Source organism: Nuphar pumila, chromosome 2 (genome assembly GCF_984573655.1).
Source record: "Nuphar pumila chromosome 2, dmNupPumi1.hap1.1, whole genome shotgun sequence".
Lineage (NCBI taxonomy): Eukaryota > Viridiplantae > Streptophyta > Magnoliopsida > Nymphaeales > Nymphaeaceae > Nuphar > Nuphar pumila.
In genome coordinates, this window is record NC_143250.1 from 118,072,631 (window position 1) to 118,144,719 (window position 72,089).

General features: G+C 36.1%; 1 protein-coding gene across 1 annotated transcript; it reads left to right on the forward strand.

Annotated features, from left to right (window-relative positions):
- Window positions 1–17,299: 17,299 nt before the first annotated feature.
- Window positions 17,300–51,046, forward strand: LOC149846895 (phospholipid:diacylglycerol acyltransferase 1-like). Its single transcript, XM_089996649.1, has 7 exons — window positions 17,300–17,857; window positions 19,429–19,651; window positions 19,803–20,086; window positions 41,287–41,599; window positions 48,734–49,002; window positions 49,655–50,146; window positions 50,727–51,046. Exons 1-6 carry the CDS (start codon window positions 17,439–17,441, stop codon window positions 50,139–50,141), a joined length of 1,995 nt encoding a protein of 664 aa, XP_089852775.1. The 5' UTR covers window positions 17,300–17,438; the 3' UTR covers window positions 50,142–50,146; window positions 50,727–51,046.
- Window positions 51,047–72,089: the final 21,043 nt, after the last annotated feature.

The following is a 72,089-nucleotide window of genomic DNA, read 5'->3' on the forward strand; positions in this document are numbered from 1 at the left end:
TCAGTTCTCGGCCATGTCTGAGTCGGGCTTGCCGACGAAGGTCGGGGGTCAAGCTTCAAGAATTTTTCATACGTCACTATGGTATGCTGGCACAACTCAAAAAAGGGTGCTTGATCCCTTTGAGAGCGAACCTGGCCTCGTATAGCCTCTTCCAGGGTACTTAGGGAATCCATCATGAAACGTCATTGTTCTGACCATTCGTCAACAAAATCTTCGTTTGAGTTTCTTCCCATCCTTGAAGTAAATAAGGGATACCAAAGATCAGAAATTTCAGAAAACTCGAGATAGAAGCCAAAAACATCCATATTATTCATGCATAACATGAGTAGTTTACAAAAACCCAGCAATACTGGTACATAAGTAGAAATGTGCCAAGTCACTTAGCTTAACGATTGCAAAATACAACTATAAAGCAAGAGAAATTATATACTTATAGCACGATGCAGATGCTCAATGGTCAAGAATCCTTGTTTTCCTTAGCTCTGATACCAAATCTGTAACGCCCCAAAATTTCAAACTTTCAAACCTTTCAGTAAACATGCAAGAGACTAGAAAAAATCTCTTTTCTTTCAAAGTTTGTTAATGTAATCAACAAAAGATAATTCTTTTATTAAATTTAGAAAGGCAAGCTGACAACTGGGCACATTAGCTAAAAGAACCAAAACTCATTACACATGTTACTTGCAAAACACTTGGAAAAGCCATTTTCATTTAAAGAAGTTTCCAAAAAGTATAAAATTCAGATATCCCAAGGAAAATTCGTGACAAAACCCAACAACGTTCAGGACGCGAGCTAAGAGCAGAGAAAGAAATCTTGAAGCCATCTTGCAATCGCGCCAACGCCCGTGGTGTACCTAATCATCATCTATACCCATAGAACGAGTTAGTTTCGCGAAAAACTAGTAGGTGCATAAGAGAGACTACAGAAAACTGAATTGAGAGCATTTAATTCAGCATGCTAAGCAGTTTAAAGCAAATCAATAGTTAAACATGTAAGCAGTTCAAAGCAGGTAATCAAATCAAAGCAAGTAAGCAGTGCAACTATCAAATGCAATAAGATGATTCATTTGATCATAAGCTGTGAACTACCCCTGCAACTAGCAAGTCTTATGACCCATCAACTAGTGTGAATAGACTTATGTTTCAATATTACTGGCATGCAGGTATGCACAAACATGAATTATAGAAACAACTGAGACTAGTTTGGACACTTGTTATTCTATATATTTTTAATAACCCGAATAGCTAGTTGAGTCCGTTCCTAAGGGGACGACTTTCAACCAAGCGAGGATTCCCCAAAGGCAGTTACTTGGCAACGGATGCATTCAACTTCTGCAGAAGTTTATGGGATCTACCACCTAGGATAATGTCTGATAGTCCCTTCCCCTAACTCCAATGACTGGGGAAGCCGAATCTTTGCTCGTGGGGGTGGTTGTTAACAACTTGTCCATTAGAGTTTTTGTATCGATCCATCCTCTCTCTTGACAAAAACAAATGGGTGAATAAGTATGTTAGGTGTTGCTTAACTAACAACCTATTCTACATGCTTTGGTCTTTTAATCGCTCGAGCATCTTGCCTGTGAAGGCGATCAATCACCATTTTATGTGATTTAACATTTTGCATTTAGCACTGTTTGAGGTCACACGACCAGCTCATCCAATCATCGCAGTACTAGCATGCAGTGCACGACTACAAGTACTCCAGGATAAAAGGAATATAGTTCCTCAATAGACGCTTCAACAAAAATGTTTCGCAAAGATGTAATGTTTCTCAAACTTTACTTTTGGCATTCTTTATCTTTTGAAACAACCATCAACTTGTGCTAACATTTGGCATGCGAGTTTCCAGAATCTCATCCGCTATCGTAGTATCTATATGCCACACATGACTCGATACTGGCCTCGATAAAAGGGATACGGGTTTCTCAACAGAACCCCCGCTAAGAAGTTCACTCAAGCCTCAATTCGAGGTTACCCGAGATATGTCAGATAGACGAACAAAACCAACCAATCACATCCTTCCAAATACTTCAATTTGGGCAGTCTTTGATGCTTTTGCGCAGCTCTCTAATTTCTCAAGTCTACTTTATAGGATTGTTCACTTGAAAAGCCAAGATCCTTTCTAGGGTTTCCTCTCCTTAGACGAGAATGTATCGTTAAGCCCCTGACTCAACTCTAATCGCAAGAGGGAGAGAGCGGTAAATGCCTCTTGCATCTTCCATGAGGATGTCTTTTATAGAACATGTAATGAGCGAAAACTTGAGTGTCACCTGCAATGACAAGGCAGTAATGAAACATTTGCAAAAGCAGAAGCCTGGGCGCAAAGCGCGATGACAAAGGAAAATCATGACAGAAAGTAAAAGACAAGGATCGTGAAACCACGTTCTTGAGTTAAATCCGTACTCGTATAAATATATATATGCATATATATTTATTTAAGTATCCTTTTTAGTTAATTGAACTCAATTCAATTATCCAAGTCCTTCGTGCAATCTTTCCCTACCTTAGAGAGTTGCGAGCTTGTTGGCGTCTGTGAGTGTAAGCGATTGACGACTCGGGTCGCGGGGCGCGAGCAGGATCTGTCGTAAGAGCTGCAAAAGTGACATCCTTAGCAAGCTAACACCAAAATAGAAGGATAGGAGCAGTGCCATTGTCCTGACGTGAAGGAAGCAGAGGCAGGAGCTTCGTGCCTCTGTGCACCTGCTATCAGCGCAAGAAGCAAGGGCAAGGGCTGCGAGCCCTTGCTAAGTTGCTGTTAGCAAATAATGAGGAGACAGGGTGCTGCACCCCTGCCTGCCGATTGTTCAGACAGAGGCAGGGGTTGCGCCCTTGCCTGACGAAGGCAACAAGAGAGGTAGGGGTACCGCTTCTGCCCAAAAACTGGCGAAGGCAACGAGAGAGGGTGCGGGGAGGGGGTGCAGTCCCTCCCCTAACTCCAAACCAAGGGAGGAGGGAGTTTCAACCCCTTCCCAACAAAACAGGGAGGAAGCTGACCCCTTCCCTGTGCAATAGACAAGCAGGGTGGGGCTTAATCCCTCCCCCTCTGTAATTGACTAGCAGGGAGAAGCTCGACCCCTCCCCTAACATCAAGGGACCAAGGAGGGGGCTCGACCCCTCCTCCACCGTACTATGTAGGCAGAGAGGGTCGACCCCTCCCCTGTATAGCACCTAGGCATGGAGGGATCGAGCCCTTCCCGCAACAAACAGAGGCAGGGAGGGTCGAACCCTCCCTTGCGCAACAAAAAGGAGACAGGGAGGGATCGACCCTCCCTGTGAAAAAGAAGAGATCGAGAGGGGTCTCGACCCTCCCTGGTGAAAATAAAAGGGCAGGCAGGGCCCCCAAAAACCCCTTCCAGGACCCTTCTCACAGATGGCAGGGGTTTTACCCCTGTCGACAAAGTGGCAGGGGCTAAAGCCCCTGCCGGACAACCATTCCCTATCGTAAGAGACCGACAGGCAGGGGCTTTTGCCCCTGTCGGTCGACGAAAGAAAGAACAAAAGAAAAGGGGAAGAGAAGGCGGCAGAGGGGTGCACACTTGGGCTGTCGACCTTGGGTTTCCGGAAGGGAGCTCGGGTCGGGGTTGCCTGTGCCGATCTCGTCAACAGGAGAAGACAAGAGAGGTGAGGGGTGGTCTCCTGAGGGCTGCCAGACGGGAGGTCACCAGTGGTAGTGGGTTGTTGGGGGGTCTCCGGCGAGCAAAAATGAGAGGGGGTCGGGGGAGAGAAAGTGCAAAGAGAGAGAGAACGAGAGAGCAGAGGGGAATGAGGTTTCGAGAGACCTCCCTCGCTTTTGCAGCTGCGTGCTTTTATAAGCATGCAGTCAACTAACCACCCTAATGGATCTGGGTCGGGTCCAGCCCGGGTCCAATTTTTTTTTCAAGGGTTTTACATTTTTAATCCAACGAAAACTACTTTTCTAAGTTTCTCATTTAAAAAAATTAGGCATCAAATAACTTCTCACATGAAAAAATCAAGTGTTTTGGTGAAAACCACTTTTCTAAGTTTCTTATCAGAAAATATCAGGTGTCATGTAAGTTCTCGCCTAAAAAATAGGCCCCATGTATGTTCTTGCCTTAAAAACTCAAACACCACAATAGGACCATTAGGCAAGTGGTTTTGATCAAGGCTTCTGGTTTTTTAGGTGACAAAAACGAAAAAAGTTATTTGGCTAGATGTGGCATTTTCTAGTTTGTAGTCAGTTTAAAGTTCGTGCCATCTAGAACTGATAAACAAGCCAAATGAGCCGAGCGTGGGTTGTTCAAGCTCAGGTCATTAAGGGTACACCCTTGCTTGGGCTCAACTCGTGAACTTGTCACAAGTCTAGTTGAGCTTGACCTCATTAAGGACCTAACTTTATGAGCCACTCAAAAGTTGGCTCATTTTTTTAAAAAATTGTCTTTAAGTAGTCTTTTAAAGCTTGATAATATATAATGTTGTGCCCCCGAACAAGCTTGCAATTGGTCATGTCACAAGGGATTACACTTGTAAGCCATTCATTTTTGACGTTGGGTATTGCCTTTTCCAATAAAACTTTAGTCAAGTAATAGAAAACAAACAATTACAAGGCATTTGCATAATTCTATTTACTAAAACTATACTTTTATTTCAATATCTAATACTAGCCTTAAACTGGTTTGATACATTTACAAAAACCTTAAGGATATAAGACTAACAGAAGGAAATGACTCAGAATTTGAGATTATTTTCTACCAATGTCCTTGTCTAGGGTTATCCTTCTAGAATATTTGCAACTCCCTTATAAAATTTCAACCATTTTTAAAAACAATATTTCAAAATTTGGGCTACTTTTGGAAGAACTTTTTCAAATGTTGTTACCTCATAATTAACTTTCTAAGACAGTTCTCCTTCAAAACACCCATTTAAAATAAGTTATTGAAATTTTGAAATAGGGTAAAATCTTTAGTTTAATTTCTATATCATTTGGCTTGAACAATACATTAAACAATAAGTATTGATATAAACAATATTTTTAAACTTTTATTGTCCTAAAACCATGTTCAAACCACTACCTACCTGAGCTTTGAGGGTTAGACAAAGTTCCTTGGTTGCTACTAATGAGCCAAAACATTTAAGGACAATTTCATTGAGCAATAATTATCAACTGGTGAGGGGTTCACTTATAACATTTCAAAACTTGAGGGGAGTCAAGGAATGAGGCCAATATCTATGAGTAACATTTTGTTCTCATTAACTAGACCAAGGATCTATCAAACTTGAAACCAATCCACTACTCGAAACCAGTCCACTAGGTTAGTAGAATTTCAGTGATAAGTCTCTAGGCCATACAACATTTAACACCCATCACTAGAGGTCTTCTTTGAAAGATACGTTGAGGGACAATTTAACCAGCCGGTGGTTCACTATATATACAATACATGAGTGATTAAACATTCTTAAATTTATAAATGCTTTAAAATTGAATACTATTTTGCGTGAAAAAGAACATATACTTTCAATCAATAAATCAATGAACATAAATTCTAAACCCTTTTCCAAAGAACAGTTCTTTAAGATAAATGTATATTCATTTCTAAAATCATAAGTGTAATTAGGCCTTTAAAAAATATCATATTTTATTTTTGAAATCATAGGTAAGAACAATCCTTTTAAATAATCATTTTGAAACCATAGGTATCAACAATCCTTTAAAATAAAAAATTTAAACCATAGGTGGTGTGGGCATTTCCAATCCTATTGAAATGTAATAAGAGTAGTTTTATAATTAATTCCAATAAATTTAACAATTTAAGAAAAATAACAAGATTCTTATCATTATAATTTTGCAATAAAAAATCTATAATAGTAGGAACATTTTTAATTATGAAAGGGCATGACTAATAAACTAAATTCAACTCTAATTGCAATTAACAAATATAAATTATTTGAATCACAAATAGAAAATTATAAGTTTTACTCCAAAATGTGAACATAATCTTAATTTTAAATGGTAAATGCTAACTTACTTTAAAATGTAATTAATAACTTACTCTCACTAGGGACATTAAATTCTAACTTTAAGATAAATTTTAATTACAAGTTATAATCAAACTCTAAATTTAAAATGATAAATAATTATTTACTCCAAAATGAATCTAAATTTCAATTCAAACTATAATTCTAACTTCAAAACAATAACTAGTAACTTACTTCAATACATTTTCTAATTATAAATCATAAATCAACTCTAACTTCAAAAATGATAAATAGTCACTTACCTTGAAATTTGTATCTCTCTCTCTTTTCTTCTTTAGGTGAGACATTTTTTAAGAGTGACTTAAGTGATGGGGAGGGGTCTCCATCTTACCCCTATTTATAGTTTTCTAGACTCATTAGGATGTGGACACCTACTTGCCATATGTATTTCTTGTGTTTGGTGTAAGCATGGTCATCAATACTTCGCTACTTAAGGAGTTCATTCTTAGTTGCTTGGCTCTTATGTGTTGACCAGGGTTAACGAAAACACTATATGAGCATGGAAAACATATTTCTTGAAAAACCATTTTTGAAATGGGAAACACACCATTTTTGAAACGTGTGAAAAATGCCAAAAAAATATTTGGGAAGCACATTTTCCACCCTAAGGGAAACATGTTTCCCATATTGAGAAACCCATTTTTCATGCATTTCTCACACATTTTTCATGTGTTTCCTAAGCATTTCCTTTTTGTGGGATACATGTTTCTCATGTTTGGTAAGTTTTTTCTTGTTAAACATTTTTCATTCATTTTACAATTCATTTTCCTATTTGCTGCCAAACTCATTTTTTGTTTCCCATTTCACATGCACATGAAAAGCCTCATTTTCCATCTTTGTTTCCTAAAATGTTTCATGTTTTTGCTTTCCTTTATAACAACCTTGGTGTTGACATCTAACATGATGAGGTGTGTCATTCTATTACATTGCCACATGGTGGGTTGCAGTACTTGGGTTAGACCCTATCTAAATCCAAAATGCCATACCCAAACTCGTATCCCTAACTAAAATAATATCTAAAATTCTTTTCATATTTGTATCCAATCTATTTCAGCTATTTTTTCTTTATGTCCTCCTTTTATAATACCTAGACAACTATGATCTTGTGTTTGACTTTTATAGATGATGTAAGTTTGACTTTTACAAAAAAACTTAGAATATCTACTTATAATTTTTAGGCAATTGTGAACATGGTTTTTTTTTAAGGAACCCAACTTTGACTTTTATGAGCGACTTAGATAGTATATTACATTCTCCCAACGCCTTAAAAACAAATCTAGTCCTCTAAACTTCACCTACCTTGGAATAAGGTTGGATATTTTGCTTTCATTTTCTCTTCACCATCACAGGTGACTTCTTTTTTTGAATGGTGTTGTTATAATACTTTGATCATTGGTATGACCTAGACAACAAAACTTGTTCCTTTTGATCCAAAATACCCACCGGTACATGTCAAATCATCTCTGATCTAGACAAGCTCATAATGGATGATATGTGATGAATTTGGCATGTATTTTTGTAACATTAATACGTGAAACACATTATGAATGTTGGATAGATTGGGAGGTAAGACTATTCTATAAGCAACATCTCCAACCCTTTTAAGAATCTAAAATGGTCCAATAAATCTAGGGCCTAACTTTTTCTTTGTTCCAAATTGCGTGATTCCCCTAGAGGGATATACTTTCAAGAACACATGATCCTCTACTTAAAACTTAAGATTTATTCTTCGATTATCTGCATAACTCTTGTGTTTGCTTTAGGCATATGAAGTATATCACATATTAATTTAATTTTATATGTTATTTCTTGTACCAATTCTTGTCTCGTGAGTTTTCTTTCTCTTACTTTCCACCAAATTGGCGATCTACATTTGCTATCCTATAATACTTCATAAGGTTTCATTTGAACATTGTGTTGGTAGTTGTTACTGTAAGCAAACTATATCAAAGACAAGCAGTCATCACAATTCTCCTTGAAGTCAATTATATAGGCTCTAAGCATATATTCTAATATTTGGATCATTTTTTTAGATTGTCCATTAGTCTCGTGATGAAAATTTGTACTAAATTATAATTTAGTGCCCATAGCCCCTTGCAGACTAGCCCAAAATTGCGATATAAACAATGGATCTCTATCTAATACAATTGTTATAGTGATTCCATGCAATCTCATGATCTCTTGAATATATAACTTTGCTATTTGATTCAATGTTTTTTTAATAGCTAGAAAATAGGATGATTTGGTCAATCTATCTACAATGACCCAAATTGTAACATGATCATTTATAGTTCTTGGCAGACCAATAACAAAATCCATGGTTATATGTTCTAACTTTCTGTAACGCCCCGGATTTCCAAAACAAAGCTAAGTTAAAATTTTCATGATTTTTTTTTTCTTTGCAGCGGAACTTAGAAAAGCTTTTAGCAGCGGAATAAGACGATAATGAGTCGTCGGTTTTAGAAAGCTCCGAGCACGTTGCAGGTATGTGGCCAAGCAACTCATTGACCACCAAAGTGTTCCATTTTATCGAAAACCATATGTTTATTACAACACTACTGCTTAGAAAAACAGTATAGGTTCAATAAAAGGAAGCAGTACAAAATCTGTCTAGAGAAACCCTGGAACTCGATGCCGTCTTGCTTCACATATCGCCACGCAGGTCCAACACCTGAAATCCCCATTAAACGGGGTCAGAACCACTAATGGTCTGGTAAGCATGCAGTCATTCATCCATTCAACTCAAGTACAATAATGACCACTCAGGGTCGCAATGCGCAATAACGACGCTCAAGCCTCTAAGACTTAGCGTATATTGCAAGAGCCTCCTCAGGGCTATGAGTTGAACATCCGCTCGAGTCCTCATGACTTAGAGCAAGCCTTTTCAGGGCTGTGATTTGAATAGCCGCTTAAGTCTCCATGACTTAGCCATGACCTCTTCCGGGTCTCAAAGTGATGTCTAGCTCAAGTCTTCATACTTGGCACATCCGTATCCCACGCATCTAAGGACAACTCCTCGAGCTTCGCTTAGTCGTGCGGATATAACACGGGTCTTTGCCCAGTCGGTCCAGTAGTATACCGAACATGACACCTTCACAAAGGTTATGCAGGACTGACTCAACACGTCATCCACTCATACATTCAAAGCATCGCTGTACCTAGAACTAATGCATTGTTTGATAATTAACTGCTCCCGCCTTTGCTACGCAGGTAGAGATATTATCCGGGCATCAACGCGACGTTCTGGGGGTTGATTATTCTATGTATTTTAGATACCCTAGAGGCCTGTTGACCCTATCCATAGTAGGGCAGTGTGTTTCAACTGGGAGAACCCTACTAGGCCTATATTCGGATGCATCCTCTACTTGCAGTAGTTGGGTTCAATCCTTAGATCTTAAGGATAACCACGACCCCAAAACCCATGAGTGACTGAGGCCATCGTGAACTCTATCAGGTCCAAAGTAAAATACATGTCACTCAAGGCTGTACCATCACTGTCATTCCACAGTGAGCATAATTCTTGAAGGGGTCTGCCAGTCTTACAATTACTTGGACAGAATCTACATGCCATTTAGATAGCCCGTGCTTTTAGCACTACGGGAGTATGTACCCGACCCCATTCAGTCTGCCCCAACACAGTCATTACTGAGGGGGTACCCCTAACACGATTTTCAACCGCGGGGTATGTGCGACCTTAAGTCTTATTCATATGCATGCAGAACACCGCTCTTGGCACTTCGGCCACCACGAGCATCACACCTCTTTGGGTGGAAACAACACACTCTGGCTCTTCGGCCCTTACGAGTCTGGTTGTGTAACCGTTCTCAATGAGCATGCATATGACTCGATCTAAATAGATCGGCTACTCGGCGTATTTTTACGCGACGAGTACAAACCTAGCCAAGGCGCAACCTCTAATCCGGCTCAGCGGCCCTTACGAGCAAGGTGCCCTTGTAGGCACAAGGATACGAGCCGATCTGGCATCGTTCCATCAACGGACATCATTATGCCATTCAACTGGTTCCGGCAGCTCTTCTGCCAACCATTTCGTCAGCACCTCCCCTGCTCTATTGGCAGCGGTGCGACAAACCCTTCTACGTTTGTAGAAGGCAATACATGAGCTGGGTAGCACTCTGCTATATGTCAGAGTATCCTGCTACGTTCTTTCTGAGCTGTCAATAGCTTCTTCAGAAATTTCAGCAGCACTTCCTCTCTTTTACGGAGAAAGCGTGCGTTTCTTTTATCCATTTCAGCAGCATCTCCCCTCTTTGGCGGGAAATCGCTACGCTTAATTCGGGAAATGGATGTGCACCGTTGTGCGTACTTTGCATCCATCAAGGTTGCAGGAACCCTGGGCCATAGCCAGGCCATACATAATTGACTTAGTTTTTACGTAAAACACATTTGCCAAAAAGCGAAGCCTTTCCAATAGGGGCTTCATTCGTCAAGCAGAATCTTGAACGAGGAGCGGTCAGGGAATCACATTGGCGATTTGGAGTTGATCTCCATTTGAACGCTCATTTATGCGCCATATATGTAGTATAAGCAGAAGCCTGTGCTTTATACAGCGGCGGCGTAAAGAAATGCATATACTATTGTTCAGGGTGTGTAACTGAATAAAATATTCTACATATATAACAAAACAGAAGCCTTGACATCGTTCGACGCGATGACGTAAGTAAATACATTGCAGAAAGCAGGAGCCTTGGCATCGTTCGACGCGACGGCGTAAGTAAATGCATAATCGGAAGTGCGGTAATCGGAAGTGCAGAAAACAGGGAGCCTTGGCATCATACGACGCGACGGCAAAGGTAAATTACATAGCATGTGCGATATAAGACGCGTCGGCAGCATCAGCAGATATACACCTAGATCCGTATCTAACGATAGTTACGAGGCGAGCGGGTGAACACCGAAGTGTTCTGAAGGGCTCAACCAAGAACTAGGGCGAGATACCATTTTAAAAACGCATATACTGCATGTTTGAACATAGATATATCCGACGATAGTTACGAGACGAGCGGGTGAACACCGAAGTGTCCAAAAAGAGCTCAATCAAGAACTAAAGCGAGATACTACTTCAGAAAGTATATGCTATATACAAACAATCAAATACTTGAGAGAGATGGATCAACAAAGCGAACTTCAAATCGAGGAAGAAATGGCTCCGGGTTGCTTCTTTGGCTTCAAGCCTTCCTTCGAGAGGTCAGACTAAGTCAGATGAAACTGACTTAGTTGAGAAAGAGGTAGAGCAGGTCAAGCTACTCAACCTAAGTGGTTTGAACCAAACAGGGTTCGATCCAAGTCAACTGGGTTCAGCAGGTTCGAACTCAGTTCAAGTAGGCTAAGTCTGGGTTCAGAAATCCAAACCGGGATCTGGACCAAAAAGGACTTTGACTTTAAACCCAACTAGGTTCAAGTCAAGTCAACTGGGTTTGGACCAGGTCAAGTGGGTTCAGGCCCAGGTCAGGTGGGTTAGGACCAGGTCAGGCAGGCTCAGGCTAAGTCAGGCAGGCTCAGACCAGATCAGGTGGGCTAGGCTAGGTTGGGGAGGTTTAGGAGAGAGAGAGAAGGCAAGAGAGAGAGAGGGGGGTCGATTTTTATGAGAAGAGAGAGAGTGGGGAGGGCTATTTATAGCCCAAGCCCACCTCCTCTTGGGTTTTTCCATGCCCCTTCTACCCCCTTGGCTTCTTTTTAATTCCAAGAGGTTCCTTGGTGTGGGGCCCACCTAGATATTTCCATGGGATATTTTGTGGGTCCCACCAGATATTTTCTGAGGAATATTTCTGTGGGTCCCACCAATATTTTCGTGGGTCCCGCAAGAATTTCGGGTTTTCGGTGATTTTTTTCCGAAAAATTCTGAGTACGCCATTCCCTTCGTATTGACGTAACTAAGAAAGTTGGCTCGCAGGAATCCTTTGATTTCGTTCAGGTAGGAAGTTATGGTTTTCAGAGTGTTTGAGCATATATTCGCGATTCGACGAATATCCTAAGTATAACTGGCTCACAGGAATTGATTCGTTTCGCATTCTGAGAAAAAATGCTATTTTTACCGGTAAATGCCTCATGAATTTTATTCAGATATTTTCTGAAAAATTGCGGGTCTTACACTTTCATTCATGTATTGGCAAGGGTTGAAACAAGCCGACAAGTCTTTGGTGTTCTGCTTTAACTTATTGGCAAGTGAGACATTTGGATACAAATTGGGCAACCTCCTTTTTCATGTTGTTCCACCAATAAATACTCAGTAGATTTTAGTATATTTTTGTGTTGCTTAGTGCATAGTATATTGAATTTGATGTGCTTCTTCTAATATTCCCTTCTTTATACTTGCATTATTAGGAACACAAAGTCGTCACTTGTATCTTAATATACCATCTTTTTATATATCAAAGTTTGATTTTAAACCGTTTTTAGCTTCTCCCTTTACATTCCTCGAGTAAGGATCCCCTTCGTATGCATCTTTAATTCTTTGACTTAGCACTAGGTAGACTTTCAAGTTTTCTATCATATGAGTCATTATTTTAGTATCTTTCCTACTCAAGGCATCTATGACTATGTTGGCTTTACCTGAATAATACTGAATTATACAATTGTAATCCTTTAAAATTTATATCTATTGTCTTTAGGGCATATTCAACTTTTTTTTAGAGAACAAATATTTTAAACTTTTGTGACAAACATATAAATAATGCCTCTAAAATTTTAGGGCAAAAACTATTATTGCTAATTCTAGATCATGTGTGGGATAATTTTATTCATAATCCTTTAATTATCTTGATGCATAAGCAACTAACTTCTCCTTTTTGCATTAAGACACAACCTAGTTCCTTGTCTGATGCATCATTATAAATTTTGAAGCTTCCAATTCTTTTTGGTGTAGACAAGACATATGTTTAGCTAATCAGTTATTTAATTCTTGAAAACTCCTTTTACATTTATTTGCCCATACAAACATTGTATTCTTCTGAGACAATTGTGTTAGAGGAGCTACAATACAAGAGAATCCTTCTACAAATATTCTATAATAACCCATCAATCCTATAAAGCTTTTAACTTCAAATATATTAATGAGTATTTCCCAATTTACTACTCTTCTCCTTTGAAGGATCAACTTTTATACCATATTTAGGAACCAAATGGCCTAAAAATGTTATCGGTTTTAACCAAAACTTCCACATGCTAAACTTAGCAAAGAGTTTCTTTTTCTAAGAGTTGGTAAAACAATTATCAAATGTTCTTTGTGCTTTTCTTCTCCACGAGAGTACATAAGAATGTCATTAATGAATACAATAATAATTTTTTTAAAGTTCCATAAATGTTACAGGGGCATTAGTTAATTCAAATGACCTAACTAAGAATTCACAATGGCCATACCTAGTGTGAAATGCTGTCTTAGAAACATTCTCACTTTTAATCTTGAGTTGATAGTACTCAGATCTTAGATTAATCTTTGAAAATACTTGTGCACCTTCCAACTCATCAAATAAATCAGCTATCCTTGAAAGATGATACTTATTCTTTACAATTACCTTGTTTAATTGTCTGTAGTCAATACAAACTCTCAATGATCTATCTTTCTTCTTAGTAAATAAGACATGAGCACCCCAATGTGATACACTGGGTCGTATGAAGACTTTGTCCAACAACTCTTGAAATTGGACATTGAGTTCTTTAAGTTCTGTATGAACCATACGATAAAGAGATTTAGATATTGGGGTAGCCTTTTCGAATTAGTCTCTAAAAGTATTGGGTCTGCTAACAAATTCTTCTCTTTTATATTTATGATACATGACTTGTATACTAATTCAATAATTAATGTCCCTTGCTGGTATAGCAGAAGTTAGAAAATATTCTAACAGTTCAGGTTCTACTTTTAAGTGACGAGCAAAGTATAGATGCATGCTAAAAAAAATTAGCTACACATTGAAAGATATGAAGGGTACATCTGATTATTGATGGAGAGGCTTGAGCATCCTGCATCGTGATTGCGTAGACCCTCCCTTGTAAAACTCGGCTTCTGCTTGTCTACACCAGCCTTTTGTTGTCACTGCTCTTGCATTAGATAATCTTTGGTCTGGTATTCCACTTAACCATATCTAAAGCAAACTTTTGTGTCTAAGTAACATGGTTTCGTGCCAGAAAACCTTCCATATCACTTGCAAGTTTTGAGTGGACCCTGAGCAGACTCAGTTGGGTCTACCCTTTGTTTCTAGTTAACTCTGTCTTTTCCCTGATGTTGCAAGAGGGTTTTCATTGGTCGTGCTTGTTTTTTCTGATCCATTGCCTTTTGAAATTCCTCACAATTTATTTTCACTACCTATGCATGGTCCACTACCTCCATGTATGATTTCAATTTCAGAGTTGTTATCCTGCTCCTAGTGTTTGGTGGTAGACCCCTTTTAAATTTTTTGCTCTTTTGGTTTCACCCACAACCATGTTAAGAAAAAAATTAGCTAATTTGGTAACCTTCACCTTATATTGAGCTACGATTTTATTTCCTTGCACGAGTTCTAAAAGCTTCTTTATGCTCTCATACATAATATGGGATGTAGTTTTCATAGAAGATTTTGAGGAACCTAGGTAAAGTCACGGGCTTATCTTCCTGACTTAGAATATATTTTGTCATTCTCCACCAATGTCTTGCTTTTTCTTCTAACATAAATGTTGCTAACACAACCTTATGTTTATTATCACTTCCTAATACTGTTGCACGCCCAAGCTCTGAAGCTGAATACAAGGTGCTTGTCTCCACTATAACAGAGATTACTTAGATCACATTCATACTTCGCGATCTCGACATCTTTATCACCCAAGCTCCGACTATTTTTTGTGACAACATTTCAGCACTTCATATGACTGTCAATCCAGTTTTTTCACAATAGATCCAAACATATCGAGATTGACTATCATTTTATTCACGAGAAAGTTGCTCAATGCCAACTTATCACCAGATTTATTCCTTCTCCATTACAAGTTGTAGATATCATAAACCGCTCTCTAAAGCCGCCTTCCATTTTTTAGGGATCAAACTTGGTCTGTGGCATGGGCGTAGCTAGGATTCATGTGAGGGGGGGAGGGGGGAGGGGGCAAACATGAGTGTAGCAAAAAAAAAAATTGGTGTGATAGTCGGGGGTTCGGGGGGCAGCCCCCCCAATTTTTTTTTAAGATAAAATAAAAAATGGATACAATTATTAATAAAAATCTATTTCATATAGACAAATCAAACTATCTACTGCAGTCTTTCTCAACCTCAACAGAAAGTTCTTAAACATTATCTAATGGCAATATATAACACTAGTGCGATAATTTAAAGTTCATAACAATGCATACATTTTATTTATGACAAAATAAATCAAAATACAAAAGTACCAACTAAAATGGACCCCGACGGTTACCCACAACATAAAATGGGTAAATTGCTTTTTTATTTTAAATAAAATTTGATAAAAAATAAATGCAGTGAATTGTTTCAGGTCAGGATCAACCCTACTTCGGAGTTGATTTGATTAAATACACTCAAATCCACTCTAATCCACCTATAATTTGATTAAATCAAACTAGCACATATTTGATTAGTCAAATTACCCAAAAGATTGGTGTCTCGTTGTCGTGCTCGGTCGGTGTCTCGTCATCTCGCTCACTCAGAAGCACGGGAGTAGCGCTGGAGGCTTGGAGGTGAAGCGTGGGCGAGCGGCATCGGAGGAGAAGCTTGGCCGGCGTCGAAGAAGCTGGGCGACGTGGGATCGATCATCGAGAGTCAGAGGATTTGGGGAAGACGAGGGCAAGGGCTAAGTCACTCAAAATCAAGATCGAAGAAGAAGAGGGGTTGAGGGATAATAAGTTAAACGGGTCGGATCCAGCACGGGTGGGTGCCCACCCTCGCCAGGTACTGGATCCAACCCGGGAATTAGGGCTGGGCTTTTAATTTTTTTTTTAACTGGGCTGGGAGGCAGGACTGGGCTATAGCCCGATCTTGCCCCCCCAGCTCCGCCTTTGGTCTGTGGTTGCCTCACCGTCCGAGTTTGAGGGGAAGTATTTCATGCAAGTTCTTTAACACATCCAACTCAAAGGAGACGTTGGATAAATCCTCACGTGAAGGAGACAAAATTTGGTGAAGAGGGAAATATTGCTGACACTTCCACATTCAGCTCAAGCCAGGGGCGTAGCTAGGATTCATGTGAGGGGGGGGGGGGGGCAAACAGGGGTGTAGCAAAAAAAAAATTATGTGCGATAGTCGGGGGTTCGAGGACAGCGCCCCCGAATTTTTTTTTGAGATAAAATAAAAAATGGCTACAATTATTAATAAAAATCTATTTCATATGGACAAATCAAATTATTTGCTGCAGTCAGGGCTGGGCTAGGACTGAACTGGGCTACAAAAATGGATAAAAATCTATTTCATATGGAATCAGGGCTGGGCGGCTAGGACTGGATTGGGCTACAAAAATGGATAAAAATATATTTCATATGGAATCAGGGCTGGGCTAGGACTGGGCTTTTAAAACAAAAAAACAAAAAAAATTAACTGTTTCGGGAGGCAGGACTGGGCTACAGCCCAGTCCTGCCCCCCCCTAGCTGCGCCCTTGGCTCAAGCAATCTTTCCACACTCAGTTCAAGAAAGGCTGCAAGCTCAGAAGGAAATACTGCAAGCTCAGAAGGAAATACTGCATGCTCAGAAAGAAGGAAAGAGAGCTGACATTTTCTCATTCAATACATATTGGCAGGTTCAAGCAAGGAGCTGACAAAATCTGCAGGAGAATAGATAAGGATTTGCTAAATTTATGCAAACCTTATCAAGAACTGGAAGAGAATAATTCTATATATTGATCCAAAAGAAAAAGAGACGAAATAAGAAAAATCTTCAGCTTATCTCGGTGGACGTAGGCCTAATAAGCCGAACCACGTAAAATTGCTGGACTCGTTTTATTTACTGCACTTGCTTTTTGTTTTAGATTGAGTTGAGAAAGCTTGAACCTACGACTTCTAGCTCAATATAGCATCCAATATTTATATACAGGGTTAATATTCATAACCTTTGTCACATAAACACTTCAACTTTTGCGGACGCCGTGTCTCCTCATACAGTATTCTTAATAACAAGCTGCGCCCAAAAAGAGAACAGAAAAAAAGGAAAAGAAAAGAAAAGTAGCGTGTCTCGTGTCCTTATCATCGTGTCAATGCGAATAAAAATTAAATTACCTGAAGCAACAGCGTTAAAGAAGCTTATTACAATTTACATTTGGGCATTTAGAGACTTCCCAAATCCCAACTACTTAACGAACTTCCCCTCCGCCACACGTTGGAACTCCCTCGGCCATCGCTAACATCTCTCTCTCTCTCTCTCACACACACACACAGAGAGTAACGAACGAACCAGGAGAGAGCGAAACAAGAAAGCGCTAGGGTTTCTGCGATCTGGAAGGCGAGAGGAAGAGGAGCCGATGTCGATGCTGAGGCGGAGGAAGGGCGGAGATAAGCCGGAGCCGTCGCCTCCCCGGCTGCAGCAGGAGGAGGAGGAGGAGGAGGTGAAGGGGAGGAAGGAGAGGAAGCAGAAGTGGTCGTGCATCGACAGTTGCTGCTGGTTCATCGGGGTCGTCTGCTCGGTTTGGTGGCTCCTCATCTGCCTGTACAACGCCATGCCCGCCTCCTTCCCCCAGTACGTCACGGAGGCCATCACCGGCACCATGCCCGACCCCCCCGGCGTCAAGCTGCAGAAGGAGGGGCTCTCTGCCCGCCACCCCGTCGTCTTCGTCCCCGGAATCGTCACCGGCGGCCTCGAGATCTGGGAGGGCCACCCCTGCGCCGACGGCCTCTTCCGCAAGCGCCTCTGGGGAGGCACCTTCGGCGAGGTCTACAAGAGGTGCTCCCTTTTCATCCCACCATGCTCTCTTCGTTCCCCCTTTATTTTCCCCTTTTTTTCGGTGTTTGATGGTATTAGGGAAGGAAAGTTCCGAGTGTATGTTTGATTCCCACGTTTCTTACTTTTGGGATGCGGATTATGATTTAGCTTCGATTGAGTTCTTTTTTACTGTCTTTGTTTGGATCCGTGATCCCTTGCTTGACAATCCCGGGAATCTAGTGTTTGTTCACTAAAATATTCGTTTTTTTCGTTGTTTGCCTTTTAGAAAGCAGAGAAACGAAAAACATGAATATGGAAAGACTTACCAAAAACAGCAGTAGGAAGAGGGTGCCTGTGGAGATTTTGAGTTTTGACTGAAAGATTTTGTGTGATAAAGAAGGTTTCTTTGGGAGTGGAAGTTGAGTTGTTCAACTTTTTCCCTTACCGATTCTGATTTTTAGCTGTTTGTAATAGTCTATGAGGCCTGCCCACAAGGGCTTCGCTCATCTGGTACGGGCGACTTGTGAATGTCACCAACTTGACGGGACGTCACAAGTTTGAAACCCACGGGTGGCGTCCCTTGCTGCAAGGTCGAAGCTGGTGTGGACTCCCAGGTGGGCAGGGGGGACCTCAAGGGTTTTACCAACCAGAGGCCAGCCAATGCGCAGTAGGTGGTGGTGGTGGTGGTGTGTGTGTGTGTGTGTGTGTGTGGAGGGGGGTGGGGGTGGGAGGGATCGGTTGGAGGCTGTCAACTAATTTAAGGCTCCTTACAGAATTCTTCAAATGAAGAAACTAGGTGGGTCTATGGAAGTACTTTGATTGATATATACCCTGAGGATTGGGACAGTGAGTTAAGAGTCTGTGAGTTATGTACTCTATACATGCCTATGAAAAGACGAAAAGGAGGAGCAACTTGTGGTTGTCTGGGTGGTGGATTTCATGATAACTCCTGTGGTGATCCATAGCCAAATAGGAAATTACTGGCAGGAAGAAGGTTGATAGAGGAGATAAGTGGAACGTTTCAAGAACCCCCAATCCTTCTTGTGTAGGGGTACAGACCATGGACCAACGGGGGGCTCCCCTTGTCTGGTAGGAGCAGTTAGTGCATGTCACTTTGTGTCCGGAGACGTTGAAAGTTCAAATCCCAATGGTATGTTTGTATACCTGGTGGGGGTCTGCCTAACCCCAGCTTGCCTATAAAAAAAGAGGGTTACAGACCATGGTTTTCTACCTATCTTGGAAAAAAAATTACTTGGTAAAAATGTTTTCTGCTGAATTACAACTATGAACTGCATGTGCATCTGATGATTCTGATCAGTTGGTTGGCCTGGTTTTATAACTGCAGTTGCATCTTGAGGTCTTTTTATTGTTTCTTTTAGCTGTCTGTAGAATTATCAGTTCAAAAGGTTTTCTAAGCTACAACATCATATAATGCTGGGTTCAGCCAACATCATAGTAATATTGTTGAGCGTTTATTATCTATTGGCAGTTAAGCTGCAGATTGTTATAAATCATGTCATGCATTTAGTCTGATTGGTACTCGTGCAAACTCAGATGCTATTCATTATTCAGTTGGCTTGACTTTTTCACAGACCATTATGCTGGGTTGACCATATGTCTCTGGATAATGAAACTGGGCTGGACAAATCTGGTATCAGAGTGAGGCCAGTTACTGGGCTTGTTGCGGCAGATTACTTTGCTCCTGGTTACTTTGTCTGGGCTGTGCTAATTGCAAATTTGGCCCGTATTGGATATGAGGAGAAAACCATGTATATGGCTGCATATGACTGGAGACTTTCCTTTCAGAACACTGAGGTACTTACAGCTGTGCAGATACACATAGACATGGGTGCACACACACATGGACATGCACCTGTTCAGAAAATCTGTTCAGTTCTTTTTCTTGCTCTTACATAGGTTTATTGTACTTTAATCCTTTATAATCTGCCATAAATTGACTGGACAGGTCCGTGATCAAACTCTTAGTCGTATTAAAAGCAATATCGAACTCATGGTAGCAACAAATGGTGGCAAAAAGGTGGTGGTTATTCCACATTCAATGGGTGTTCTATACTTCCTTCATTTCATGAAGTGGGTTGAAGCACCTGCTCCGATGGGTGGAGGAGGTGGTTCTGATTGGTGTGCAAAGCATATAAAGACAGTGATGAACATTGGAGGACCATTCTTGGGTGTTCCAAAAGCAATTGCTGGGCTTTTCTCTGCTGAGGCTAAGGATGTAGCTGTGGCCAGGTAACTTGGTGGAACTATCAAGTCATGTTTTACATGATCCATATATACTAGCTCTGTTAAAATATGTTGATCCTTAAATGTACATATATATATTTATATATATATATATATATAAAGATACGTATACATATATATATATATATATGTATACATATCTCTATTTATATATATATAAATATATATTTTATCTTCCTAAAATACCCTCAAGGGTATTCTTGTAAATTAGCATTTTACGCATATTCCAATTGGAATATGCATTGTAATTTTTGTTTTATTTTTATTTTTTGTTTTTTATATTTTTGGATTTCGTACCACATTGGGGGCCTCCCAAAAGTGACGTTGGGAGCCCCCAACGGTCACAAATGTGACCGTTGGGGGCTCTCCAACGTCCCCTTTGGGAGCCCCCAAGGTGGTCCCTTTTCATGCTTATAAATAGGGGATTTCCCCTTTGTATTTCGTATTCTTGAAGGAGCTTATGCTCCATTGTAATGGGGTTTTTACCCCTTCTCCATTATTCTTCAATGATATGCAACTTATGACTTTATGTCATATTTTTCCCTTTTTATGGGTTTTATGTGTTAGCACATTATGTGCTTATGTTGTTTCCCTTTAATGGGTATATTTGCACTCCACGTGCATAAGTATGGGTTCATTATTGAACCCAATGTATTCCAAGTCACTTTCTAACATGGTATCAGAGCGAGGTCACGATGGGGTTGTCCTTTGGTGCAACGGAAAGCGTGTCGCTCAAGAAATGGTGAAGTATTCATTGCTCTTCCTTTTTGCTTTGAAGTTATTCGGTATGTATCCCTTTTCTTAAAGTATTATGCATTTGAAAATATGTTTCTTGCATATAGTTTGTTCGTTTAATGGTTATGATAGTTGAATTATGTCTTTTCACATTTCGTGTGCTCGTATATTTTAAAATTATCTCCCTCAAATTTGGTGAACTCGTTTGTTGTTCAAATATATAATTTGTGTTTATCGAACTATCTCATGATTGACCTATAAGTTAATTTTTAAAATTATATATATGATTTCTTGCTAGAGTAATGATCTTTGCTTAAAATTTCTTTACTCTCATATGAACCCTAATTTGATTTGAGTTCCTCTTTTGATTATGAATTTTAGTGCATTTTTTGAAAAATTTGATATAATCCTTATATGAAAATCTCTCACATCTAAAAATCTTTGTTGAATCCTAAAGTAGTTCTTGTTAATGATAACTTATAAGAACTCCTAAAAGTTTTTCAATGTTTCTTTTTTGAAAAATTGTTTATGATAAACCATTAGGAAAGATTTTTTTTAAAGGAATTTCTCACACTACATAGAGTGCATAGTTCATCTTTTGCATCCTTTTGGTATAAATGATTTCATTTTTATAAACTTGTTGGTTTGTATTTTTCATAAGGTTTCGAAACCTCTTAATAATATCTTTTAAAATGCCTACATTGGCCATAATATGGTTTTCTTTGTCCTCAATTGCAATTGTTAAAGTTTGAGAATTTCAAGCATTGCTCTTTTTATAAAGTGCATACTTGCTCACTTTTGTGTATTTTTGTGTTTTGTGCACATTTGTTTCTCAAATATTTGCGCTTGTATGCATTCCCTCTTTTTTATGAAATACATGCCTTAGTGCATGTTTGTTTACACCTTGGTGTGTATTTGTTCAAGTATTGTATGAGTGCCTTCGTGCACATCTTTTATAAAGCCTTTTGTGCTCACATGTGTATTGTCTCTTCGTAGACATTTTTGCATTATGGAGCCTTTATGCACATTTATTTTTGTGAAAAATATAATGAATTTAGATATTGAGTCATTTTTAAATCATTGTAAGTGCTTTTAGCACTTTGAATGTTTCCGCATATCTCATCACAATCAAAGGTTTTTTAAAAATTGTTGTATGGGATTTAATCCCAAATTTATAAATTTTCAAGTGTTTTAAATATTCATTCCTTGAGTATTGTGTTAAAGCCTTCTTTGTGAACCATTACGGTTCTTATGATTTCTTTGATTAAAAGCTTGATTGTCTTGATGAATTCTTTATGTTGTTGTGTTTATTGCTTAATAAGTCCTTTTTGGTATAAATGACTTGTTTGAAGATTAAGCATAATTTGTGTTTATGCAAAATTGTTGTTATAAAGCACATTATTGATTATTGGACCTTTTGATTCAATTTTTTAATCGGTTCTCTTTTCTTTAAAAAATGATTCCTTAAGTGTTTATTGCCTTTTTGTGGCATTTATATTTGTCCATCACATGTTATTTAATGTATCTTTTATTTGGCCTTATTATTGTTATATTAGAGATGTTTGTTGAGGTGAGTTATGGGCACCTCGTGTTATATCATTTTAGTTTGTCCACCTTCCATATTATAGATGGTTGTTGAGGTGAGTTATGGGCACCTTGAGACTCTAAAATGATTTGTTGTATGATCTCTAATTATGAGTGTGTCATTCATTTTTTCTCTTGTGGCCATTGATATTATGGATGCTTCTATGTAAATGTGATGGACATATGGTGTTTTAAAACCTTAAATGTTTTAAGGTATATTAAAAATCAAGGGTTTTGGGATTATTGCCCAACCTTTTCTTGTTTATGAATCTTATGAGTGCATTTGCACATTTATGATTTTGTGTTCTTGTGATTTTGCATAAGTATTCTAAGTGTTCTTGGTGTGTGTATGTTCACACATTTGTATGTTCTCAAGAATTTTATTTTATCGATTATAGTATCTTGTTGAAGATATTTTTTACATGCATGTTATTGTTATGAGAATTCATTTAAAAAGGAGTATTGTTTTATTCGAGGTTTATTTTCATTACAAGTTTATTGCCTCAAAAGTCTTTTCCTTTTATGCCCATTATCTAAGTGTCATCATATGTAGACAAGAATTTTATTACACCTTCGTGTGTTTTTAGCCCTTTGTTGGCTTTTGCTCTCTTGGTCTAGTAGCTGAACACACTTGTCTTGAGTGTTTTTATATGTAGACAAGTCACGTTGATTCACACCATGGTGTGTGATTTTTAGCCTATGTTGGCGTTTGTGTCCTTGTTCTAGTCGCTTAAGATGTATGCCCATGGTTGGCTTATTTCACTCATTTCAAGTGCTATCATATGTAGACAAGAGATGTATTATGTTTTAAGCCCATGGTTGGCTTATTACTCTTGTTCTAGTAGCTGAACATACTTGGTTTTAAGTGTATTTTTTACGTAGACAAGAGATACTTTTTAGTCCATGTTGGCATGTATTCTCTTGTTCTTGTCGTAGATGCACTTATTTCAAGTATTATTATATGTAGACAAGAGGTTCTTTTACACACCTTTGTGTGTGTCTTTGGCCTTTAATGACTTTATATTCTTGATCTAGTAGCTTATACACTTGATTTATGGGTTTTGGAGGACTAATGAGGAAGATGTTTGTAATGGATAAACTATTGTTGAAATTTGCAAAATTTCATTCATGACTTGTGTTTTTCAAGCAAATCATATTTTTGATATGCATATCAAGTTGATTTCTTAGCATTTAATCTATATATTAAGTGCTTATGGTTTTTGCCACCCTTATATGCAAAATGTGTATTAAGTATGTATTTCATAAATGATTTTAAAACCAAGTATGCTTGTGAACTCTTGGGTTTATTTTGCCTAAAGTATGCTTGGAGACTTTGTTTCTCTTGTTTGACACTTCAGTACATGTTTGAAGCATGTTCATTAATGAGTTCTTTGAGTATTAATTCATTTCATGATAAGTATATGCATATGCTCTTTATGGCCTTTTTGGGCCCTCATTCAATAATGTTTATGTATATCATGCCTCTTCGTAGGCTTATTGTGGTGTCCCTTAGTGGACCATTTTGTTATTCCCCATTATGGGGTTATATTTGTCCAACGTTGGACCTTATGAATGCATTATGCATTCTTGCAATTTATTTCTACATAATTTGCTTCCGCTCATTTTGTTTTAAACATGATATATGATTTTGAAACTTTGGTGTCATTTTTGCATAATTTGCATATCTTCTAACCTGTGCTAGTTAGAAATGTTCCATTTGAATAAAAGTACAAAGATTTGTTTTACTTGTTTCTTTGTTGTTATTTCACAGGATCTTGGAGATAGGACAAAGAGAAGTACCCTGGATAGTTCGGGAAATTTGAAGACAATAGGAGGAAGGCCTTTTCAAGTTCCATTGCATCCTTGCCGGAGCCTCTTGGAGTCTTGCCCTTTGTTCAATCTTTTCGTTTCCCCGCAAAGATTGAGGGGGGGTGTTAAAATATGTTGATCCTTAAATGTACATATATATATTTATATATATATATATAAAGATACGTATACATATATATATATATATATATACATATCTCTATTTATATATATATAAATATATATTTTATCTTCCTAAAATACCCTCAAGGGTATTCTTGTAAATTAGCATTTTACGCATATTCCAATTGGAATATGCATTGTAATTTTTGTTTTATTTTTATTTTTTGTTTTTTATATTTTTGGATTTCGTACCACATTGGGGGCCTCCCAAAAGTGACGTTGGGAGCCCCCAACGGTCACAAATGTGACCGTTGGGGGCTCTCCAACGTCCCCTTTGGGAGCCCCCAAGGTGGTCCCTTTTCATGCTTATAAATAGGGGATTTCCCCTTTGTATTTCGTATTCTTGAGGGAGCTTATGCTCCATTGTAATGGGGTTTTTACCCCTTCTCCATTATTCTTCAATGATATGCAACTTATGACTTTATGTCATATTTTTCCCTTTTTATGGGTTTTATGTGTTAGCACATTATGTGCTTATGTTGTTTCCCTTTAATGGGTATATTTGCACTCCACGTGCATAAGTATGGGTTCATTATTGAACCCAATGTATTCCAAGTCACTTTCTAACAAGCTCAACAGGTGCTCCTGTGCTGGTCTCAATCTTTTCAATCCAGTGAAACTGTATTACTTAGGAATGTGTGTTTTGCTTGGCGTTTGTTGAAAAGTTTACTTGCTAATTGCTTTCTTTAGAAACTTTTGATGATAATCCTGTGGAATTTTCCTGGTCTTAAGGTCCGCATAGAACCTAACCACATTTTGTGGAGTTGGTCATCTTCTCATGTTTGAAACTGATTGACTAATGTGGATTTTGGTGCTCTCAATGATCATCATATGTATTGTTGATAAATAAAGTTGTCAGAAAAGAAATAATGTCATAAATAAGGCTAAAAAAAGAAATTGTTAACTAAATTATTTTCAGTTAACAAAAATTGAGAATGGCAATAGGATTTGTGAACAAACAGAAGGATTGGGGGGAGGAGGAAACAAAAAAAGTGATCATAATCATGCAAATGTTTGTGGCAAATCCTGTTCTTATAAATCTATGTCATATACAAACAAGTCTATGTATTCGTCATGTGGACTTGGACAAGTGCGACATAAGGTTAGATAAAGTTTTTAGAAACCTAGTCGGTGAACGAGTGACTCGCCTGAGTTGACAGGATCATCACCTCACCCGATCAAACCAGTAGGTTTCTACCAAAACTTGGACAAGTCACAAATTGATTCAGCCAAGTCAGTCGTAACTTAGACAAGTCACAGATTGACCTGGCCAAGGTACTGGGTTGGGTTGACCACCCAAAACTTGAATGTCACAAGTTGATTCAGCCAAAGTCGGTTGTGACTTGAATGAGTCAGGGTTGACCATCCGGGTCACTGTGTTAACCCATCCATCAGTATGTTGATCCATTCTTTCACTAAGTTCTATGCACAAGCACACACAGACAACGAGAAGTTAACGTGACCTAGCCTAGTTCACTCAACAGTCATGAGCCAACCAAAGCCGAGTCTGGATCCAACTCTCCGGGTTTTAGTCCTTGGGTAAGATTAACCTATGAATCCCTTATGCTTTAGCATCTTTGAAATTGATAATCCATATATTCGTTCCAACTAGTTTCTCTACCAATAACAATTAAGCTCCATTTTCTACCGTTGGTCTCAGTCTGTTCCCAAGCCCGGATAAAGGAGGAGGGTTGCGGTAGGCCTGTGACAGCCAGCATAAAAACTTTGTCATATCCTATGAAAATGAACCAATATGAGAATTTCGTTGGGGCGTTCCCTACTGAGCGACGCGCTGTACTCTCTAGGCCCGGAGGCAGTGATAAATGTGCAAGGGTTGCTAGGTCGTCGCCCAGAAGCGACGCGTCACACCGGCGCCCGGGTGTGGTGTCAAATAGGCAAGGGTTCCCTCACTTTGTTGGACGGGTGGGGGTAAAGAAGTTAGTCCAAGACCATAAAATTAGGTTAGCCACTTGGAACATAGGGTCTTTAACTGGTAAGTTGGTAGAGTTAGTAGATGTTATGTGTAGGAGAAAGATTGATATTTTATGTCTTCAAGAGACCAAATGGGTAGGTGAGAAAGCTAAAGTGATAGAACCTTGGGGATATAAGATTTGGTATACAGGAATAAATAGGAATAGGAATGGAGTAGGGATTGTTATGAGTCGTCAGTTTATAGATAATGTAGTTGAGGTCCGTAGGAAGGGTGATAGAATTTTACTTATTAAATTAGTATTAGGTACGGATATTATTAATATTATTAGTGTTTATGCACCTCAAGTAGGTTTAGATGATTCCATTAAGCATCAATTTTGGGAAGATTTAGATGGAGTAGTACAAGAGACATCTTATGGATAAAAGCTTTTCATCGGCGGTGACCTTAATGGACATGTAGGCATTAGTAGGGATGGATTTGAGAATATCCATGGAGGCTATGGTATAGGAGAAAGAAATGAAAGTGGAGAAAGGATTTTAGATTTTTGTTTGTCCTATGATATGATCTTAGCAAACACTTGGTTTAGGAAGAGGGAGTCTCACCTAGTAACATTTAAAAGTGGGGTTAATACGAGTCAAATAGATTTTTTCCTACTTAGAAAGAGAGATAGGGGTTGTTGCATCGATTGTAAGGTTATACCAGGAGAAAGTGTAGCTACACAACATAGAGTCTTAATTTTAGATCTTAGAATTAGACAATGCCGCAAAAGGGATAGACATAGGATAGATCCTAGAATTAAGTGGTGGGCACTGAAAGGAGCTAAACAAGGAATGTTTGTAGAGCAGGTAGTTAAGGAAGTTGATTGGTGTCTCGAGGAGGATTCAGAATCAATGTGGAATAAGATAGCGGGTGGTATGAGAAAAGTAGCTAAGGAGGTATTGGGTGAGTCTAAAGGCGGTGCACCACTAGGTAAGGATACATCATGGTGGAACGAGGATGTCAAATTAGCTATTAAGGTTAAAAGAGAGTGTTATAGAAATCTAAGTAAGAGTCGTGATAATGAGAATTTGGAGAAGTATATGATAGCAAAGAAGGAAGCTAAAAAAGTTGTTCGAAACGCGAGGGCTAAGGTATATAAGGAGGTTTATGACAAGTTGGATACCAAAGAAGGCGAGAAGGATATTTATAGGCTTGCAAAGATGAGAGATAGGAAATCGAAGGATTTGGGTATGGTTAGATGTATCAAAGATGAAACGCAAAGGGTTTTAGTCAAAGATGAGGAGATTAAGGAGAGATGGAAAGATTATTTTGATAAGCTATTTAATGATAGTCATGCTCAAGATCTTGGAGACTTCTCCATTCCTTTTCATGAGATAAATCGTGACTTCATGCGCAAGATTCAAAAGAAAGAAATTGCAGAGGCTTTGAAGAAAATGAAATCAAGAAGGGCAGTTGGCCCAGATGGTATACCTATCGAGGCTTGGAAATGCTTGGGAGAGAAAGGTTTAGAATGGTTGACAAATCTTTTTAACTTGATTTGGCGAACAAATAAGATGCCTAATGAGTGGAGGAAGAGTACTTTGGTGCCTTTATATAAGAATAAGGGTGATATACAAGATTGCACAAACTATCGTGGTATAAAACTCATGAGTCATACTATGAAACTTTGGGAGAGGGTGATTGAGTCTAGGTTGAGGAAGGTTGTCATGATATCGGAGAATCAATTTGGTTTTATGCCTGGAAGATCAACTATGGAAGCTATACATCTTCTTAGACAACTTATTGAAAGATATAGAGAGATGAACAAAGATTTGCATATGGTTTTTATTGATTTAGAGAAGGCATACGATAGAGTACCTAGGGACGTTCTCTGGTGGACAATGATGAAGAAAGGTGTTTCTCTCAAGTACATTAGTATAATTAAAGATATGTATGAAGGAGTAGTAACCAATGTCCGCACTTGTGGAGGGGTGACAACCAATTTTCCGATAACGGTTGGGTTACATCAAGGATCTGCTTTAAGCCCTTTCCTATTTGCGATAGTGATGGATGAACTTACGAGATCAATTCAAGAAAATGTACCGTGGTGTATGTTGTTTGCTGATGATATTGTTTTGATTGATGAGTCTAGAGCTGGGGTTAATGCTAAGTTAGAATTATGGAGACAGACATTGGAAGCTAGAGGTTTTAAGTTGAGTAAGAGTAAGACTGAATATATGGAATGTCGGTTTAGTAAGCAACGAAGTAGTGATGGGAGTGTAGTGAAGCTTGGTGAGCAAGATATACCGGTGAATGATTATTTCAAATATTTGGGATCCATCATTCAAAAGTATGGAGAAATTGATGGAGATGTAAATCATAGGATAAAGGTTGGGTGGATGAAATGGAAAAGTGCTACTGGAGTGCTGTGCGATCGTAGAATGCCATTGCGGTTGAAGGGAAAGTTTTATAGGACGACTATTAGACCCGCTTTACTATATGGTACGGAATGTTGGGCTGCCAAGAGACATCATATTCAAAAAATGAGTGTAGCTGAGATGCGGATGCTTAGATGGATGTGTGGAAATACAATAAAAGATAAGATTCGGAACGAAGAGATACGTAAGAAGGTAGGTGTTGCACCCATTGAAAATAAGATGCGAGAGAATCGTTTACGGTGGTTTGGACATATTCGGCGAACGCCTAATGATGCTCCAGTTAGAAGGTTGGAGAAATGGGAAAATATATTAGGTAAAAGAGGTCGGGGTAGGCCTAGGAAGACTTGGATGGAGATGATAGGAAAGGATATGAATGCTTTGAACCTCACCGAGGACATGGCGTTGGATAGAAATGATTGGAGGAAAAGGATTCATGTGGAAGACCCAAAATGAATTTCTTTTTGGTTCATATCGCTGACCCCAATTGTTTTGGGATGAAGGCGTAGTTGTTGTTGTTGTTGTTGTGGTCTCAGTCTGTTCCCACCAGGCAAGGAGGAAGAGGCTGTGAAATAACTTATCTGCTGAAGTTGTAAACATGCAGGTAGTTATGTAGAGCTCAGGCTCCTGAGTCACTGCCCTGCTTTTTCTGTTGGCAAGATGTAAACTCTCTAATGTTTGTGCTTCATCTTAGGTTGATAAAGATGTGGCTAGATCTGATAATTTCATACCCCAGATCTTGACTTGGAATGATTGCGCTACTGTCTCCACTTCGTTTTGGGACAACCCATAGCTCATAGGTCAAAATTTCAATAACAATTTGCAATTCACTAAGTTTTTTTTTTGCTGAGATGTGGGCGTGTAACTGCAGCAAGCTTTTGGCTGATGATATTGCTTGAGAACAGCAATACATAAATGTAGCAGATAGAGGTAAGGATGATTTCTGCATAAGAAGGTATGCAGAGAAGATCAGAAGAAGTATAGATTGTCAGGATGATGAGGATTTTTTTAATAGTCCTTTTTTTTGGAGTAATGGATGCATAAGGATGTTGAACAAACAAAGGCAAGAAGGAAATGTTGAAGCGAGGAGAAAGTGCTTGCCACTGCACCCTTCTCATTGGTAGGTTCTTTACAAACACCAGAAGGCTGGAAATTTGTGATGGTTATGCCTGTTTTTCTCAGATTTGCAAAATATCATCCCCTTTTGTTACAAACATTAGTGTCTACCAAAAGTGTGTTAGTTTTTCTACATCTCAGTTTTTTTATTTGATCTTATGGAATTTGATGAGATCAGATCAAAACTGTGATGTTTATTGGGACCCTGTGGAATTGATTGGATTTTTATAGACCTAAAAGCATGATATTTTCTTAATTTGCAAAAAAATAGAAAAGTTAAACATTTCTGCTGTTTCTAAATTTGAGATACTATCCTTTTCCTATTATGACAACAATTTGCAGCAAGTCACTTATGTTAAAGTCTCTCTGTTACCTTTGCTTTAAGTTTGAGATTATAAAGGAATTAGATTCTGGAGAACTTGGACTTCATGGGTTCTGTGATAAATAGAATTATTGCTTGCGTGACCTAATAATTGAGCTCCATAAATCATGCAAGATATTAGTTCCAAAGAACATCTGAACAGCTTTTATGGAATTTAGGATTTATGGAAATAGAAAGTCTGAATGCTATCATATCCACAAGTTTTTCAATATCTGTGTTTGTGTTATGTGGGAGTGGTCTTTCCATGCTTTCAGCTTCAATAGCTGTATTTGTCTTCCATGCTTTATAGAACATCTGTTTTCAGCTTCTTCATCCATGCTCCATTGCTTTTTGTTTCTGGAAGATGTTGTGTTGTCAACAAGTTAATCTTGGCAATATTTTGAAAATATCAGCTTTTTGCGGATTTTTAGTGCCAGCCAATAAAAACGGCAAAATATTATTTTATTTTCAAAGTATCTCTACAATCTATATCTTGCAAATATATCGTATTATTATCGCAAGATATATCAAGAGAAAAGGCTCTGCTGCCATATTTTTCACTGTTTCAATCCCAAAAGAAATTTTTTGGTTGAAGTGACAAAATTTGGAAAATATTCATAAATTTTCTAAAATAAAAATAATCCAACCCACAAATTTTTACTTGATTTGGTTCAAGGACCAAATCAAATTGATCAAATATGTGGGATTTGGGATTTTTAATCTTTTGTTTTAAAAAAGTGTCAAAATAAGGTATTTAGAACCTAAAATGATAATCATTACTTTCCATTATTCAAAATGGCACCATTGTCCAAAAATCATGGACAATGATGTTGATCTGGGGGAGATGTAGAAAAAGCTCAAATTGAGCATCAAGAGTATCAATGTATGTTCCTTATTTTGGAAGGACATTCTGAATTTTTTAAAAATGTTTTAACTTGTGACTTTTTCTAAAACATGTAACCGTTACATGGAAAAATGTGAAAGAATCATTTTTGGTTTCTTAGGGCTTATTCTTTGTGGGTTTGAGAGAATGAGAGAGAAAGAAAGGGAGAGAGGGGACTGGAGGGGTGGACCGTGGTAGGGAAAAATAAAAGGGAGAAGGAAAGCAGGCAGGCAGGAAGGAAGAATGCAAGAGGAGGAAAGTAGAGGTACAAAGGAATATGTATTTTTGATATCTTTTCGTTAGTTTTCTTTATTCTCTTTATTTTTGTATTTTCATTTGTATTTTTTTTTTTAAATTTCAGGGATTTCCCAAGAAAACCACTTTTTGAAAAAACTTGTGAATGATACTGGTGACTATGGTTAATAGGGTGCTGCTATTAGCTTATCGAGTTTATCCATGGAGAAAATGATCCGACAGACCTAAGAGATTTTGGCTTATCACAACCTCTTCATTGCATGTGGATAGAATAAAAAAAAAGTTACAGGAACCTCATATTCAATCCAATGTCACACCTCAAGCCAAATTGGACAATCTACTAACATTGTGTTGCAGCATCTAGTTTTTGTAGAATATGGATAAGATTGTGTAGAATAGGAAGGCTTTAACTCTTCTTTCTGGAGCTATGGCCATTCTCTAGATGCTTTATTGACTATACTTCTGCTTCTTCAGTGACTGTTCAATCACCTCATGTACTTGTTTTCCATTTTTGAAATGAATTTAGGACTTAAATTCCATTTTCTGAGAGGAAGATGATAAAAACATTCTGTGCTGATTTGTACTGAAGTATGCGAAAATACAAAACAAGAGCCTCTAAGGGGTTACAAGATCATAAACACAAAGCCCACATGACAAGTCCCCTATGGGGACAATACAAAAGCCAACAAAGGCCACAACAAAAATAAAAAATATATTTTTATTGATATATGCTTTAGAATAAAAGGGGAGCAAAAGCCCCTATTTATAATACATGGATTAACTGTTGAGGAGCTCCCAATAGAGTCGTTGGGAGCTCTCAACGACTTTATAGTCAAATTGTCACGAAATAGTACGAATCTCAATGCACTCTGGAATGCGTCACATGAGCCAAGAATACAATGTAGTTAACGCACATTCACAATGGAAATACCCATAAAACACAAGACTTAAAAATAAACAATTTCATTAGGTATGAAATTCAAATAATACAAAAGAAATAAAAAAATTATAAAAGAGTCCCTTCTAACCGTTGGAGTTAGTCCAATGGCTAGAAATCTGTCACACGGTCTCTTCCAACAGGGCACCCCACCCGCACCCAGGCGGGTGCGACACTTGGACACAACTTCTTTTGTGTTAGGTGAAGTCCACTATACTGAGGTCCATTTCTATCCAAAAGTAGATTCAGTTAACCCTAATCAAGTCCATTTTTATCTATATTATATATATAAATACATAAATTCACACATATACACGTAGTGTTAACTTAAAACTATTAAAAATTATATATATATATATATATATATATATATATATATATATATATATATATATATATACCCTCCTCGCACCCAAGTTTTTTTAAAGTGCCGCATCACCGCATCCGCACCCTTACCCGCACCTATGTGTCATAGCTAGAAATCTAGTTGTTGGACTAGCCTCCAACGACTAGAACACAGTCAACCTAGGTTGATTAATGGCTTAGTCAACCTAGGTTGATTATATATAAATATATATTATATATAAATATATTATATATATACGTACTATATATATAAAGATATACATATGTATATATATACGCATGTACACACATTCTTATACTTATACATACTAAGGATACATTTATCTTAACACCCTCCCTCAAACTTACAGTTTGAAATTACAAACGAAGAAACCCATTACATAAAATATCTCTCATGGACTTCATCAGGTTCTTCCACTCGGTGCTTCTTTAAAAGGTGCTTAATCATACGCTCCATAATCCCAAAAGATCTTTAATAGCATTAATGCTTAAAGTACCTGCAGGAAGATATAACAAGAGCAGTCTAACAAGAAATAATTATACTTATATAACTTATGGCGAGAGGATGGCCGAACACTAAGTCAATTTAACTTTTTAAAAAATATTTAAAGTAAAACATGATAGTCATTAAGACACTCGACTTTAAAATGTTCTTAATTCTCAAGAGAACATAATTTTTTTTCAAAAAACATTAATGACTTTAAACATTCCTGAAAAGCATGCATCATTTTAGTACACATATATTTATCACATTAATGCATAATATCATATTTTTCTTGAAATATGAATTTTTCAAACAATCATTAATACTATGAAGAAATAATGCACAAAAGAGTTAAAGTCTCAATACATTTTCACTGCGGAAGGTACAAGAAATGATTTTCATTATTTAATTAAGAAAAGTCAAATAAGCAAAGATCAATTACATTTTTTGAAACAACATTAGATATGAAACAAAAAAATCACTTATGGACCAATAATCATTCAAGAGTACATGCTTAAAAACAGGTGAAAATACATAAAGAGATCCCAATGAGGATCCATACAAATACAATAGGAGTACACAAGCACCGATTTTACCAAAAAAAGTAATACAAAGTGAGAACAATTTTAAGAGCAATAAGATGCATATAATAGCCATTACGGCCATACGTATAAGAGATTTCACTAATGAAATGCTTAGAAAAACATGTGATGAAGTATGTGGAATTAAAGAACAAAGTGCAAAAGCACATACAAGCCCAAGCGTGAACAATACAAAGGCATGAAGGCATAATTGAAGCACAAAAGTGCATTAGCATAAGTCCACTATGGGACAATATGAAGAGCCAACAAAGGGCAACACATACAAGTAAAAATATATTTAATACATTCTTAGGAAAAACATACATTTATGCAAATTATGCAAGACAATCAATTATGGAATAACTCATTCAACTAACGCATAATGCAAAATGCATGAAAATATTTCAACAACCATTTCTCATAAAAGAGCAAATGAGTTTAGAAAAAATTACAAAGAGATTAAAAATCTCATATATCATAATGAATGAATTTCGCAACAAACAATCACCTCACTAGACCTTCAATCCTCAAAAATAAGTGTATTAGCGACTAGAAACAAGCGCATAATATCAATGCCACTTATGGGCTAAAAAAACACACAAAAGTGTGAATAAACATCTCTTATCTACATATAATGACACTCAACATGAGTGTATCAACTACTAGAACAAGAGTATAATCACAATGCCACTTATGGGCTAACACACAAAAGTGTGAATAACCATCTTTTGTCTATATATAATGACACTCAACATGAGTCTATCAGCTACTAGAACAAGAGTATAAAATGAGGTGCACACAACTCACTCCAAAAAACATCTCTGAATCAACAAAAACATATATGGATCTAGAGGCCAATCAACTATCAATCCGATCCAAGACTAGTGTTAACACTACACTCATAAACTTTGATAATTGTAGATTGATTAGATGATTTGAGGTGCACACATAACTCACCTCAACGGCTAACTCAGAATACCAACAATAATGAGTTCAGAGGCCAATCAACCATTAATCAGACTCAAGACAAAAATCTAGATTGATAGGATGACACGATGTGAACACATAACTCACCTCAACGGCTAACTCTGACCCAACAACAAAGCCAAGAGAGATGATGCATCATATATAAAATTTTGTGATGGACAAAATCAATGCCATAAGAAGACAATAAATACTTACAGAAATCAATTTCTAAATAGGTGAGTTCATATCAAATAACCGATTTAAAAAAACAAATTTCAAATCGAATACAATAAAGTTAGATGAAAACCTTATCATAAGAATTAGTGCAATTAGTTGCACAATCAATATGTCAATCGATGCAATCACATGCAATGCAACATAGGATGTCTTATGACGATTTTTACAAATTTGAGTAAGTAAATAAGCATGCAAATTACGATGCTTGAGAATCTTTCAAAAGATCATAAGTCCATTACTCAATACACAAGTGCACTAAGGCACATCTCATACAACATATCCAATAAATCTCACTAAATAGACAAAAATAACATATAATCTTTAGATCTAAACTATGTCACAGAGATTCGGCTAGCAGGGTGCCGCATCGACGCGACGCGGGTGCGGTCAACAGACCCAGGGTCATTTTGGTCCAATTTTCGGACTTAAAAAAAAAATTGCCAAGATTTTTTTTTTGCCCTATATGTCACAGGGATTCTCCAACTAGGTGCCGCACCCGCACCTGCACCCGATGCAGTCAACCTGATCCTGGGTGCAGTCAATGCACCCAAGGTCATTTATGTCCAACTTTTGGACTATATATATATATATATATATATATATATATAGTTTTTTATATTTTTGCCACACCCCCGCACCCAGGTTTTTTGAAAGTGTCGCACCCCCGCACCCACACCCACACCCACACCCTAACCCATGTGACATAGGATCTAAATATATTATGAGGCAATTGAAGGCAACATATAGAGAGTCCAAAAGAGCTAAGTGCACAATCACACAAATACAAAACCACTAGTGGGCACGATACAAAGAGCCAACTAAGAGCTATGCATAAACATAAAGATGTTAACGTTATTGATAAAATGTTCTCAAAGAGCCATAGAGATTTTAATAACATACATAACTATGAACCCACATATGATCGCATTAAACAAAAGATTTTTCTCATAATGCAATGAATATACAATCTCCAAGATGCATGATATAAGATATCAATACACAAGAAAGAAACCACTAAGGTAAGCAAAAAAAATGATTTAAGTATATGATAACAAGTCATGCTTATGCTTATTTAATAACGACTATTTGAGGTATATACCTAAAGATGCCTTAATCCAACACAAGTCATTTAAAAATAGTCTTACTTAATAGAACAATACTACTCAAACATACATGAAATAACATATTCACATGATAATAGAAAGACCTTATGAGAACATAGAAAACACGTCTATATTAAAAAAAGAATCACACAATACATCTTTTAAACTTTATGCTTGATCACATTATAAAAAAAAATCCAAAAGATAGTCCACACATACGTTAAGAGACATTCAAACATGAAATTTAGTATTTTGCAAAAACATGAAACACAGGATTTTAAGAAACCACGTATTTTGCAAAACATAAATTTTCACTACACATCACATATTTCAAAAACATTTAATTTTATTATAACCATTTTACAAACACTTACCATACATATGAAAATAGAAAAGCCAAAGATACATACTAGAATACAAAATTGCTAAATCAATACCATCCATTAATACAAATCTTTCTCAAAACCTCGATGCCTCACTCTGATACCATGTCACAAAATGATACGAATCCCAATGCACTCTGTAATGCGTCTCATTTGCCAAGAATGCAATGTAGTTAAACGCACATTCACAATGAAAATACCCATAGGACACCAGACTTAAAAATAAACAATTTCATTAAGTATGAAATTCAAATAATACAAAAAATAAAAAATTACAAAAGAGCCTCACTACAACACTCAAAACCTAGAAAACTACCCATCACTCTCTCACTTTCAAAGTCACATACCCACCCATATATATAGGCCAAAAAAAGGAGAGAAGAGAGGAGTTAAAAGGGAAGGAATGTCTTCTAGCCATTGGAGCTAGTCCAACGGCTAGAACACAGTCAAACTAGGTTGACCAATGGCTTAGTCAACCTAGGTTGATTAAGATAAATAAATAAATATATATATATATATATATATATATATGTATATACACACACACATGTACACATACATATATGTATACACATTACATATACACATACATATACATATACATATATATACATATACATATACATATCAAGGATACATTTATCTTAACACAAATGACCATAGATCCCATGTTCCAATAAAGAATGATCGAAAAAGATAAAAAATAAGAAATGTTAAAAAAATTGTTCCTAATAAAAATGCCTATTACAAGGGAAAAAAGACCAAAATGCCCTAAATATCAAAATAAATTACAGACTTAGATATATATAGATTTATATAGATATATATGCTATTTTAACAACCTCGTCAAACTTATGGTGTAAACACCAAAAGTTTATTGAGAAGAAACAAAAAACGAGGAGCAACAAGAGCTTTTATGAAGAAGTCTGTAAGCTGAAATTTTGATGTGACATATGACAACTCAATAGTTTTTCTCAAGAATTCATTATAGACATAATGACAGTCCATCTCAATGTGTTTGGTGCGCTCATGGAAGGTGTGGTTGCTAACAATGTAAATTGCATTTTTTTATCGCAACATATCTTCGAAGGTTTTGAGATGACAACCCCCATATCTCTGAAAAAGTTTCTTAACCATACAAGCTCCATAGTTTTCGTTGTCATAGACCTATACTCAACTTCAATAGATGATAATGAGACCTTCTACTACTTCTTGTATCTCCAAGCAATCAACGAATCTCTTAAAAATACACAAAATCAAGTAAATCTAAAGATGAAGATGAGGATAAGAAGAGCCCTTTAGTTATGGTGTTCTTAATATATCTGACAATCCTTAATACAACACTCATGTGCACGGTGGTCGAAGCATGTTGAAAGATAGGTTTTTTCTTGGCATATTTCGACAACCGCATCTTCTAGAGGAAGTAGAATAAATCTATGTAGAATATAAGATCTAACTTGTTCAAATTTGGGGCAAAGACCATACAAGAATTGAAAAAAATGTTCTCTTTTTATTTGTTGATGCCTAAGTTCTATATCTTCGATGGCAACCCATTTAGGCTCCAAAAGTGCCAACTCATCACATAGAAGGGATAAGGCACTAAAAAAGTCTCTCTCGGACACTTATGTCCTTAGTTGTTAAAGGTGACGCCTAGGCGACCTAAGCACAACCCCACTGCGTGGGCGACCAGGTTTGGGTGGTGGGGTCTCATATTACCACCTAGGTTTTTTTATGAGCTTAAGTTTTTTTTTTGGAAGATTTTTTTTTGAAGACATATCATTTGTTTTCTTCTTCGAGGAAGAGAAGAAGAAGAATAAGGAGAATACATGTTATTTGTCTATTGCTTGTATTATGTCTATTGTTGAGAAGAAGAAGAAGAAAAATAAGACATTATTTGTCTATTGCTTGTATTATGTCTATTGTTGAGAAGAAGAAGAATAAGACATTATTTGTCTATTGCTTGTATTATGTCTATTGTTGTTACTTTTTTTATACACGATTTTATTTTTTGTGTATTGTTCATTCACATTTGTTTATTCAATTGTTAATTTATTCTTAATTGTTAAGTTTATGTAATATAGTTTCTTTACAGTGTTCAACGGCATATTATTTGTATATTGCTTATTGTTGATTGATTTTATGTGTTATACAGGTTTCTTGTTATGTTATTTTTATTTTTTATTTATTTGGGGTACCGCCTAGGCTGCGCCTAAGCCTCGCCAGGCCATTTTAGGGGCTCACCACCTAGGCTTCGCCTAGCGCATATGACAAGTAAGCTCATGTCCCCTTGCTTGGTAGTTTTAATTTTTTCTTACAAGAAGTATTGTCTTGCTGGATCTTTTTGGGTATACATACCCTTCATAAAGAACCAAACCTCAGTAACTTTGCGAAATTTTGCAATGTTAGCACATATTTTAATGTCAAGTTGTTAACATTATTCATAAACCATGTAAGAATTTTTGCATGGTTATTCTACAAATCTTCTACTTTGTTTTGATCTATGTCACATAGGTGCGGACACGGGTGCGAAGCAATTTAAAAAAATTTGGACACGGAAACTCGGCTATATATATATATATATAAAACAATAATAAGACTCGGTCAAAGTTGTGCCCATTAGGGGACACAACTATATATCTATGTCACACGGACTCGGCTCCAAGGTCGACGCACCCGCGTCGACACGCACCGACACGGGTGCGGTTCGGACTCGGTCAACCCGACCTTGGGTGCGGTCAACGCACCCAGGGTCATTTTGGTCTATTTTTTGGATTTTTTTTTTAAATTTTCTGGGCTACAGAATTTTAAAAAAAAAATCTTGGGGGGAGGGGGGCGGTGCACAGTGGACTGTGCTGTGCACAGTCACAGACTGTGATTGTGCTGTGTCTTTGCACTTTTTTTTTAAATATATATATATATATATATATATATATATATATATATATATATATAGCTGAGTCCCCGTGTTCAAAAATTTTAAAATCGCGCCGCACCCGTGTCGCACCCGCACCCATGTGACATAGCTATATATATATAACAATAATAAGATTCGGCTATATATATATATATATAAATCGATTTTTTTTAGTTTTTTGCCTTAAAAAATGGATAAAAATAGACTCAGTCAAAGTTGGCCGAGTCCAAAATGTGGACGGACTCGGCTCCGGTGCGTTGACCGAGTCCGACACTTGGTTGACCATGTCCGCCCCGTGTTCGAAGCCGCACTCGTGTCGGGGCATGTCGACGGGGGTGCGTCGACCCCCTAGCAGAGTCCGTGTGACATAGGTTTTGATGAAGAATAGCTTTGACACGGTCATTTTCTTCAAGAGCTTTTTCTAAACCTCCTTCAAGTTTGGTAAGCTTTAATTGAGGTTCGGAAACCGTCTCCATCACATAACCCCAAAGTTTTTTTTTTCCTTAAGGTTATTTTCCATGACAACCACATCATATAGTTGGAGCCACTTAGCTTGAAGGAGATGTCGATCTTGACATCTTTCTCTATAATGAAGATGAGAAAAGAGAGAGAAGAATAGATAGATAAAGAAAAGGATGAAAAATGCACGATCACCACAAGCTTTTAGGAGCACACGGTCCCTTGAGCACTATGAATAACTTGCTTTAAGGTCCTTTTGCTCTGACACCATGTAATGAAGTATGTGAAAATACAAAACAAGAGTCTCTAAGGGCTTACAAGATCATAAATACAAAGTGCACACATAAGTCCACTATGGGACAATACAAAAGCCAACAAAGGCCACACCAAGAATAAAAAATATCTTTTTATTGATATATGCTTTAGCAAAAAGCAATAAAATGAAAGGGTGCGAAAGCCCCTATTTATAATACATGGATTGACTATTGAGAAACTCCCAATAGTCGTTGGGAGCTCCCAACGGTCATATTTATGACCGTTGCAGAGCCCCCCCCAATGACTCAATGGTCAAATGACCATAGAGCCTATGCTCCAATAAAGAAAAACAGAAAAAGATAAAAAAATAAGAAATGTTAAAACATTCTTCCTAATGAACAGTGCCTATTACAAGGAGAAAAAGACAAAAATGCCCCTAATTATCAAAATAAATTACAGACTTAGATATATATAGATCTATATATATAGATATATATGCTATTTTAACATGATTTACTGATTTTCTAACCCTTTCTGCTGAAACTATCGGCCATGTCATATTTTGTATACAATTTTTTTTTTCTCTTGTTCATTTGGCTTTTTGTTACTTTAATAAGTCATTATTAAAGGTATAATACTATATTTCTAATGCAGAAGCTTGTGTAACTTGATCCTTTGCATATATAGCAAAACAGTGCTGTTTTTTATGCTGGTTTATATACAGTTGCTTTGTTTACTGACAAACGCATATATCGTGATAGTTGTGGATCTTAGTGTTACATTATGCTTTGGTGATTTATAATGTCTGTGTTGCCAAATTTTCTTTTATATGAGATGATTTCTGGGATGCAATTACACTTTTCACCCTTGTGGGACAACTAATGTCTTTCTTGGGTAGTAAGGAGATATATGCTTGCTCCATAGAAGAATCTCTTAATATGAAGGTCAGCTGTTCTTAAGAGTTCTGAGGGGAAGTGTTTCTAGAGATTACATGGTTCCTCTGTATCTGCTGAGGAGGACTAAATGGCACATCATTCATACAATTAACATAATATTACAATAAATGTCCTTATGGATACGAATATTGAAAAAAAGCAAGCAACATACCAATGAACCTGAAAATTTTTGTAGTTTATTATTTCAGTTCACATCTTAACTTCTCCTTTGCTGGGCATCTGTTAACTTGTTATAGATTCAATATGATTCAAACAGTTTTAATTTATGCAGGGCAATTGCACCTGGTGTGCTAGACTCTGAGTTGTTTGGTTTTCAAACCTTACATCATGTGATGAAGATGTCTCGTACATGGGACTCAACCATGTCAATGATACCAAAAGGTGGAGACACCATTTGGGGTGACCTGGACTGGTCGCCTGAAGATGGCTATGATTGCAACCAAAGAAAAATGAAAAATAGTGATACAGCGAATTATGCACACAGCCTGGAAGCCAAAACCAAGGTGCACTATGGAAGGGTTGTTTCTTTTGGAAAAGATGTGGCTGAGGCACCTTCTTCCCAGATTGAGAGGAAGGATTTTAAGGTAAATTTCCAAACTCCAAATGTTTGGCACAGGTTCTCTCTGCATGGATGCTTGTGTTTACACATATGTCCTTATAACTGGAACTGTTTTCTTCACAATTTTCTATGCCACCGTCTTCTTGCCATTCAGTCTGGACTTGCTTTCCTGATACAGTACTGTGTTCTGAAACCAAAAAGATCACTAATTTTTCCAAAGCATAAGTGTTGATCCATTGATCATTGAGAGAATTTGAATCTCCTCATATTGAAAACTCAACATCCATAGAATGACAATATGAAGGGTTCTGTGAGGCATCACCCATGCCTAATCAGAATTTATACACCCAAGAATCTGTAGGCACTGGTCGATGGAGCCTTCATGGTGATAGCTTTTGCAAAAATATACCACCACATTTGTCTGTGATGATAAGTACACCCTTACTGCATTTATGGCAGGTTACTTTTTGCATGGCCAAACACAACTTTTAATACTTTTTGCTGCATTTATGGCAGGTTAGAGTGGGTTGTGACATGTAATGACCATTAATGATCACAGCAAGAAGGAAAATCAAGGAGCTGCTCATTGCTACAAAATCTGTTAAATCAGTGTGGTGACTAAAATTTCTTAATAGGATTAGTGTTGGACATGGAGTATCCAAATTGACGACAATGTATAAATGTTTAAAAGCATAGTCACTTCTCTTGAGCCTTGAGACATAAAATAACATTTGGTTGTGTCCAATGTTGTGAAAAGCGTTGAGGCGTAGCGAGGCACCCCACCAAAATCTAAGGCGAGGCATAAAGCGTAAGCCTCAAATTTTTTTTTGAAAACTTTAAAAAATATCTAAAATTATAAATAAAAAAAAATGCTTTATTGATGAAGCAACAACTAACAATAAATAAAAAATCTTAAATAAATACTGAAAAAATATGAGATTAACGTGTAAAGTAACATTAATACAACTTGATCTACGTAAGTATCTAAGAAATAAAATATGAGCATTCATTAAATAAAAAATTAACATTAACAACCAAATACATATTAGCATTAACAACATTATGTCATAATTAAAAATGCATGTTAGCATTAACAACAAAATGTTAATATATTTGTCCAAAACTCTTCAAAATGAGACTATTAGCATTCACAAGTGCAAATGAAAGACCCAAAAAACATATAAATGCCCATATCTCTATGATATGAATTAGGTTTTAAGCTCTTCTTGTGTCTCGTCATCATCAATATCTAAGTCTTCAATGTCATCATCTGATGAATCCATATAAATAGGTTCTTCTTCATCCTCATTCTCTGACTTTTCATCATCAGTACTTTCTTCCTCCGCATTCTCGATCACTTATTTTGCTTTTCTTTTTACTTTAATAAAAAATCATGTATTAAATACTTAATTTATCTAATCAAAAAAATACATTTCTATTCATAGAAAGGTAAAAGAAATATAGCTTTACCTAGATCTCTTGAAGACCTGTCTTGCCTAGAACCACTTGGTGAATAATGAGGTGAAGTGACTTTTTCAATAGGCACATGCTCAATGGCATTTATGTCGAAGTTCACATCCAAACATGAATCCTCCAACCAATTGGGATCACTAGGCAACACCAAATCTTCCTTCTCCACAATCCACTCATCGTCTGAGTCTATATGATCTAGACATATAGGGTCTTTGGTAGCCCTCCTCCTCATATTTTTCTTTCTTAATTTCATATTGTACATTACAAAAACCAATGCATTCATCTTCTCTTATTCAAGTCTATTATTCCGTTTTGTATGCACCTATAATTCTAAATCATTGATAATTAATTATAAAATAATTAAACTTATGCAAATATATTTCAAAAATAAAATACAAAGTCACAAACCAATAAGAAAGTACTCCAATTCCTCTCACATCCTGATGCACCACACGTCAAACTTAGAATTTGAATTGCAAAATTTATCAATTTAGGATTTTTGTGCCCAAATGAACTTCACCAATCAGCTGCATTTAAATAAAACAATAAAAAATGCTAAAAATATTTAAAATGTCACAATTAATAAAAAATAATAAAACATAAACAAAATATTAACAAATAACAACATAATTGCAAACTTACCAGGACTTTTGAATTTTCTTGTTGTAACGGTTGCCTCTCTACCAAAAAACCCCTTTGCCTTTTTAAATGCATCGATGTGTGTTGTAATTTTCAACCGAACATTTGCATCAGAAACCAAATTTTCAATACAATCATAAAAGTCACTCATAACTTCTTCATCTAGGTTGAAGTTGTCAGCATAATGAAATAAAGATTTAAATAATAGGCAGCTGCATGCAAAGACTTATAAAGTTGTAAGTCTCATCGTCTATCAATGATGTCTCAAATATGTTTATATTTTTTTTCAACATTGTCAAGGTTTGAAGCAATTTTCTCATTTTCTCTATCCATTGCCTCGTACAAAAATCTCATAGCAGACTCATCTGCATCCACTAATCGCAATACTTTAACGAGAGGCAGTGTAGCTTTAGTTGCATATGATATAACAACCCAAAACTTATGATCATTAAGAACAATATAATAAATGTTCTTAGCATAAGATTTCTTATAGTAATTAGATGATCTAAAATTTGAATATAAGAACATCGACTTCAACTCTTTCTTGTGACATCCAATACTATGAAGCATGAGATATTATGACAAAACAAGTGACGACTGGACGTAGAAGTTTTTTTTTTCTTTGTGAACTTTCTCATCAAATTTAATACTCACACTGACTATAGATATATCTTGTAATTTTTTTTCCCTTTTCCGCTGTATCTTTAAAAATTGATATATTTTCAATATCTTATAACATCATATCCAAATAGTGCGCCGCACATGGTGTCCAAAAATATATTTTTTCTGTTGTTAACATATTCTTAGTTGCCACATAATTTGGTGCATTATCTGTAATGAATTGCACCACATTCCTTTCACCAACTTTTTTAAGAACTTCAAACAACTTACACAAATTTGTAACAGTTTTTTTCATGTCGCAGACTTCAAAAATATTGTCTCAAATGAGCTGTTCACAAGAAAATTAATTAAGTTTCTTCCTTTTTCATCTATGTAACCATCTGACATAATGTTGCAACAAACTTTTGGCCATTCATTTTTGAAATCTATTAAAATTTCATGAGTACAATCTATCTCATCCTTCAAAATTCACGTTTTGATCTCGTGGTAAGAAGGCGGTTTGAACCCTCACCCATAATTTGCAATAACTTCTACCAATAAACCAAAAGATAGATTGCTGCAAAGATTAAATGATAGGGCATTGAAATAAAAAATCTACTAATGACACTACATATACTTTTTCTCTCGTCCCTTTTGAAAGCAGTGTTTATTGTTGTTTGTCGTACTTCTTTATTTATAAAGAGGTCCATGAGATCACTTGTGCTTGTTTTTGCAACATTACACGATCCACTAGCTTCTTTGTTAACATTATCGCTTGTTGATGATCCAAAATAAACACTCTCAATTTCAAGCTTGTTTTTTTTCTCCTCTTGTTTCTTTTGCTTTTGATCTCTTAGATGATTCTGGAAAAACCTTTTCACATCATGTGGAATTGCTTCACACAAACTTGCACCATATTTTGTGCCAGCTAAGTGATGTTTCACACAATGTTTTATATAGTCCAATGAATTCATGTTCATATTCAATAAGAATCAACATATATAACTTGGAACAAATTATATAGCTGTGAAAAAAATTGAGCATACATAATTTTTTATACAAGGGCTACATAAATTCTATATAAGCCATCTAGATGAACTTATACATGAATTAACAAGAGTTGAACACCAATTATTCATGCTCAGTTCGGCCACAAATTGCTCATAGATTTGTGCCCATAGTTGTTCAATTGTATACTATGAATACACCTTATTGTAAACCAAACAAATGCACCATTAGAGCTCCACTATCCATGATAAATAATAACTAAACACTTATTTTAAAATAATTTATCATAATAATATTTAAGAGTGAATAGGTCATGTTGGCTATGAGATTCTTACAAACATGAAGATAACATAGACATGCTGGATAGAACACAGGGAATTTGTGAAACTAGGAAAAGGGACATGCTTGTGTGGTGTTTTGTGCAGAATATACAGAATATATACATGTGGCATTCAAAATTCAATATAGTGAGCTCACAACTTCCACAGACATACATGAATGTTAACAATTTTCGCCACAAATTTAAACTCATAAATTCAAATTTGGCATCATAAGCATGGCCGCACGAGCATTGAGTAATTTCATAAAGAAAACATATTAAAAGACATTGTGCATTTTAAGAACAGTTAACAAATGTATCACTGATAGAATATTTCTTAATGTGTTTTCTTTATAGAATTACTAAAAATTCCTGCGATTGGTGACGATTAATGCATCAAATCACAATGTCAAAATTTAAAATCTTGTTAGGGCATATGAATGGTATAAATTCGTGGTGAAAATTTTAGATTTCCATGTATAACAGTGAATGCTAATAACTCCTTGCAATATAAAGCAATAAAGCATGAAGTCATCTTAGAGGTGCAAGTTCATGGACAAGAATTCTAACGCCATTATGATTAACAAGCATTAAATAATTATTCAAGTTGAACATCCAAATACATATGTCCATGAAGACTCATAGCACACTTGGTGCCTTGTGTCCCTGTCAGTGTCGTGTTGTATGAAAACCGAAGAAACATGCTACGCGAAGTATCTGCATGACATAAATGAGAATAGCTCACTGGCTCATTGCACTGTCATGTGAACAACACTCAGGGACCAACTAGAACTGGTCAGTAAAGAAAAAAACATATTAAAATCTATTTGAATTCATACTTTAATAATAAAAAAAATCATACCTTCTTCTTCTTGTTATTTCGAAAGGCAAGCTGGGGTTAGGCGGACAAACGAGATTGGTGGGAGAGACTGAGACAGACGAGAGAGGTGGGAGAGACTAGAGAGACGAGAGAGGTGAGGCCGACGAGAGAGGCGGGAGAGACGAGAGAGGTGAGACCATGGTTGCCAGTTGAGGAAGCGGGAGCGGGAGCGGGAAGCGATGCACTTTCAAAATTTTAGGAAGCGGGGAAGCGTGGGACCACTTAGGACCGATTCGGGAAGTGTCTCGGAAGCGACCTAGGAAGCGTCTCGGAAGCGACCCAGGAAGCGTCTCGGAAGCGAGGGGGAAGCGAAAAAATAAAAAATAAAAAATAAAAAATACAAAAAAATTGAAAAAACAGGGGAAGCAAGGGGGAAGCGAGGAAGCGTGGGGGAAGCGAGGGGGAAGCGTGATGGGAAGCGTGCTTCCCATTAAAGGGAAGCACGTCCCCCATTAAAGGGAAGCGCGCTTCCCAAAAAAGGGGGACGCTTCCCCCCAAGCTTCGGAAGTGCGACGTTTCACGCTTCCGAAGCGCGCTTCGGGGAAGCGTGCTTCCCCTTTTAGCTAGGCGCTTCCGGTAACCCTGGGTGAGACAGACGAGAAAGACGAGCGAGGTGGGAGAGACGAGAGAGACCAGAGAGGTGGGAGAGAGCGAGTGAGAAAGAGAGCCCCCGATCCTAATTAGGGTCGGGGCCCCTCTAATTTTCCCCTAATTTTTGGTCAAATGGGGGCTTTGACCCCCATTTGACCAAAAACCTGAGATGTGCCTCGCCCTAAGGCACACGCCTCAAAGCATATGAGGCGTACGCCTCAGGGCATTTGAGCTTTTTTGTTGCACCTCAAGGCACAAAGGCCCTCGCCTTGAGGTGAGGCACACTTTTTGCGCCTTGAGACACGTTTTTAATAACACTGGTTGTGTCCAATGAAGTTGATGTAGCATAGATGTCAAACTTTCATCTCCATGCCAGATGGCCTGGTGTGTGTGGATCTAGCAAGTGATAATTGGAACCTCATACTTGAATCCAATAAAATTCTTAGACAGCATGGTGTTTCAGTAGTGCCTTATTGCTTACAGCAATAATTGTTTTTCTTTTGAACTTACCAATAGAAGGTTTAAATTAGAGAAGATAGATTTCTTTCTTTCCCTCTGGTGAATGTTTATATTGAACATGCATAGCCATGACTGACAAATTTTCTTATATAAGGGGTTAGATTGCTATAATGAAAGAGGTAGAATAGGGTATGTTATTGCAAATTTGAGAACTTGTGATTGCCAATTGAGCGTTCTTGGTTATTACTTTTATCTCCTTCAAGTCTCAAATTATGAGGGATTTTTTAATCTTAGTCTTACATAACTTTTTCTCACATTTTGTAAGAATCCAGCATGTGAATGGATTTTTCCTCTTCACTATATTGCCATCTAAATGTAGCCTGGAGATAAGTTTGAAGGTGATCTTTTGGGTTCCTTCACCAGCGATGTGGGTATAGGTCATAATGATATTCTTTATTTACCTTTGCATCATTTCTTCAAACTACTAGTAGCTCACATATTGCAATAATTAGTGTTAAATTGTTTTATGTAGTGATAGGATCAGCTTGTTGTCATGATTGGAGTGGTCAGCTCAGCCTCGACAGTATCATAGTGGTGCAAAGACATCAATATGATTGATTTAATTCTGGAACCATTCCTACTTGAATTTGTTATAATGCTAATAGGAAGTGGCAATCACTTTATGCACAAAGTCTATACATCATATATTTATGCTCACTAACCCAACTTGGTTTGCCACACGACACCTTTAAACTGTACTCTTCAGAATCATAAGCACTTTGGGCCTTATTGATTGGCCAGTATGCTCATATCACTTGTCAAGGGATGCCAAACCATTTTAAAAAGATATAATGACCTTCTCAAGATATTAATCATACAATAGTGCTGAAAAAGTTGTCCTGCAAGACAAATTATGTTTACTGGATTTTCTTTTGTCCTTTTATCTTATTGTTTTCTTTGAGCCAATGCAATGATCATGGACAGGTGGCAAAAGATGCACCTGTCGTTGGTTATCTTTCAAAAATTGCAGTATGATATGCCCAGCTAGGCACCTACCCACCCATAAATATGCGTGCATGCACACACACACACATACACATACACATACACAGCTCCATTTGTGCAACTGCTTCTAATTAAAGATCTTCATTTCTTTTCATCCTTGATTTGTTTCTAATTGTAATGTGCAGGATGCTGCTGACAAGAACAAGCCAGTAAATTCAAATGCATCCTGCTCTGGAGATGTCTGGACAGAATATCATGAAATGAGTTGGGGTGGCATCAAGTCAGTTTCTGACTACAAGGTTTACACTGCTGGATCTCTCTTAGAGCTACTTCACTTTGTTGCTCCAAAAATGATGCAGCGTGGGGGAGCTCATTTTTCATATGGGATTGCTGACAATTTGGATGACCCAAAGTATAACCACTACAAATATTGGTCAAACCCTTTGGAAACAAAGTGAGACCCTTTTTTCTTTTTTTGACAATCATAACTTATAGCTAGTATAAATAATGATTTATAAATGGTTCCTAATAGCTTTTTCTACAAGAAACTAGACAAGTTTTCAGACTCCTGAATTTTTTTTATAGCCATGCCGGGGAATAACTATTGATAAAAATTCTAATATTTGGCAGTGAAAACTCTTGATATGATGTTTTCAGCGTGTTGAGTTTCCAAGTTTCCTTGTTGAATTTCAGTCTGTTGAAAACTCAAACAACTTAAATTCTAGAGAGAGACATACAATTGTTTCAATGGAATGTGCACACGCTTTAAAAGAAGGGAACTGTTATTTCTTCCAAGAAATTTGTTTTACCAGGAAAACTGAACAGAAATTGATTATCTTAGCATGACCATTTTCCCTTGTTTAATAGCTGATTACATTAAGACCAGTTATGATTCAGTAGTTCCCATTATTGTGCTTTGCGTTGATACCACTTAAATAATGATAGTAGAAGAGAAAAACAAATTAATAGAAGTTTTCTTTTTAAATAATTCAATTGGCTGTTTTGCAAATTATTCTCCTTTTTGGAATGATCCTAAAACAGCCTGTGATGTTCCTTCATTGAGGGTTTCTGTGAATCTAAGTTATGCCTTTGTTGTCTAAATGTAGGTTACCAGATGCTCCTGATATGGAGATCTATTCTATGTATGGAGTTGGTGTACCTACTGAAAGATCATATGTTTACAAACTGTCCCGCTCATCGGAGACCTGCTTCATCCCTTTCCAGATTGATACTTCAGCTGATGGCAGAGAACCAGGGAGTTGTTTGAAAGGTGGTGTTTTTTCAGTTGATGGGGATGAAACTGTACCAGTCTTGAGTTCAGGCTTTATGTGTGCAAGAGCTTGGCGTGGAAAAACAAGATTTAATCCTTCAGGAATCAAGACCTATGTGAGGGAATATGATCATGCTCCTCCTGCAAACCTTTTGGAGGGCCGCGGCACTCAGAGTGGTGCTCATGTAGATATTATGGGAAACTTTCAATTAATTGAAGATATTATCAGAGTGGCAGCAGGAGCTACAGGAGAAGAGCTGGGTGGCGACCAAGTGTATTCCGATATCTTTAGATGGTCTGAAAATATCAAGTTGAAACTGTAATTCAGGTAACCTTTTGAACTTGTCACAATGTGCTCCTTTTAGCAGCTAATCGTACTTTTATTTCGAAGGATACATTAATTCAGTACCATGAATATGATGTTGGGAATAAAAGCGTCCGGGGTGATGACTACTGATCCAAAGTCAAGCTACATTTGAAAGGGAATTCAGATGCTCTATACTGCCTAGAGACCAGGATTTGAAATAGTTTTTACCTAGAATGTTTAAACTAAATCATCAATTTAAAATCTCTTAGTACTGGCCATGGATTCAAGATCAAGATTCGAAAACTTCTGTAACTCATGTTCAAGATTGTCTTGAAAATCAGGGTTTTCCTTTATCTGTTTACATAACCATGTTTGAGGAAGACTGATCTAGACCAAATTGACATTTGGAAGGAAAATGGAAAATGAAATCCTGTTAGACTTCAAGAGCTTAGCCTGGAAAAAGAAACATGAACTACTATATATCATAATGTCACTATAAATTTTTGAGAATGCCACACACCCCACCCCCCCTGTTCATCTTCATCATCTGGTTCCCAGTGATGGTATTTGCTGAACTTGGAATTGCTAATCAATTTTACAGATGATTGGTGATCAGATTGAGCCATCAAGGCATTGAGCAGCTGGTTGTAAGGCTCGGGCGATATTTACTTCTCTGCACTCTATGAGCGATTTGGTGATATGTTGGACATGTTTATCATTGTTATTGGATATTGGTTTGCGGCATCTAGAGCTTGGTTCTCCCAATAGTGCCTGAGGACTCAAGTCACACCATCGCTCATTGAATTTGCCTATATTTATTTATTATTTTTTGAAGCTGAAGCTGATCCTGTATTCTGCAACAATATTTAAGTGTGTATTATTCGGAGGTTCTTGATTAAAAGTTTCTGTGCCCTTTGTAGTGTGCATTGCAGAGCTCCTTTTTCAGCTTCTAGCTATTTGAGACACTGTGTTTTATATCTTTCTGCTTTACGTTATGGTTTAAAAAAAATCGAAGAGGCACTTTTCCCGCAGGGCATAGATTTCCTGTTTGCCTGGTCGAGCTGCTGGAACTTGGTTTGGGATGTCAATGGATCGGGTATACCGATATCTAACCACATTCTGAATCCAATTAGTCAGGTTCGGTTAAGAAAATTGAATCCGATTAGTAATCGGATTGGGTTTTGGTGTAATGATTTCATGTCCGAATCCAACAGATACCCGATTTTGATGGATATCAGAATCCGGTTACATGTATCTTTTTGGATTTGATATTTGCTTTTTTCCATCCAAATCTGAATCTGAATCCCAGTCCGATCAGCCAATATCTGATTATTTGGATTTGGTATTGGCTACATCCCACCCGAATCCCAACAGTTTTACATCCCTAAACTTGGTCATGAATTGTTCTACAACATAATAGGCTTATCATGAGAAATTATTAAGTTTGGAGTAAGTATTAGCTTATTTTTCTCTTTTTCAGTAAAATTTAATTATTATTTTTAACAATATTTCAATAAAAACATTTAAATATTAAAATATCAAAATATGTTTTTTTGTTGATTAAAAGTTGAAAATCTTGTGTCATGGTGTACCTATTTTGAAAAATTTTCAAATGCGGGTTAAGCTTGCATCCCGTGACCTCGAGTCCACGTAACTTCATGATGTAAGAGTGCAACCAGGAAATCCATTGAAGTGCTAGTTTGCATCATATTTTCTGGAATTTGACGAGACCATTAACTTGTCATTTGCTATAAATATCATATATCGCTTATATATCAACTAAATATTGCCAACTTAGTAAATAAATAATTTGTTAAAATAAGTTCGAAATTTCGAATTATAATATGACAAAAGTATACTTATTTAAAGCAAGAAAGACAATACTACATGACGCATTTGAACTACTTTTCATACTATGGATAAAATAAAATATGATCCATGCTAAGATCTAAACCTATATCTATTGCCCACAAGGGCTCCGCTCACCTGATAGGGCCGACTTGTGAATGTCACCAAGTTGATGGGATGTCACAAGTTAAAAACTCACGGGAAGTGTCTCTTACCACTAGGTTGAAGCTGAGTATACTCTTAGGTGGGCAGGGGGAACCTCAGGGTTTACCAACCAAAGGCCAGCCAATGTGCGGTGGGTGGGGGTTCTCTTGGATTATCCAAAAGAAAAAAGAAAAAATGATACGACTAATTTGACCTAATTTCCTAAAAACTATATAATTTTTTTATTATCCTGATGTCCAAAATCACAAATATTTGACATTGTTAGGACCTTTTTACCCTTTACAATTGCAAATTTAAGTTTTTTTTGCAATAAAATTGTACCACCCATCGGTTATCTACAACACCCACTTAAATACAAAATCACTGGTTTTTTTATGTGAATTTAGACCTCACAAACATCACATAAATTTATTTTTGAAATTTTGGTGAAACAGAAACCATCAAAATCACAAATATCATACTATTTCACATATATGTCAATATTTTGTATAAATATATTTGCGAAACACCTCTTGCAAATATCTTACTTTTTTGCATATACTTCTCGAAATCACATAAATTTATATGTGAATCTCCAATCAAAATTGCAGATAAGCTTCTTAAATATTTATGAATTTTTTATTATATGCAAATTTTTTAATAGTTGTGATTTTGTTGAATCATATATATATACTTATTTTTGTTTGAGGGTTTTTTCTTCTCATTTGTGTCTGCAAAGAACTTCTTTGTTAAACCCTTGTAACGATTCTTATATTTCAAAGATGTTGTGGTATCATCCTTGTGATCAACTTCACCATCTACAGGTTCAAAAGGTGAGTTTCATACAATATATACGTGGGTATTTCATGCGTATTTTTGTTTAATATGATAGCTTACAATTAGGGGTGTGAACAATTCCAATTCGCAATCATTGAATATCCCTATGCATATTTGTGTTTGTTTGTTGCTATGAATGTTTTTTTGTATATTTTCTTATGTTATCATCGACGTCCTCAACCACTAAATTTAACGTTTAGGGTTTATTATCTTTATTATTTTTTGCATAAAAATTTATATATTATTGTAGATGATTTATGATTGTTTGCTTGTCCTTTAGTTAATATTTGTTGTTCTTGTGTTGGTGTAATGGGGCTAGAGTTCATTGTGTATAATCATTGAAAGAGCTAAAGTACACTATCTTGATTGTTGTAGGTAGTCAATAATGGTATCTGAATGGGCTAAAGTACACTATCGTAGGTCTTATTACACTAATTGAAAATTTTTAATGGTCTTCAAAAATATTACCTTTAAAGAATTTGCGGCTTTGATGTCTCATAAAACCAGATATGCAACAAACTTATCGAGCCTCAGGTATAATTATTCTCCAAACAACCAAAAAATGTAGATAGATGTTGAGGATGATGATGATGTAGAATCGATGTTAACCAGTAGTAATGTTTACTTGAAAGTATCTAAAGTTAATGAAGGAATAGTTAAACAAGAAGTAGTTGATCAATATAATGATGTGAATCTCGTGGAGAATATGCATATATCTAAAGTACCATCTATCGAGCTGAGTCCTTGGATGATTACCCAAACAATGGACGATATTGATGTTGTACGTAGGAAAAAAAGTGCTAGTGATCTTTATTGCAATAATTTGAATGTCATGCAACCTTTTTGGGCATGCGACAATGCTAGGTACAAGTTATAATTTCGATATAATTTATGGTTGAGATGTAGGTGTAATGATGGATGTGATATTTTGATGATTAATCTTAAATATTGAAAATGCAAGAATGATGCATTTATAGAAGCAATTGAAGCGATAGATATAATAAATTTTGATCATGTTGACAATGCATAAACATATGATATCGATGATGATGAGTATATCATGTCGATAGGAGACGATAAAGGCATTGATGACATTGGATAAATAATGGCGGGTAAAAGCGATACACTCATGTTATTAGAAAATACGAACCCTTGGTTCTCATTCAATGGGTTCTCATACAATAAAAAATAATTGAAAATCATTGAAGCAAAGACATCTGATTTGTATGAGCAATTATGTAATGAAGGATTTAAAGATTATGAACAATTATAATGGTTATCAACATATTCAAATGATCTAGAAATTGCTTTGGGCAAAAGGTTTAATAATCTCCAGCACTCTTATGAGTTTTTAAAAGATTATGTGATCAAGAATAACTATAAAACAAAATTCTTAAAGTGCTGCAATAATAGAGCCACTGTTGTATGCACGAGGAAGAACACTTATATGACAGTTGATTGCCCCTAAAAGATCTATTGCTTGAGTAGGTTTCTTCTAAATGAAGAGGTATGATAACAGACATACATATGATGGATCATTGGGCAACTTTGTAGTGGAGAAAGTATCTTTCAAGTGTTATTCATAAATGCATGCATGATAACCCGAAAATAATTTTAAGAGAAATCATGAATGACATTAGTCGTGAGGAAGATATAGAGGTTACACAGACAAGAACACACTAAGACTGTATTATATAGTGCATTCAAACAGTCCTTCAAGATGCTTCTCGCGTATTTGAATCATCTTATGAATGCTAACCGAGGATCGTTAGGGTATATTAAGACCGATCAAAAAGATCGATTTAAGTACCCGTTCTTATCCTTTCGCTCAAGCATCGATAGGTTTTTGAAAGGATGTTGTCTGGTTCTTATAGTAGATGGTACATTCCTAAATAGAAGATACATGGGTATATTGTTGTTAGCCAATAGTATTGATCCTTGTGGTGAGAGAATTTCGGTAGCATTTGTAGTTGTTGATAAGGAGGTCAAAGATTCATGAGTATAGTTTTTAGAGGTATTAAAACATGAATTAATACATTTTGATGAGTTTATTGAGATATGAGTATTAACAGTTATCTCAAATAGGCATCCAAGTTTAAAGTATGTTTTCCCCCAAACATGGCTTACATGTCATGTTGTATTTTACATGAAGCATTTGACAAATAACTTTTTGAAGAAATTTGGTTTATCATTGTGTGTGCTTTGGTGGAGTGCAACTCGAATAGCCACAAAGCAATAATGCAATTATTTTTTTAATAAAGTTAGCCAACAGGTGGTATAATTTTATATTAAAAAAGCCTAAATTAGTCGATGCAAGGGTAAAAGGGTTCTAACGATGTCAAATATTTGCAATTTAGGACATCAACAAGAATATAAAAAATTATAAGGTTTTTAGAAAATCAAGTCAAATTAGCAGTACAATATGACCATTTTTCGAAGAAAAAACCTATATCTAATTGGATCAAACTCAAACTTGAAAAATGCCCTCTAACCTAAAACCTAAACTTGAATTCAAATATCTAAACCTAAACTAAGATCTAAACAAAATCCAATGTATTCTATCTTTACGCACAGTAAAATAAATACAAATCAATTTGATGATTATATCAAGGCTTATTATGAGCTTAGCACACTACCTAACACTTGTTCCAAACAAAACTATAGATCTGAAAAACACATGTAAAATACTAAAAAAAAGGTTAAAGGAAAAAATTTAGGCAACTGAAAAGGTTAAGAATTTTTTTTTAAAGGAAAAAGATTAAGTAGAGTGTTTATGAAAATTCTTACCTTTCCTACCATTCTCAATCAAAATCTTTAGAAAGTAGTTGAGTTTGATGACTTAGTTTATAAAAAATATCAATTAAGTATCAAAAATAGGTAATGATGCGGGAGTTGATATTTTTGGATATTTTTATCATTTTTAGTATTTAGATAATTTTGTAATAGATCTTGAATATGATATTATGATTTTATTATATAAGCGAAACATTCAAGTCAAATTAGCCAGATCCAGCAAGCTGACGCCCCCTGCCTGTCAAAGGCAACGTCAATGTGAGCAGCACAGGAGCAGAGGTCGGTGCCTCCATTATCGACTGGGGACTCCTCTTCATGGGGTTCCACGCTTTGGGTTTAGAGACAGGATTTGAACCCATGCTTGGAACATAGGTTGAAAGAGCGAGAGGTCCATTTCATTCGATCCTGAACTTCTTCACGTTGAATAAAGCCTACACTAGATCCATTTGATTCCTTTGACCCGGATCAGGATCCCAATGACTTCAGTTGGTTGGAGAATAATTAATATGGCTGGCTTTCAAGCACATGTCCAAACAATTTGAGCTTGTCAAAACATTATACGGATTCAGTTTCATATTGTGAGATTATAACCCACAAAATGAAACAAGATTGAAAAAAGCACAAGCGAAATCAAGACTTGAGGGCAAGTCTTCTCCAACCCAAAGAGAATGATGTAGGAGCGGAGTAAAAGACTCGAGTCTATAAGAATTTAGATATTTTTTTTGGATATTTTTATCATTTATATCATTTTTTAGTATTTAGATAATTTTGTAACGAATCTTACATGCGATATTCTGATTTTAATTATTAGATTAGGATAATTAAAAAAAAAACTGATATTTTTAAGAGTTTATCATATTAGGTTGTTTACTTATATTGGGATTTGGGAAACCTTATATATAAAAGGATGAGACCTATGTACAAATTCAGAGTTTGAAGATAAAATAAATTCTAGTATTTCTTTTTAATTTTTTGTTTATTTTATGTAATTTTTAATAATTTTCTTGAGTTTTTCGTATTTTTAGATCTAATTTTTATTTTTTATAATTTGTAGTCTGGCAAAAGTTTTTCTTAAATCGTGCCAAAATGAGTCAAATTGTTCAGGCAAGAAAGCAAACATCCCAGCTGAAGAAACCATTCTCTGTTAGCTTGTGCATTTGTGAAGTTAAAACAACCTGGAAAAAATAATATATAAATCGTACAGAGAAGAATTCAAAACTGATTCTTCACAACATGGAGTTCGTGTTTGCCATCCACCTGATTTAAATACAGCCAATTTGTATCGCAAATTCTCATCAAATCAATTCAATGTCATCCCCAATTTTCGCATTAATTCATATCAATTATATATGCTTCAAGCATACTGTTCAACCACTTAGTGATTCATAGATAGTCATTGCGTTTATTTTCTTAATGTAAGGAGTAAGGACATCATACAGCTTCCACTAGTTGGCATTGACTAGGTACATATTGGATCCTGCTTACAGTTAAATTATTGGGTCTTAATTGGACCTGGGTTTGGTATAAAATTTCATAAACCATACTCAGCCCATATAGTGACCAGACTTTGCGAGCCCGCCGACCCGGATAGTTAACTGGCCACTTCTTTTCTTGCCAAAAGTGTTAAACCCTAACCCTACTGGATCCAGTAGGGGTTGTGTTCATGTCATACTCAAGAATTTGACACCCTTATAACCGACTTGTGCTTTCAAATCCAACTACGGTTTTCAGACCCTAAGATAAGTTCCCTATTTCTAACATGTGCGTGCAGGAACGGAACGCAAGCGTTATACCGTTTTAATGGGTCTACAGATCCAGGTAAACCCAGTTCAGAATCCGAGAGGAGTTGTTGATCTTAAAAAGGTATAGATCCAGTCACACCATCATTGGCCATCTCTGCGATCCAAATTCGACACATTTCTATGTTTTAACCGTGAGCCCAGTTTGTCATTTTCAATCCAGATCCGGTTCCAAATCAAGTGCGAACTATGAAAGAAAAGAGGTTTCAAGTGTATCTTGATCCATGGATCATACCACTTGGTCCCGCTCCTTCCTAGACAAGATATAGACGAGGTTCCCTAAACACTGGATCCAGATCTGGACCCAAGCATGTTTTGGCCATTTTCAATCTGGATCCACTTCCAACCAGGTCTCCAGACCAAATCTTGTGCAAATTATGAAAGAAAAGATGGTTCAAGTGATCCATGGCCCTACGGATCATATCACTTGATGGCTACTTTCCTACGCAAGATCCACACGAGGTTTCCCAAACATCAGACCTGGATCTGCTGGATCCATGGTGGCAGACTCATTTTACATCAAATAAACTGCCACAGGGACACGTCATTTAGATGCTTAGGGGACACGACACATGTGGACATGTCATGTGACACGTTGTGGATAATACTTTTATTATTTTTAATATAAATTTTAGGTTCTCATAATATTTGAAAATATCATAAGAATGTTCTTCAGTGGTCCATAAATGGCATTTTAAAATCTACCTGCTCCCTACTGCTATATATTTAGGTAGCATATATATGATGCGTGAAGCAAGCATTTCACTTTATAAGAAAGCGATGGCCTTAACGACACAGCACATAAACAATTCCCACACTTTTTCCTCTTTGCAATTGCACCTAATCTAATTTCCATTGTGCCTATAATATAACAAAATTAATGGGCCAAAGACTCAAAGGGGACCCAAAAAGCCTTAGCCTGCAATTATGACAAGCAGGAGTATGTACTCATTTATCTTTGGTCTAAACGGACTTTTAAAAATGTGTTAGTGCACTCAAAGTGAGTCTTGTAGCACTCAACCCTACACTTGGTGCTAGGGTGGCCTGGTTAGCTCATGTCCTATCTTTGCCAAGTCTGCCAGGACAGCGACCGTAATAGTACAGCAGGCAAAACCAGTGCGGCTAGGTCTCTAATCTTGGGGGGTGTTTATCCATGTAAAATATGGGAAAAGTCTTGTAGGATTTACATTCCCAGGTCGTGTTAAGTTCGCGCGCATGTGTGTGTTATTGATTGGCACCCATAGTCACCCATTGTGCCTAGATACAATTGGAGTTATCCTTGGCAAGGATTCAGTTGGGCAATCTACATCTAGCAGTGGACTGGGGGAAAACGGGACCCGCCCCGCCTCTCCCTGTTTGGACCGGGGATGGAGGCAGGGATGAAGGTTAAAATTCATCTCCGTGCAGGATGGAGGCGGGGATGGACTTAAGCTTTTCCCCACCCCGCCCCATCCCCAATCCTTCTAAGGGATGACAATAGGCCGAGGGAAAATGGAGCCTCACCCCCATTTGGACCGGGGATGGAGGCGGGGGTGGAGGTTAAAATTCATCCCCCTGCAAGGATGAAGGTTCGGATTTTGAGACGGGGTTGGGGGTGGAGACCTTGTCCCCGACCCCCGCCCCGGTCCATTGCCATCCCTAGAATCAGGGTTAACAAATCTGAGGCCTATAACCTAACTGTGAGTGACGCCTACTCTTTCTTTAGTATCGATGCAGCTTACGCGGAGCGAGCTACCTCATGTGTAATATAACTCTTTTAACTCCTTCCAATATGATAGAATAAAAAGGGATCCACACACATTTATCGTCCATGAATTCAGACTTTTATGTAAATTAACAAACAATTTACTGAAACTGGGACCTTCCCTTACCTTTATATATTGACTTGAATGCTAGGGACTTGTTGATAACAGTTTGGATGTTCAGACTTGTATGACACCCACCCGAGTTGCCCGAGTGGTAGCAGGCCTGGGAAAAAGGTGCTGACTCCTTCATCCCAAGTTCAACTCCCACCAGGTGTGTGGACACCTTTCATTGGTGGGTTTCATACCCAAAGATTACCCGCTTCTACAGGAAACTTTGTCGTCGAGGAAAGATAACAGTTTGGAAGTTGAGACTTGCATAACTATTGACTCTGATACTTGGGGGTGAATGCACAAGCAAGAAGGTTGGTATGAAGAAATTGATGTGCACTGAGTGTTTTTCATCCACCAACAAGACAGACAACTACTTGCACTGGCAATATGAAGATTACCAGGAATATGAATTTTATATTCAAGTATCATATAGTTGGATGGCTGTCTTGGGAATTGCAGGCATATCCATGTAATAAATGTTACATCACAAATTATGCTCTAGGCAATGATAGGAATGACTAACGTATCCCCTTAAGAAATTGCACCTCTTAACTTTACAAGCTAGAGTTAGCAGAGCCTCTTAAATTGCACACTTTATAACTTGCCACTGAACAAAAAAAAGAAATTCATGCTATATTGTAGAAAAATAAAAAATTAACCTATATGTCCGACATAATTTGATTTTCACAGGAGAAAGTTTTTATCACCTTAGCCGACAATTGTAGTGCTCTTTCAAGGAGAGAGAGAGAGACCTTCTCTAAGAACTTAATGGTAGTGGACCAAGAAAAAATGGGGACAGGGGGATAGAGGACATAAAATAAAGAATGAAACCGGGATGAAGGTGAAAATCAAAACCGGTATGGAGATGAATATGGAAATGAATTTACTCTTGCCCCGGCCCTCTCCCGATCTCCGTTAATGAAATTATTAATATACCTATATATATATATATATATATATATATATATATTCTTAACCTTGAACCCTTCATCTCTTTCTTATTTTCTTCCCCGAGGCTGCGTCTCTTGGCTCCAATCTTTTCTCTTAGAAGTAGGAAGACAAAAAGCATTTTCTATATTTTTATTTATTATAGGAAAAAAACCAGCGATGGATCGGAAGACCAACCATGTTACAAGTCCTGCCAGGCTATGGTCGCCTGCTCGATGACGGCGTAAAACTCTAGGGCCGCCCCCCTCGGGCCTAGGGAGACAGCTGCTTCGTGGTGCACAAGGGACGCTCATGGTGGGATTTGAACATGAGACATGGTACAATTTTCCCTCAACACCGGCCTCCCTAACCACTTAGGCGGCCTGCTGGGTTTTTTTTTTCGATTTTACTCGAAGAAATCGTGTCTGAAATCCAAGGCGACCCCCTGTTTTGAAACGTATAATTCAAATTATAAAAAAAAAGTACCGTTGTATAATTTGAATTACATATTTCAAACAGTGATTAGCATAGGACCTGGAGGCAGAGGTCCTAACCTCAGAGTTTTATGCTGCTAGCTCGATGACCGTAGGTATGACAGACAGAGCTAGCGCGACCAGGTCTTCATGCTAGGTGTGGTTTTTTCGAGTTATAAATTAAAAAAAAAAATACAGGGAGGTGATTCCCTAACTTGGCTATTTAAATGTCGGTCTTAATATCCTATTCTAAGGCCGTTACTAATATGTCTTTTTTTATGATAAGAAAACCTCGCCAAAAAAGAGGATAACCCTGGGTGGATCCCCACGACCACCCTGCCTTACATGGCCCACCCCTGAATTAGTGATGTTGTTAGCACATCCACCACTAACTCATCACTCTCTTTTTGAGGATTTTCAATTTCTTCCTCATTGTACAAATATTAAATGCCCCATTTTGTAGTTTATGCATTGGATCCAAATATTTACTATTCCAATGGTTTTCTTAAAGGAATTAATTGGAAAACAAACGAAGGTTGAGTTTGCTTTCCAATTGTTTTAAATATCATCACTTGAAGACGTTGCATATCATGAGAAAGATCGACTTGTAAGTTAAAAAAAAAAACAGATCGTAGTCGAAGAATTGTTACGAGACATTGATACCAACATAAAGAGCAGACACTTGACACAAGTATGAGATGCGAGTTGTAAAATTTTCGAAAAATAGGAAATAAGGACACATATTTTTTTAATCAATAAAAGTCATATTTCAATATATATAGACTATTTTATAAATATTATTAAACATTACTGAAATTTTTTAAAAATAATAAAATAATGTATGCATGACATGATGCATCTGGTCATGTCACTGGAAGAGTCGATCAATGCATGCGGCAGGGTGAACCCAAAATTTGGGTGTGCACTACAGAAAATAGCCATGAACAGTTTGCTCTAAATCTGTCTCTTGCATTCCACAATTTCTATAAATGCAGAAATCTATAAACACTTATTTTTCTTGTGAATTGATTCACTTCTATGTTTGTAAATCCAGCCCCAAAGGCCATATATTCACCTGAAAGGGAGCCAAATTGGGGTCATGTCCAATGGAGAAATGTCTCTTCACCCCAAGGGTTACAACCCTTGAGACAAATAATGTAACCACATTTTCCATATAATTTGATTATCTTAGTTTATGTTTGTTTAATTGTTTTTATTAGTTAATTGTTACAAGGCATGCTGGCCAATCACACGAAGGGATACAACTGTTGGAAAGTCATTCCCAACGATTGTCTTATGGTCATTTATCCCTACATCTCCCACTTGGTCATAAGGGATAACTTGTGCTACAAAGCTTGCTCACAATAAAAACTATGCACTAATATACACCCTTGAATAGTAATTTTATTCACACAATATATTTGGACTTATATATTCTTCATTTAGACATACTTGCGTCCTATCTGACTTACATGTCTAGTGAAAACTTCTTCAGTGATTACTTAATTAATGGATCTGCGGAATATAATATACTACTATTGCGGAATATAATCTACTACTATTTTACTTTTCATAAGCATATCATGTACATACTGATATCTAACCTTAATTGCTTACTTTTAAAGCGATCTACTTCTGTATAAATCAAATGTATAGCTGCTTTGTTATCACAATAAATCTAAATTGGATCTTTTAAAATATCCAATTTTAAGTCATTTAAGAAATAATTTATCCAAACACCAAATGTGATTGAAATGTTCTAGATTGTATATTCATCTTCTTGGGTATGTTGTGCTATGCACCTTTGCTTTTTGCATGATCATGCAATTGCTTCATCTCTTGAAATAAATACATAGCCAAAGGTGAATTTTGCTTCAGCTTTATCATCAGAATGACCCACAAACTTTAATCTATTTGTCTGATAGCATAACTTGAATTTTTTAGTTTTCTTTAGATACTGAAATAGTCTTTTCACTTCTTTTCAATGAGAGAGCTCATGCTTCAAATGGTCTGAGCATAAGAAACATCTAATCTTTTTTGTCCATCTTTCGAACAATCTTTTTTTTTTCTTGGTATATTTCATTTTAAATCTCTTTAGAATGTGATCTAGATACCTCTCTTGACTAAAGCATAACAATCTCAAGTTTTTGCCTATTTGAATTTTAATTCCAAAAGATATATGAGGCTTCACCCATATCTTTTATCTCAAATCGAGAATTCAACAAGACTTAGTTTCATTTATCATTTCTATATTATTTCTTACAATTAATATGTCATCAATATAAAAAGATAAAATAGTAAACTTATTCTCACTTTTCTGGGTATATAAAGAGTGATCCAAATTATTTGACTCATAACCTAACTTGGATATGGCCTTATGAATTGTCAAATATAATTGCCTATGTGATTGTTTAAGTTCATACAATGATTTATTTAACTTGTATATTTTATCATATCGGTCTTTAATTTTAAAGACTTCTGGTTGTTGCATGAATATGATTTATTTTAATTCACCATTCAAGAATTTTGTTTTCATATCCATTTGATACAGGTCAAGATCAAAATAAGCATAAATGTCAAAATAATATAAATAAAATTCAATTTTGTTACAGGAGAATAAGTGTTTTCATAATCTATACCCTCACATTGAGAATAACTTTATGCAACTAATTTCGCCTTTAACTTATCAATAGTTCTAAGAACCTTGAGTTTCTTTTTGAAATCCCACTTGTTGTCAATTCTCTTGCATCCCTCAGACAAAGTAGTTAGTTTCCAACTTCATTCCTTTCTATGAAATTCAACTCATCTTTTATTGCCTTTATCCAATGTTCAAATTCATTTGAGGCAACTACATCATTAAAACTTAAATAATCAAGAGTTTTATCTATATCCATGTTATAACATAATTCTTCGCTCAAGAAAAAATAATAATTATCTAAATAAGGAGGAGTTCTTCACCTTTTCTGGACAATCACAGGTTGTAAAGATTCTCATTATTCACAATTGAACCACTATGCTCAAACTCTTGAATACGTACTCCAAAATCATTTATGATATCAAGAGGGACTTCTCCTTCCCAAGAAGTTTTTGGGTGCATGATGCATAATTGACAAGATTGTATTGTGGTGTAAGCATTTTAAGAAGGACTGTGTTGTAGTGTATGGGGCATAATTTTATGATGAGTTATGTTATTATCATAGCAGTATGACTTAAACTCATCAAAGTTATATTCACCACCCCTATAAGGTCTAATAACTTTGATCTTTGTTTTCAATAACTCTTCAACCTCATATTTATATGTTTTAAAATTTTCTAGAGCTTCTGACTTTCTAGAAATTAAGTAGATATAATCATACCTTAAATAGTCATCTATGAATGTGATAAAATATATTTTTTTCATGTGTTTCTACTGTCAAGAACCCACATATATCAATATGCACTATTGATAGCAATTCAGATGCCATGTTGCCTTTAGGAAAATATTTTCTAGTCATTTTTTCAGATATACATGGTTCATATTTTTCAAAATTCATATTTTTAAGTGAAGATAATAACTACATGCTAATTATCCTTTTTTATTTTATTAACATTCACATACCCTAACCTTAAATATCATAGATATGCATTCACATTCAATGCATAATCAATATACTAAAAAACAATCATTTCTTTATTCATTAAAGGAGTTACATTGAGACGAAAGAGGCCATGGTCAGCGTCATAGTGACCCTAAGCTTCATTTTTCATTATTTTCCAAATGTGACTTTATTACCATGGAAATGGATTTTAAAACCCTTTTTGACAAAGTCTACTACAAATAAACGATTTTTTTTTCATAAAAGGTATATATAATATATTAGTCAACAATAGACTGGTCTCTTCTAGTTGAAGCCTATAAGTTCATATCCTGACCATATCACTATAGGTATTATTTCTCATGTATACCCTATGGTTACCAGGCTTCAATTTCATAAGCCCTTACTTTATCTTAGCAATGTGTTGCATCACTCCTGAGTCTATCCACCATCCTTAGAGGTCACTATCTGTGATTAGTGACTCTGATACTGTGCAAATAACTTCATGCTTTTCTGGATTTTTCTTATTGGATATGTTTTAACAGTCCTTGAAATGCCTAGGTTTTCACAGGAAAATAAAGAACCCTTTGTTGTTGATTTCAAATTTTTGTTCTGTGCATGACGTTATTTGAAATTCTTCTTAAATTTCTTGAAGATTGAGCCCATAAGTTTAATTTTGCACAAAGATTCAAGGAAGGCTTGTGTGTTCATAATTTCTCTCTTCTTATCTTTGTTCATGTGTTTGTGCTCAATAGTCAGTTCCAAGGAGAGCCCAGTTAGGGTGAGGTTCTTCTAATTTAACCCCATCACTACCGCCATCATCTTTCATGTTGGAGGGACACTATTCAGTATGGTGGAGATTAGGGGTGGCAAAACCTGACACGACCCGCCAACCTGCCTCTTAGGCGGGTTCGGGTTTGGCTTAAACTAACCCATTTAATAAACGGGTTGACCCGCCTAACCCGTTTATTAAACGGGCCGGGTTCGTGTTAGGGGTATGCCAACCCGCCAACCCGGCTGACCCGTTTAATAAACGGGTTAGGCGGGCGGGTCAACCCGTTTACCCTAACCCGACCGCCAACCCGTTTACCCGACCTCGACCCACTCGCCAACCTGACCCTCCAACCTGCTCGCTAACTCGCCAACCCGTTTACCCGACCCAACCCATTTATTAAACAGGTTGGCGGGTCGTGTCGGGTTCATGTTTGGCACAACCGACCTGTTTATTAAACGGGTCGAGTTCGGGTTGAGGTATGCTGACCCGCCAACCCGACCCAATTGCCACCCTTAATGGAGATCTGCATGCACTATGAAATTTTATTTCCAGTTATGGACAAGTCTTTGGTCATCACCAACATACGATTCACATGGTCGACTACATTGTCAAATTCTTTCATCATACATGAGTTATATTGTTCCAGAACAAGTTGAATATGTGTTGCCATGTCATATTTCTTCTTGATTGACTCTAAAATTTTCTTGGCAATGTCAAAGTCTTCAAATACCCATATAAGATCATCTTGCATGAATGTGAGGAGAGTAGCTCAAGCGAGTTGATCATCCTTAACAAATTTATTACACGCTTTCTTTTCTTCTTCACTAGATATTCCAGTTAGTGAATGTTTTGTTTTGTTCAATACATGTTATATTTTATCATGCTTCAACAAGTATTCCATTTTCCTCATTCACATTCCATAATTAGTCCCATTTTGTTTCGCAATTTTGTAAAGTTTTGCATTAATAATTATGTTTATCACATGCCTAAACATAGAGAAGTACTAGGATTAATACGATTTTCTTCAACTAATAATTCTTAAAATAAATTTCATAAATAACCTAGCAGATATTTTATATTTTTTATTCTAGTTTAGGCGTGCAATAAGAATTCTCAATATATCTTAGAAAATAATACAAATCTCATGTAATTTTTATCAAAATGCCACTCTAGGGGAATTATACAAATCAGAGAACCCTTTCAGTAATTTTCAAAAAGCAAAAAAAATGGTTTTATATAAAAATAACAAAACAAAACTTGAAACAATGTTTATGCAATTTTTATGAGTTGAATAGAAAAGCCTAGACACCTTTCTGTAATTTCAAAAAAAATAGAGGCCAATTTATGAAAATCCGATAGTCAGTAACTCTGTTTTGACAATTTCTAGAAACCAAGCATGCATCTGAAAATACTTAGAACCAGAACCGTGTTTCTGGAAAATAAACTAAGGTACATCAATCGTGTAGGCATAATTTTTTTCAAACACATGAAATATGCATGAGACGTTTTTCAAATCTGAATCAATGATAGATTAGACCTTGGAACACCTCTCTAAGATTGAGTTTCAATCTAGAGAATATATTTTTATGGATCCTTGTTACCATGGAATAAAAAAGAAAAATGTTTTTCGAAACAAGACGATTTTCAAGCTTCTTTTGTGAAGAACGATTTGAAGAAAGCTTTTTCTTGTTATTTGATAGATCTTATTTATTCTATCATATTTAATATGTTGATCTTAAGTTATATTGATGAAATATAAGTCTAATAAGTTCTGAAAATTTTCTATATTCTTCAATCTTTGTTTTTTTATGTGAAAAATTATTTTAAAGAAGGTTTTGGCAAAAATGTTTTTGAAGTTTTGATGTTTTTGATAAAAAAAGTTGATCTAAGCATGTATGATGAATTATTTCATGCTTAACACGATTAAATAACATGTTAATGTATAAAGAATTCATGTTTCCATGATTGTTTAGGGTTTATTATGATTCTTACATAGATGTAATCTTATTTGAGGTATTTCTTGATGGTTTTATGATTCTTGGATGATGTATGTTATTGTTTGAGCAATATGATGATGTAAATATGTTTAGAGCATCAAAAATCATGATTAGATGAATTTTTACTATGAATCTTGTTCTTGCTTAATGGATCTTGCATGAGTTTGAATCTTGGCTTTTTTTATCTTCATTTTTTATTCTGACCTATTTTAGAAAAAAATGATATCTCTATGAAAATGAAGCCAATAAATTAAAATAAAAATACTAAAGTATTTTACATATTCATGGCTTGAATTTAAATCTTGTTTCACTTTGTTTGGATCAGTATTGAGGTTGAATAGTCCTTTGCATCAGAGCACTGATTTTTTGCCATGTCTGTAGGACTATTCTGACCCACATTTTTTATGGTTCTAAAGACCCAATCAAGACTGATAAAAATAAATTGAGAAAAATCTGAGTGAAAGCTAACATATATAAGATGATCTTGTAAAAATGATTTTGTCAAAAGATTTTTTTAGGTCTAAATAAATTTCCCAAACCGAGATAAATTTTTGCAATTGACAAGATCTATCTTGTATTTTTCCTAAACAGGGTTTAGTCCCAAAATTTTCTCGATTTTGTTATAGAAAATTTTTTAGTTCTATTTCTTGGATTGTTTTTGGGAGACATGACGACATCAATAAAATTGAAAAGTGTAATTTGGTTTCTATGGTTTTCAGTGGATTTTTCAAAAATAGGTTAACAGGGATCCGAATTTACATATTATGACATGTATGGATACTTAATGATATTTTTCATTATGCAATATAATTATGGATGTTTATCTCAAGATTTGTACTGATATGCATGCAAACTGAATGCATTCCATGTTATTTTTTATTTATAACCATTCATATGACATGCATATTATTGAATATTGAATATCATAAGGCATGATCAATGTAAAGTAAATTGTTACGCATGTTGTTGCTTGTTTAAGCATGATCATGAATTACATGTGGTTGCAACCCTTATTTATGCATGTGAGCATATGACATAATGATAATGATGTGTGATGTGAGCATGTGTATGGCTCGGGTGTGAACCTGGGTTTGATGGAACCTATAGGTACCTGTGGTGAACCAAAAACAGAAAAGATATCCATGCAAATAATCACATAATTGCCTCATAGAGGTCAGGCTCGCAATGTTAATTGTGAGATCTGAATGTGTTAAAACAGACTTATGAAATCTCCAATAGGAAGATTGGGTTGGTGAGCCCTGATCTGTGTGTGGTAAGCATATATAATTTAATTCATGAGCCTAATAATTAAATAACACTAGTGACCCATTCAAAATAGATCTTTTGGATTGGGGCCCACTTTGGAGAAAGTGGGGGTACACACAACCGAGTGATCATAATGTTGTTTTGGAGAGAGGCGGTGTCTCCTGGTCCCCTGTCTTCGGTCGTAGAGGGCCCATATTACCACATGTCTTAGGTGGTATGTCCAAAGTTTCTGTAGAGTAGGAATCACTTTTGCGTATATAGGACCACTGAGAGTTTCTCTCAGTTACAGACCGCGCCAGTGGGACCTCAGTATGAGGTTGCAGATTCTTTAGTTCAATGAGGTTAATAAAATACATGGCATAATATACCTCTTATTAGATTAGTTGAATCGAAGTTAAGAACCTGAGAGTGTACCTTCAGGTATGAGGAAAAGTGAAACATAAGAACTCAGAATGAAATTGTTGTAATATTTTATTTGTGTATAAATTGTTATTTCATTGGCATAAGACATTGTAACATGTTTATTTATGTAATATGAATGCAAGCAAGATTAGTGATGTATATATAAATTATGCTTAATTCTGATATTATGATGTTGCATGATTTAGATGATATATGAAATTATGTCAATATTTATTTTGTAATTGAAATATTTGTGTTCACATGTTTGGTGATTACCTACTAAGTTTGTGGATTTATGTCTCTACTTATAATATTTCAAGTAATGAGTAACCTGGAGGGTGATGACAGTTGGCTTAGGGTGGCGCCAAGAGGGTCAAAGTTCTTTACGACTTTGAAAGAACTTAATATTTTATTATTTAATTAAGTCTTATAAACTCTAATTATGTTTGAGACTAGTATTTGATTTATTTTAAATGCAAGCTATGGTTTGATTTAATTATTCTAGTCTTACGTGTGTGTGTTGTATCTATAACTCGCCCAAGGCTTGAACCATATTTAAAAAAAGTTTTTGTTGTGTTTCTTGAAAATTATGTAAAGGGGTTTTTATAAAAAAAATCTAAATTTTTGGTTTAAAAAATTAGGGCATTATACATTCTCTGGAAGATATATTGTTCGGTTATTCCAGTATGTAGAGCATGCTACTATTCAGGTTTTGGAACAAAAAATGAGAACCCTAAATTGGTTTTCAGCTTTGACACGAAACAAAAAAATTATAGGAATGTGTTTCAGCTTTTCAACGACTATAAAAACTTAGGTTTTCGATGTCGAATCTAAGAGATACAAATATGAGAATAAAAACTATTTTGCAGAAAATATATATATGATTTTTCTCCTATATATATGTAGAGTTCCTCATAAACATGTGATTTCCTTCTAAATATATGATTTTCTACTAAATATATGTGGAACTCCTGCTATACATGCAATTTTCTCTTAAATATATGCAGAGTTTCTCCTATATATACAAATTTTCTCCTAAACATGTGATTTTCTCTTAAATGCATGTGATTTTCTAAGTTTAACAAGATGTTCACACCTATTTTTATGCAAACTTTTGAGGTATATGCGAACTTAGTTAGATATTTGTGAAGTTTCTTTATCCTTGCCTATATTAAGCAATATCTTTTTCAGAAAATGTTTCTCTCCAACCGTTTATCAGATCAAGGTGATCTTGCTGACATTGGAAATTTGTCTTGATCTGCCATTTTTTTTCCAGTTTTTTTGTGCAAGTGTTCAGAAGATATCATAGAACAGACAGAAAAGACGCAACCGTGCTTGTTCATTTCTTGTTTTAAAAACATTGTCAGGGTTGTATCTAGCGCTCGCTCATCGTTTTATAGTCAGGTGTCATTGAAAAGGTATCTATATCTAGTTTAAATTTTTTTTTTGAGTTTTTTTGGAATCCTTTATTTTATGGGTCGAAACAACCTCTAAAAATATATTGTTCGGTTGTTCCAGTCTACAGACTATGTTTTCATTTTAGTTTTCAAACTAAAAAATATGAACTCTAGAAGGGTTTTTGGCTCTGACTAAAAACATAAAAGTTATAGTCATATGTCTCAACTTTTCAAAGGCTATAAAAATACATGTTTTTGACGTCGGATAAAAAAAAATACAGATCTAAAAAGAAAAACTGTTTTGCAAAAAATAATCACATATTTGGGAGAAAGTTCACATATATAGGAAATTCACATGTATAAAGGTTAAAAAGGTCTTTTTAAATCTAGATATTTATGATTTTGAACATAAAAAGAATATAAAAAATTATATGGCATTTTGAGAAATGTGTCAAATTAGTCATACAATACAATTTTTTCTGTTATTAGAAACCAGTAGCTCGTTCATATTTTTCTAGCATATATGTCTTGTTTTTTAGGGTTAAAAAATCAATGGCCTATATTATACTGAATTTTAACCATAAAAAATTTATATATTTACATTAAAAAAGATTTTTTTGAGTTGATTCTTACTCTTTTAGCCGTGCAATTTTGACTATGTTCAACACATATATGGTCAGAGTTGGTCAACACAACCTCATCTTATGAGATTTAACTAGGGTATATTATATTATATTATATATATATATATAGAGAGAGAGAGAGAGAGAGAGAAAGAGACCCTCTCAAACCTTCTCAATGATTTTTTTTTGGTATTTATTTTTTAAATTCTGATGTACATATAGCATGATTGATTTACTATAAAATCGACACTTGGATCATGAATTTTGGATAGAAAAAATAATATTTAGAGCTTCAAAATTTTATAAAAATTGCACGCATTGATTTTAAAACTTATAAAAACCTATTCATGAATGGGAATCAAATGCTCCAAGAACTGATTCCTATAAAAACAAGCATATATATATATATATATCACATCAAGCATATATATATCGCATCTGTATGGTCAAAATTATGAAAAAATATCAAAATTCTAATAATACGTCCATTAGAGAGGTTTGGAAGGTTTTTTCATTAGAAAGGTTTTCATTTCCTTATATATATATATATATATATATACTATTTTTTTTATATGACCAAAGAACTCTGGCTGAGTACTGGGTCACCCAAGTGGTAGCGGGCCCGCCTTAGAAGAAAGTGCTGGCACCTTAGTCCCAAGTTGCCTCTAATTGATAAGCTTCATAATAGCTTGAGTGTTGATAACATCACCCCTGAGGTTTACCTCCTTGCACTTTCGTTTCTAGTCTTACAGCCAGCATCATTTGCTAACGATTTTGATTGTTGATTTTTTCCATACCAACCTCTTCTTTCTAACAGGGTCCCGCTCAATTCATCTGCCAGGGGTGAGTAGTTAACGTCATCCAATTGTTTGAACATCATGAGCTCGAAACTCATGGTTACATATCTTTTGTCGCAAGGTTGAAGTTGAGTATACTTCTCTTAAAGCGAGAAAAATTTAGGTTTTATGCTAATGAGTTTGGTGGAGGAAGTATTTTTTTTTAATTATCAAAAAAATCAAAAATAAAAAATTCTTTGCTTGTTTCTTAAATATCCGAGGCTATATAAGCAAAATAAAACTTTAATTTTATCAAATAAAGGTGGAAGAAGAGAAAGGAAAGCAAGCAAGCAAGGAACAAAGGTGGTGGTGGTGGGCCCAAACATGCAAACCCTGGAGCTGTCTCGGTTAGGACATCGAGGCTCGTCAGACTGGGCTCACCTGAACCCCCTCCTCCCTCCGGGCCCACCTGGTTT

Coding starts and splice junctions, on each gene's coding strand:
- LOC149846895 (XM_089996649.1), top strand. CDS start 17,439: ATGTCGATGCTGAGGCGGAGGAAGGGCGGAGATAAGCCGGAGCCGTCG. Junction 19,652..19,802: donor TTTCCTTTCAGAACACTGAG/GTACTTACAGCT, acceptor TTGACTGGACAG/GTCCGTGATCAAACTCTTAG. Junction 49,003..49,654: donor TCAAACCCTTTGGAAACAAA/GTGAGACCCTTT, acceptor GTCTAAATGTAG/GTTACCAGATGCTCCTGATA.